The 72,089-nt window shown below is 40.6% G+C and overlaps 2 protein-coding genes and 1 pseudogene across 2 annotated transcripts; all 3 read right to left on the bottom strand.

Moving 5' to 3' along the window:
* Positions 1-723: 723 nt before the first annotated feature.
* On the bottom strand, positions 724-2,329 carry LOC129677387 (putative vomeronasal receptor-like protein 4). Its single transcript, XM_055608040.1, has 2 exons — positions 2,312-2,329; positions 724-1,782 (listed from the first exon to the last, which is right to left on the bottom strand). The coding sequence occupies exons 1-2, from the start codon at positions 2,327-2,329 to the stop codon at positions 724-726; spliced, it is 1,077 nt and encodes a 358-aa protein (XP_055464015.1).
* A 26,216-nt stretch (positions 2,330-28,545) lies between these two features.
* On the bottom strand, positions 28,546-39,161 carry LOC129677395 (putative vomeronasal receptor-like protein 4; annotated as a pseudogene).
* Positions 39,162-45,977: 6,816 nt separating this feature from the next.
* Positions 45,978-46,976, bottom strand: LOC129677384 (vomeronasal type-1 receptor 4-like). The gene has a single exon (XM_055608037.1). The coding sequence runs from the start codon at positions 46,974-46,976 to the stop codon at positions 45,978-45,980; it is 999 nt and encodes a 332-aa protein (XP_055464012.1).
* Positions 46,977-72,089: the final 25,113 nt, after the last annotated feature.

Raw genomic sequence — 72,089 nt, 5'->3', positions numbered from 1 at the left:
GCCACCATGCATGGGCTTCAGCAAGCAGCTCCTTTCCGTACCCTCAGCATTGCAGTCCTTATATCAGTAGCTGAATCTCATGTGCCTTAGTAGCAATTGGGAAGATGGAGTGATTAAAATCTAGATTCATGGCTTATCCAGGGGTCCAGACCACCTCGCAAATGCTGCATGTTCTGTGTGAGGCCTAGTGAGCAAATGGAAGTGGGAGCCAGCTCCTGTGCTACAATATTCCTGAGCTGTTTACACAACATTGTGCTGAGGAGTGAGGCTCTCACTTAGAGGTTGTTTTCCCAGCTGCAATGTCAGTCTGAAAGACGACATTTCCCCTGCACGCTCCTGCATATTTTGTGTCCACACATCAATGTCTTCAATGTGTTTGGAACTGCCTTACAGTGTTTATTCTGACCCATTCTTTAGTGCTTGATACATGGCAATGCCAAACATTTACTAGTTGTAGTGAATTAGCTTCTTTCCCTGGTCACCTCGACTTTGCAAGACACCTTCAGATAAAGGGTGCTTTCCCACAACCTTATGCAGTTAATTTCCTGCTCACTGGGTCAGAATAGTGTCTTGGACACAGACAGTGTTTTGTAAATAAGTAGAGGGAGTGATCATGGAAGTATGTTAGCACGAAAAAGAAGGCAGGAAAATTTGTGGGTCCTCATAAGAGCTGCATAGCATTAGATCATAAAGAACTGGATGTGAAAAGGAATTTCTTATTTCTCATGGGACACAGCAGGGCTTAGCAACATGCATATTCCTAATGATCAGGACAAAGGGGCTGAGAGCTGCATAACTAAGTACTAAACATGCTTTAGTATTTGCTATTATGGAATCATGTGTCACTGTGGAACCTGTGTAGAAGGAGAAAATAAAATCTGCCCAATAAAAGAAAAGGAAACAGGTCATGAGAGTGAGAACACTTTTGGTAGCTCTGATTTCTGGCCTGGAATTATGTGCAGACCTGGAGCTGTGAAGGTAGAGCACGCGTGTGTAATGTTTATACAGACGGAGAGCCATAGACCCACTGCTCCAGCCCATGAGACCCTGAAAAATGACATCACGAAGAGCCATGAGAGAGAGGAAAAGCCACTTAACTGTGTGCCTGGATGGCAGCATATAACAATAATCATTATACATCCCAACTTCAGACCTGTTCATTCTACTGCTTGCTGTGATGTAGTGGAGCAAGTTGGAGCTTATCAGGGAATTAAAGATCCAAAAGAGCAGAAGAAATGCAAGAACATGCCATGCAGTCTGTGGTTTGAGCTTTCTCCAAAGGCTGGTCCTGGGACTGATGGTGACAGCCTGGACCACACTGAGCAGACAGGTGGTGCAGATGGAGAGGCCACGAGCAACCCTTTCTAGATAAATTACAGTTTTGCAACCAACATCATTTAGGAAGTTTCTGATATAGAAAACTGTGGCTATTTTTCTGACCCCTATGCAATAAATAATGATTGTGTTTACAAAAGCCAAGTGGATGAGAATAATATCTATATTCCTGTGTTCAGGATCCATGGTGAAAGTATATACATGTCTCTCAAATAAGATGGTATTCCCTAAAACTCCAAGTCCTGTGAGTGAAATGAAAATCATCCTCTGGATGAGGTCTCTCCAAATCATCTTCATGCCCAGAACTAAGAAAATCCTTTTGAGAAACACAAGGACATCAGCATGATATGGTTCATGCCTATGAGTTTTCTGTTTTCTATAGTGAAAAGAACAGTACATTATGTAAATATGCTTGTAAATACCTGATTTTATTCTTGTGCCTTTTTTCTTGCTTCCACTGACACGGAGAAGATGATGACAACTGGACATGAGCATCATGCTGGTGCATCCACTGTTTTTACAGAAGATAGTTCGTTACATTCTTTATCTCTAAACCTTTTCTCCATGGGAACTTCCAAATAAAGGATAGCATCACTTAATTTCCAGGCCACGATATCCAACATCAACTTAGCAGCCTTCCATCCCAGATCTGATTTGCCATCCTGTGCACATTCATCTCTCAAGCATTCATTGCGCTAACAAAAAGTAGGAGTTTCTCCAAAGAACTGCGATACTTGGCTAAATGGTGTTGCTTTGCAGGTAAGTACATGTGGCTTTTCTCTTTGTGCAATTCTGAATTGACCTTGGTGATAAATAACACATAGATTGAGTGAGATGGTGCAATTAATTTTTTGTAGTATCTTATTTGTGTGATCATATTAAAAGTACCCTCCCCCCCCATTTATGTACTTTTCCTGACAATCTCTGCTCTCAGCTTAGGCATTGTTCCTCTGGACTTCAAAGGCACTCCTACAACTTTGATTTCCAAAGTCATCAAATCATTGATTTTGTCAGTAAGTAATGCTGTATCCTTTAAATGACACATAACCTAATAGGTTATACTGATTTGAGCAATTTTACACATGACATTTGTTTTCTGTATTATCATTGTTTAAAATTAAAATGAGGATTAAAACATAAATGTATTCATTTTGATTCCATGTTCACAAATTATAAATTGTTTCATGTGGAAACTTTAATTGTATTTGTCTTCCACGGTTTTGTTTTCTCTACTGTTCAGCAAATTTATCTGTGGATTACTTTCAGCTTCTCTTCAGCTATCATAACACTGATACTCAATCCTTTGGCAAGGCTGTGTGCGATGTTCTCTTCCTGATTTGATTCCAGCCATGACCTTTCATAGTTAAGTTCCCACAGGTCACAAATGTGTCTCTTACAACTTCCCTGAACACTCAGGACTGTGCTGTTTATTCATCCCCTCATACCAGCCCCTCTGTGCTGAGAAGACCTGAAAGATGCTCTTATGGAATGCTCTAAAAAATGGCTTATGCATAAACCGCTAACTGGGTTGCACTATCGGAAATAACCCACAGAGATGAACTGAAAGGCTATCTAGAAAAGATGTCCTGGTGGTTCTCTTTCCTTAAAGTTCTGCAGGATCAGTCCAATTTGTATTTCTCATTCAGTAATGTTTTCTGTGTTTCCTTGCATGCACAGGGAAGGGAAATGTCCAAGTTCCCACAGATCCACCGACTATCATGGACTATCTTTAAAGGCATGTGTCAATGTGGCTAGTTTTTAGTAGCATTATCTCTGTAATGATCTTTTCAGGACTGTATATTTTTACAAATGTACCTCGTTGGTTCTTGGAGATACCAATTATATTTATTGAAATAAAGAAGTTTTCTTTGTTTTCTGAGTAGTGTCACACCTGTACTGAAAAATTACCTATTTACACCTACTCACAGAACCGTCAGAGAGACATTTATATTTTATTTCCTTTTATTTCTTTTTAATTATAGTTATATTTTTGTGTGTGCATATATGCCTGGGCATGACTATGTGCCTGCTGCCTTCAGACATAAGGCATTAGATTCCCTGGAGCTGGAATTGTAGCTGATGGTTTGTTGTCATGTGGTGCTGAAAGCTGAATAGGGAGCTCCGCATTAGAAGTAAGAGTCTTCAACCACCAAGCCAGCTCTTCAGTCCACATATGTACATTTTAACTAGCTTCCACAAGCCTCTTACATCCACCATACTAGAATGAAACAGTTCAGTCCATGTTCATCCAATTGAAGGAAGAATTTTTGCCACAAATGATGTGGTGGAGGGCTATAAATATTCCAGAAGCTCGGGTGTTGCCAAAACGTTAGAAAGTTCAGGATACAGAAGATGCTCTGTGATCATCTACTGTGGATGTAAATTCTGATTCCCTTATTCATCTATTTATCACTTTGTGTTTATTATTTGTTTTTTATAGAAACAATTTTTTTATATGTAAGTGATGTATTATCCAATAGGTGTATTTTAGGGAGTCAGTGAGCTGACATACATAATACTTTTGAAAGTGCCCAGCATGTTCTAAAGATCAATTCTCTAAAATCCATTGTTAGTGTTAGTATGTAACCTCATGTCCACTTTATACACAATTCTCATATTTCATGGTTTGCACTGGGTCTAGGAAAGGAGAAATTTACAACAAATGGAATTGTAATAAAGCTAGATTTAGCTCTTCATCCACATAGACTGAAGTCACTAGAAGTCATACAGCTCAGATCAAAGTTCTCAGTCTTTGGAGGGAGAAATCACACAAAGATTGTGCAGAAGCTGAGTGAGCAAGAGCTTCCTACTCCAGCTGGACTGTAGCTGCCTCTGTCTCCTATCCCTGCCTGCCCTGGGGAAGGAGCATCTCTGGCCTTGTGACCACACACACTCTCCTTGTGGACACCCCAACAATTCAGGAATGCATTTTGGAAATGATAGATGACCTCCTCCCTGAATCCTGCCACTTTCCTCTTCCAGAGTGACAGGGAGCCCACATCCTTCTCACCCACACTTCAGCCCTCCACAGACTTTCTGACATCAAATGCAGCCTCATCCGCCATGACATGCAGCACTCACCTGTGCAGTCTGTGCAGGACTCAGGGTCGCTGTCCTACAGCACCAGCCAGGCCCTTTTATCAGCCCCAAGTCCCTGTGCTCAAGGAAAGTGTCAGGACGTCATACCCAGGAGTTTGGCCTATCAGGGGAAAAGTTCCTTCTGTCTCCATCTCTGAGGCCAGCCCTGCCTTCTCCCTGATGTCTGTCATTTGCAGAACGCGAAACTTTCTGATCGTGATTATAGTCTCTGTGAGTAAGGAGAAGGAAGATGAGCGGTGTGCAAGGGGTTCTGGCTTTTTGGACTTAACTCCAGTCTTGCCTTTTTCCCTCCAGCTACTCCCTAAACCAAGAATGGCCTTGGAAGATACTTTTGATAATCCAAAGTGATCACTTTTAAAATACTTTTCAAGGATGTTATTTAGTAATAATAAAAAAATGAGTACCACAGCTGAGGGCTATTTAGGACACAGCAAGACACTATGGACCTGCTCTATTTCAGTACTGCTTTCAATGCCTGCTGCATGCTTTACAGTCGGTCCTGTGTATTTATTTTTTTCTGTTGTGTTTCATTTTTCTTATTTATTTTGTCACTTTTTCATTAAGTTGTTTATGTACTTTACAACCTGATTGAAGCTTTCCCTGTCTCCTCTTCTTGTCTGTCCTTCCCTCCCTTCTCTATCAAAATATCCAAACTTTGGGCAGAGTGCAGGGAATCTTATGAAAGAAGGGGAAGATAGTAAGACCTGGAGAGGACAGAAGTTCCACAAGGAGAGCAACAGAACCAAAATATCTGAGCACAGGGGTCTTTTCTGAGACTGATTCTCCAAACAAGGACCATTCATGGATACCTAAAACCCCTGCTCAGATGTAGTCCATGGCAGCTCAGTATCCAAGTGGTAAGGGGAACAGGGACTGTCTCTGACATGAACTCAGTGGCTGGCTCTTTGATGACCCCAGCTCACTGCTGGGGGAGCATCCTTGCTAGGCCACAGAGGAGGACACTGCAGCCAGTCCTGATGAGACCTGATAAGCTAGGGTCAGATGGAAGGGGAGGAGGACCTCCCTTATCAGTGGACTTGGAGAGGGGCATGGGAGGAGAAGAGGGAGGGAGGGTGGGATTGAGAGGGAATGAGGAAGAGGGCTACAGCTGGGATACAAAGCGAATAAACTGTAATTAATATAAAAATAAAAATTTAATTAAAAAACAAAAAACTCAAACAAACAGAAAAAACCCAAACAAACAAAAAACAAAATCCTTCCTTCCTCTTCTTTTCCTTAGAAAATAGGAAGCCTCCCATAGATACCAACCAGCTTTGGTATATCATGTTGTAGTAAGACTAGGTATATCTACTTTCCCCACTTAAGGAAAGGGGTCTAAAGACAAGCAATGTTGCCAGAGACAGCCTCTTCTCCTTAAAAGGCTACTGATTTCTGTGTTAGGGTGTTTTGTTTGTTTGTTTTTGTTAGTTTTATACTACTACTTTGCTAAAAGTGTTTATCATTTGTAGATGTTTCCTGGTGGAGACATATGGTCTTTTTTGTATAAAATCATATCATCTGCAGATAAATATACTTTGACTTCTTTTCCTTTTTGAATCCCCTTTATCTTCCACAGTTGTCTTAATATTCTACATAGAACTTCAAGTACTTTATTGAGTTGTTATAGAGAGTGGACATCCTTGTCTTCTTCCTGATTTTAGTGAAATTGCTTTGAGTTTCTCTCCATTTGATGTTGGCTGTGTGTTGGCTCTAAATTGCTTTTATCGTGTTTGAGGTATGTCCCTTGTCGTCCTACTCTCTCCAAGCCTTGTCATGAAAGGAAGGCTAGATTTTGTCAAAGGCCTTTTCTGCATCTAATCAGATGATCATGTTGTCTTGCAATTTCTTTATGTAGTAGATTGCATTTAATGTTTACATGAGTTAAAATGTCTGTACATCCCTTGAATGAAGGCAACATGATCATGGTGTATATTATTTTGAACGGTTCTTAAATTAAATTTGCAATTTTTTATTAAGAATGTTTGTATCCATGTTCATAAGAGATATTGATCTAAATTTTTTTTTGGGGGGGAGGGGTTGGGTCTGTAACTGCCCCAGACCTTAACAAAACTGAGTCCATGATGGAAGTGTCATTCAGGTTGTAAAATTCAGCAAGTAGACAGCACCACCTGCCAAAACTTAAACAAAGGTCTACTCCAACAAACTCCATATAGTTCTGGGAAGGAATCAAAATGTACCAACCATGCTTTTTAGCATTGTAGTTCAGCTTCTGGATAACTGTTCTTGTTGATTGAAGTATGTCAACCCAACATTTTGTGTGTGTGTGTGTGTGTTTGTGTGTGTGTGTGTGTGTGTGTGTGTGTGTGTGTATGCTTAAAAGCTCACTCTGAAGGCCTGGTGATACACTGGAATCCCAAACACCCAGTGTAGTCACTGGCCAACTATTGGCCATGTGTGAGAAGTATTCTCTGGTGAACAGCCCACAACAAGTCTTCATATAGATTTGACATCAAAATAATAGAGGCTTCATCAAAAGAATTAGGAAATGTTACTTTCAGTTTCTATTTTGTAGAATACTTTGAGGTACATGGGTTTTAATACTTTTTTGATAATGAGGAGAAATTCTGCGTTCAATTCATATGACCCTGGGCTCCTTTCTGGTTAGAAATATTTTAGTGACTATTTCTATTTGACATTATAGGCCTGTTTAAATTGTTTATTTGATGTTTAATTTAATGTAGTTAAGTTGTAAATATCAAGAAATTCATACACTTCTTTAATGTTTTCACGTTTGGTGAAGTGCAGTCTTTTATAGTCTATCCTTACGATTGTCTGGATTTTGATGTTGTCTATTGTAATGTTGCTGTTTTTACCTCTAATTTTATTAGTTTTCTTTTTATCTTTTGGTTAAACTAGCTGAGTGTGTCAATCTTGTTGATGTTTTGAAAAATCAACTCCTTGTTTAATTGATTCTTTGTATTTTTTGTTGTTGTTCCTGTTTTGTTTTGTTGTTTATTTCATTGGTTTCAGCCTTGAATTTGATTATTTCTTGCTCTCTGCTCCTTTGGGCTGTTGTTTCTTGTTGCTCTAGAGCTTTCAGTTATGTTCATTAGTAACTAATATGAGGTCTCTCTACTTTTTTTGTTTATACGACTATAGTTCTGAGAGAGGAGTATTGAAGTCATCAACTATCATTGTGTGAAGAACAATGTATGATTTTAAGTGTATAAGTGTTTTTCTCATAAACATAGATGCCCTTTGTTTAGTTTATAAATGTTTAGAATTATAACAGCAAATGGCCAATTATTCTTTAATAAGAATGTGGTGTCCTTCCCTACCTTTTCTGATTAGTTTTGGTTCTGTTTTTGTTGTTGTTGTTGTTGTTTTTGTTTTTATTTTTTTTATTTTTTTTGAATTTTATTTTTTTTCTTATCAGTTACATTTTATTAACTCTGTATTCCAGCCGTGTCCCGATCCCTCATTCCCTCCAAGTCCCTCCCTCCCTCATCTCCACCATGCCCCTTGCCAAGTCCACTGATAGGGGGGACCTCCTCCCCATTCATCTGATGCTGTTTTATCAGGTATCTTCAGGACCGACTGCAAAGCTCTCCTCTGAGGCCTAATAGGACTGCTACTCCCTTGGGGGGTGGGGAGGCCAAAGAGCCAGTCATTGAGTTCCTGTTAGAAATAGTCCTTGTTCCCCTCACTATGGGAAACCAATTGGTTACTGAGCTACCACAGGCTACATCTGAGTAGAGGTTCTAGGTTACATTCATACATGGTCCTTGGTTGCATGTCAGTCTCAGAAAAGACCCTGTGCCCAAATATATTTGGTCCTTGTGGAGCTCCTATCCTTTCCTCATCAGACTAACTCCCCTTCTTTCTTATGATTCCCTGTACTCTGCCAAAGGTTTGGTCATGAGTCTTTGCTTTGAAAACACTGCTAGTTAGAGTCTTACAAATGTGCTCAGTAGACTCCTGTCATATGTTCAATGCGCATCCCATCTGTCTTTCTAAACAAAGATTGATAATCTTACCCCATGTCTGCTCTCTTGATTATCTTTTTTAGGTGTGTAGATTTCATTATGTTTATCATATCTTATAGGTCTATATAAGTGAGTATATACCGTGTTTGTCTTTCTCCTTCTGGGATATTTCACTCAGGATGATCTTTTCTAAATCCCACCATTTGCCTGCAAATTTCATGATTTCCTCTCTTTTGATTGCTGAGTAGTATTCCATTGTGTAAAAATACCACAATTTCTGTACCCATTCCTCCGTTGATGGACATCTGGGTTGTTTCCAGGTTCTGGCTATTACAAATAAAGCTGCTATAAACATGGTTGAGCAAATATCCCTTTTGTGTACTTGAGCAAACTTTGGGTATATACCTAGCAGTGGTATAGCTGGGTCTTGAGGAAGCACTATTCCTAATTGTCTTAGAAAGCGCCAGATAGATTTCCAGAGTGGTTGTACCAGTTTACATTCCCACCAGCAGTGGAGGAGGGTTCCCCTTTCTCCACAACCTCTCCAGCATGTGTTGTCCCTTGAGATTTTCATCTTGGCCATTCTGATGGGTGTAAGGTGATATCTCAGGGTCGTTTTCATTTGCATTTCCCTGATGGCTAATGAGGATGAGCATTTCTTTAAGTGTTTCTCTGCCATTCAATATTCTTCTGTCGAGAATTCTCTGTTTAGCTCTGTTCCGCATTTTTTAATTGGATTACTTTGTTTGTTGCTTTTCAGCTTCTTTAGTTCTTTGTATATACTCGATATTAGTCCTCTGTCTGATAAAGGGTTAGTGAACATTCTTTCCCAATCTGTAGGCAGGCGTTTTGTTTTGATGACAGTGTCCTTTGCTTTACAGAAGCTGTTCAGTTTCATGAGGTCCCATTTATTGATTGTTGCTCTTAGAGCCTGTGCTGTTGGTGTTCTGTTCAGGAAGTTGTCTCCTGTGCCAATGAGTTCTAGGCTGTTCCCCACTTTTTCTTCTAACAGATTTAGAGTATCTGGTTTTATGTTGAGGTCTTTGATCCACTTGGACTTCAGTTTTGTGCAGGGTGATAAATATAGATCTATTTTCATTTTTCTGCATGTGGACATCCAGTTGGACCAGCACCATTTGTTGAAGATGCTGTCTTTTTTCCATTGAATGGTTTTGGCTTCTTTGTCAAAAATCGAGTATTCATAGGTGTGTGGGTTTATTTCTGGGTCTTCTGTGCGGTTCCATTGATCCTCCTTTCTGTTTTTATGCCAATACCATGCAGTTTTTATTACTATTGCTCTGTAGTACAACTTGAGATCGGGGATAGAGATACCTCCAGATGATCTGTTGTTGTACAGGATTGTTTTGGAGATTCTGGATTTTTTGTTTCTCCGTATGAAGCTGAGAATCTTTTTTTCAAGGTCTGTAAAGAATTGAGTTGGTATTTTCATGGGAATTACATTGAATCTGTAGATTGCTTTTGGCAGGATGGCCATTTTCACAATGTTAATCCTACCAATCCATGAGCACGGGAGATCTTTCCATCTTCTGAGATCTTCTTCAATTTCTTTCTTCAGAGGCTTGAAGTTTTTCTCAAACAGGTCTTTCACTTGCTTGGTTAGTGTCACCCCAAGATACTTTATGTTATTAGTGGCTATTGTGAAGGGTGTTGTTTCCCTAATTTCTTTCTCGGCCCTTTTGTCTTTGGTATACAGGAGGGCTTCTGATTTTTTTGAGTTGATTTTGTGTCCTGCCACTTTGCTGAAGGTGTTTATCAGCTGGAGGAGTTCTCTGATTGAATTCTTGGGGTCGCTCATATATACTATCATATCATCTGCGAATAGTGACACTTTGACCTCTTCCTTTCTGATTTGTATCCCCTTGATCTCCTTTAGTTGTCTTATTGCTCTGGCTAGGACTTCAAGTACTATGTTGAAGAGGTATGGAGAGAGTGGGCAGCCTTGTCTTGTCCCTGATTTCAGTGGGATTGATTTAAGTTTCTCTCCATTGAGTTTGATGTTGGCTATAGGCTTGCTGTATATTGCCTTTACTATGTTTAGATATGTGCCTTGTATTCCTGATCTCTCCAAGACTTTAAACATGAATGGGTGTTGGACTTTGTTAAATGCTTTTTCAGCATCTAAGGAGATGATCATGTGGTTTTTCTCCTTCAGTTTGTTTATGTGGTGGATTACATTGATGGATTTCCGTATGTTGAACCACCCTTGCATGCCTAGGATGAAGCCTACTTGGTCGTGGTGGATGATATCTTTGATGTGTTCTTGTATTTGGTTTGCAAGTATTTTATTAAGTATTTTTGCGTCAATGTTCGTAAGAGAGATAAGTCTGAAGTTCTCTTTTTTTTTTTTGTTGGGTCTTTGTGTGGTTTAGGTATCAGGGTGACTGTTGCTTCATAGAATGAGTTTGGTAATGTACCTTCTGTTTCTATTTTGTGGAATAGTTTGAGGAGAATTGGTGTGAGCACTTCTTTGAAGGTCTGGTAGAATTCCACGCTGAAACCATCTTGCCCAGGGCTTTTTTGGGAGGGGAGACTGTGAATGACTGCTTCAATTTCGTTGGGGGATATAGGGCTGTTCAGTCTTTCTACCTGATCTTGACTTAAAGTTGGAAGATGGAATCTATCAAGAAAATTGTCCGTTTCATTTAAGTTTTCAAATTTTGTGGCATATAGGCTTTTGTAGTATGACCTAATGATTGTTTGAATTTCCTCTGTGTCTGTAGTTATGTCACCCTTTTCATCTCTGATTTTGTTGATTTGGATAGATTCTCTCTGCTTTTTAGTTAGTTTGGCTAAGGGTTTGTCTATCTTGTTGATTTTCTCAAAGAACCAGCTTTTTGTTTCATTGATTCTTTGAATAGTTTTATTTGTTTCTAATTGATTGATTTCAGCCCTGAGTTTGATTATTTCCAGCCTTCTGCTCCTCTTGGGTGTATCTACTTCTTTTTTTTTCCTAGTGTTTTCAGTTGGGCCGTTAAGTTGTTTGTATGTGATGTTACGAATTTCTTCTTGCAGGCACTTAGTGCTATAAATTTTCCCTGAGCACTGCTTTCAATGTGTCCCATAAATTTGGGTATGTTGTGCCTTCATTTTCATTGAATTCTAGGAAGTCTTTAATTTCTTTCTTTATTTCTTCCTTAACCCAGCTGTCGTTGAGTAACAAGTTGTTCAGTTTCCATGTGCGTATAGGCTGTTTGTTATTTCTGTTGTTGTTGAGGTCCAGCTTAAGTCCATGGTGGTCAGATAGAATACAAGGGATTATTTCAATCTTTTTGTACCTATTGAGGCTTGCTTTATGACCAACTATATGGTCTATTTTGGAGAAGGTTCCATGCGGTGCTGAAAAGAAGGTATACTCTTTTGAGTTTGGATGAAAAGATCTGTAGATGTCTATTAGGTCCATTTGATTTAGGGTCTCTGTAAGTGTTTTTATTTCCCTATTTGTTTTCTGTCTAGTTGATCTGTCCCTTGGTGAGAGTGGAGTGTTGAAGTCTCCCACTATTAGGGTTTTAGGATCAATGTGTGATTTAAGCTTTAATATTGTTTCATTTACGAATGTAGGTGCTCTTGTATTTGGGGCATAGATATTCAAAATTGTGATGTCCTCTTGGTGGATTTTTCCTTTGATGAGAATATAGTGGCCATCCTTATCTTTTTTGATTAACTTGGGTTGAAAGTCTATTTTATTAGATATTAGGATGGCTACTTGACTATGATGCTTGTTTTCTGGAACCATTTGCTTGAAAGACATTTTTCCAGCCCTTTTACTCTGAGGTAGTGTTTATTTTTGTTGCATAGGTGTGTTTCTTGGATGCAACAGAATGATGGATCCTGTTTCCGCAACCATTCTGTTAGTCTGTGTCTTTTAATTGGGGAGTTGAGTCCGTTGATGTTGGTAGAAACTAGTGACCAACAATTGTTACTTACTTTAGATGTGGGGTTGGTGGTGTCACTGAGTTTCATTGCTTGTCTTCTTTTGGTTTTTTTGTTTTGTAGTTATCTATTTCCTCTGTTTCCTTCAATGTAGTTGTTTTCTTTGGTTTGGAGTTTCCCTTCTAGTAACTTCTGTAGAGCTGGGTTACTATGTAGATATTGTTTAAATTTGGTTTTTGTCTTGGAATATCTTGAATTCTCCATCTATGTTGATTGAAAGTTTTGCTGGGTATAGTAGTCTGGGTTGGCATCTGTGGTCCCTTAAGGACTGTATGATTTCTGTCCAGGCCCTTCTGGCTTTCATAGTTTCTGTTGAGAAATCTGGTGTGATTCTGATAAGTCTACCTTCATATGTTACTTGGCCTTTTTCCCTTGCTGCTTTTAGAATTTTTTCTTTGTTTTGTAGGTTCAGTGTTTTGACTATGATGTGATGTGAAGAATTTCTTTTCTGGTCTAGTCTGCTTGGTGTTCTGTAGGCCTCTTGTATGTTTATGGCCATCTCCTTCTTTAAGTTGGGAAAGTTTTCTTCTATAATTTTCTTGAAAATATTTTCCGGACCTTTGAGCCTGATGTCTTCTTTTTCTTCTACTCCTATTATTCTTAGGTTTTGTCTTTTCATGGTGTCCTTGATTTCTTGGATGTTTTGTGTTTGGAACTTTTCTGATTTTATTTTTTCTTTGAGAGACGTGTCAATATCCGCAAGTGTATCTTCGGCTCCTGAGATTCTTTCTTCCATCTCTTGTATTCTGTTGGTGATGCTTACCTTTGTAGTTCCTGATCTTTTCTCTATGTTCTCCAGCTCCTGGTTTTTCTCTATTTGTGTTTTCTTTATTGATTCTAATTCTGTTTTCATGTCTTGCACCATTTCCTTCATCTGTTTGAATGTGGAGTCCTGCTTTTCAATGATAGCTTCTATATTTTTGTCCATTTCCTCTCTATGTATCACTAATTGTGCCTCTACTTCTTTGGGTATAATTGCCTGTATTTCTATGAGAGCTTTGTTTATTTCTTCTTTATTTGCCTTCATTTGTGTGGACATTTCTTTGAGAGATTTGTGCATTTCTTCTCTGTTTGCCTCAATTTTCGTGATCATTTCTCTGAGAGCACGATTTGTTTCCTCTTGGTTAGTCTGGATTTCTTTGGTTATTTCTCTGAGGGCTTTGTTCATTTCATCTTTATGGGCCTCTAATAGCTGGAGAAACATAGTTTTGAGGTCGTTTTCTTGTATATCTAGTGAATTGAAGTGTCCATTTTTTTTGTGGGGTTGCTGGTGAGGTCATTATGTCCTGATTTTTGTTGGGAGTGGTCTTACATAATCCTCTAGCAATCTGGTTATGTACAATCCTCACTGGTTGTTCCTCGAGATTGTAGTTTGGGCTATGATCCTCTCTTTCTGTTTTCTGGACTGTTTTTTCAGGATGATGAGAGAGGTTCACTGGTTTGGGAGTGTGCACTGTGTTTTCAGTTTTGCCTAAGTAAGGAATGTGACGCTGGCGCTATTCTCGTGCGCTTTTAGCGGGCGCAGTGTGCATGTGCGGATTCTCTGACTATTGCAGTTGCCTGCAAGCCACTATTACGTAGTTCTGACTGAGATCCAGGGATTGTTTTCCTGGATTACCCTGGTGGACCGGCAAGGCAGAGGCTTCAATGTTGGGGTCGCTATCCCAAGAATCCCTATGATGCCCACACTAGGGGTGTGGGTAGCAGGGATCTCGTCTGGTTCCTTCTGTGGAGAGGCCCTGGGTCTGGGGCAATCTCTCCCTAGAAGGCTCACTCACTCTCTTGCAGGACCAGTTGGAATGCACAGGGGTTCCCCTTGCTCACTACTCTCTGTTTTGGTCCTGCTTTGGAAGTGCACGAGTAGGCTAACAGTCAGCTCTGTGACACTGTGGCCGCAGGTCTCAGTGTCCACCTTTCCTGTGTGCTGCCTCTTTGTCCTTTCCCTCTGCCAGGAGGGGTTATGTTGACTGGTCCCTGGGTGGCTCAGGAAAGAGTTAGGATGAGTGTACTCAATCCCAAATCCTGGGCCCCGATCTCTCTGCCAGAAGCAGCCTAGCAGTAGAATCTATGTTTGCTGATCCCAAGAGAGGACCAGGTAGGGTTGAGTGTCCTCAGATCCAGAGCTTGGGTTTCTCTGCTAGGGGCCGCTGGGTGAGCTGGAGAGAGGGTGCTGTGTCCTTGGCAGGCTGCCTCTCTGTCCTTCCCCTCTGACCTTCCCCTCTGCTAGGGCAAGTTTATGGAGGTGCTCTCAGGGGAGTGCCAGCAAGGGTTGGGGTTTCTCAGTCGGATCCTGAGCCCTGAGCTGGCGTTTCTCTGCCAGGGGTCGGGGGGGGGGCACCGGTGATAGAACTTGCTGCTAGACCTTATTGTGCTGGACCCAAGATAATCTCAGGACATGTAGAATGACCACAGTCCCAGATCCCGAGCTGTAGTTTGTTTGCTAGGAGCGGCCGGCAGCACTGGAGTTCCGGCACTGTGAAGCCACTGTGAGCCTTTTTATTCTTCTGCTCAGCTGTGGCAGGGTGATGGCGGCGTTTGGGGGAGTGCCCGAAAGGATTGGGTTTTCTCAGCCCCGATCTTGGGTTGGGGTACAGACAGTGTGGTCTGTGGCAGATTCTGCTGGACGTCTCCAGCCTCCTCCTCCGAGGGAGTAGGGATTTTGAGCTGGGCGCGCAGCTGCGCAGCTGTAATCCGTGCATGGCGGGATCTCAATTGTGATGGCGGCGGGTACCTGTGGTCCGAGAGACCTTCCAGGGAAAGACTGGGTGACCCGTGACCAGTCTGGCAACTTTGCTTCCCCGTGGATTTTTTTTTTTTGCGACTGGGACTCTCAGCCTCAGGCCCCCTTGTGCCTACCAATCAGCCTGGGAAAGTGGTCGGGACAAGCAGGCTTGTTGCACCAGCCCGGAGACCCAAAGCCCGCGTTAGCCAGGTTCTCTTCCAGGTTCTGGCTGGGCAGTCGAGAGTGGACCGGACCAATTCCCACGCCGTGGGAGCCTCCCCTCACCTGGGAAACATGATCGATCGCTGTTGTTTTAGGGCCCAGAGTTCAGTCTCCTGGTCGCTGCACAGAGTGTGTTGTTCCGCTTCTCAGACACGGTGTTCTCCCGGTGCCGCCATCTTGGCCCCTTTTCGATTTCCTTGTTTTTAATTCGGTTCTGTTTTTTAAGATATTATAATATTTATGCTTGTTTTCTTTTTGGGTCAATACTGAAGAGTTTAGGTTAGCTTGGGTATAGTTAGCCTGAGTATAACTCCATTTTAAAATAAAGAGCCATCTTGACTGGGAGCTGAATTCAGGTACCAGGAAATATCACAGAATGTACACCTGACAGAGAACAAAGTTAACTCTCCTCGCAACAGCCTCCAGGAAATAATACAGAATAAATGAGTCATAGAAAATAGAGACAAACTCCCTGGCAATAATCAATGGGAATCGGTTGAGAATCGGGTGGGAGAATTCTCCCCAATGTTTCAGATATGGTTTAGAAAAATAGCCATTGTGATTATATGCCTTAGCCATTGTGATTGTGTGCCTCAGAAAAGGTCACCCCGCCCTGATAAACTTCACCCAATTCTGTAACGCCAAGGCTTGTGCCCCCCTGCTTGCTGCCATGGAAACCCCCTGATCACAGACTTTCCCTTAAAAATCCTGTTCACTCAGAGCTTGGGGTCCCACTTCTCTACTGCTGCGCCAGTGAGACTTGAGTACTGAGTTCGATCGCTCTTGTAATAAAGCTCTCTTGCTCTTGCATTGATTCGCCTCCTGGTGGTCTCTGAGGGACCTGGCATTACAATACCTTTTCTTCTATCATATTACCCTTAGTTGATGTCTAGCAGATAGAAAAGCATGGCTTTTGAGGCTATTAAAGAGATGGAGACTATCTTCTAATTGAATAGGACAAACCTGTGTCTCTTTATTAGTACTGTTAATATTGTTATTAGCGAGGAATGTGCATATGTTTTTGCCATTTATTGCTTTGTAGTGTTTTATTAAACTTCCTTTGATTAAATATTCTAGATCTCTTAGGTGTGCTTAACCATTTCTACAGACTTAAGCATTCCTTTCAGTATCCTCTGTAGGGCTGGCTTAGTGCTTATGAATTAATTGAATCTATTTTTGTTATGGAAAGTTTTCCTTTCTCCTTCAATTATGATTCATAGTTTTGTTGGGTATAGTTGTCTGGGATGGCATCTGTGTTTTTCAAAACTTGTGTAACATTTGTTCAAATCCTTCTGAGTTTCATAGCCTCCATTCATAAATCAGTTGCTGATTTGATGGGTCTGCCTTTATAAGTGACTTTATCTTTCTTTCTTGCGGCTTTCAATATTTTTCTATGTCCCAAACTTTTGGTGTTTTGACTATTATATAACAATCGTTATTTATTTTCTTGTGTAATTTGGTTAACTGTATGCTTACATCTTGGTAAGCATCTCTTTACTTAAACTATAGAAGTTTTCTTCTTCTATGTTTTTTTTTTTTAAATATTTTCTATGCCTTTTGACTTAGGTCTTTTTTTCTTCCTCTATAACTATGAACTCTATAGTGGTCTTTTTCTAGTGTCCCAGAATAGTGCTTTTTAATTTTTCTGATTTAACGTTTGGCTGAATTAATGCTACAATTTCTCTACCTTGTATTTGACACCTGACATATACTTTTTGACATCTGATGTTCTATATTTCACAAATAATGCCAGCAAAAAGAGCACAGGATACCTCAGACATAGCTGCCATAGTACTGAAAACCATAGACCCGAGGGCTGAATCAGGTTCCTAGAAGCCTGAACCGTGACTCCCATGAGGAACTGTCTCTAGCAGCATGCAGGTCCTGCAGGTATGTTCCTTGACAAGGATATAGAATTAGAGTTCCCTTCATCCTTTCATCAGGACCCATGAGAAAGACATGAGTAGGTCTGTATCCCCATAGAGAAACTCAGAGGACTGGCCAGCCTGCCTTGGCGCCCTCAGCTTACTTCTTTACATAATGCAGGACTACACACCCAGGTTGGGCATCACCCAGTATGGGCTTCACCCAGTATGGGCTTCACCCTCCCACATCAGTCATGACTCAAGAAAATGCCTCACCAACTTGCGTATAGGCCCATCTGATAGGGACATTTTCTCACCTGAGGTTCCTCTTCCCAGATGATCCTAACGTGTGTCAGCTTGACCTGAAATGAAATAACACACTGACTTGGCCTGCCTAATTTGCAGACAGCTGTTCCATGAAAGGGGAAGAGTGTCTTCTCACCCCAGCAAATGTTTACTAATTATATGTCCCTGGGAAGAGGATCTTGTGAGTGCTTCAAGTTTGGTGAGCTTTCCAGGCTCTGAGTCTCTTTGCCCTGTCCAGTGGGGAATGAGTCAGTCTGAAGAAAACAACTGTGCAGCAATGCCCCATGGTGCAATCTGTTGCTCTAGGGTACTTACAGCAGTATGTGCAAGGGTGATGGCTAGATTGTGAGTTTGAGCCTCATCTGGAGTATCTAACTCACGCAGTACCCTTTGAAGGAAAATATTATTCCTTGTACTTTCTTGTGTATTTTGTGACCATCATTCATGGTCTTTAAGGTGCTAGAAATTGTATTATTATTTATAAATTGTATATTATAGTTGTACATTTATATTATATTATAAATTGTATAACTTATTTATCCTTACAAGCTTCCTTTGTGCTTTTGGAAATAACACCATGTAATGACCAGAGCTGACCACTGTGCTGCTGGGAGTTAGCAACTCTCACTGGTCACCTCCACTCTGCTCTGTAAGTTAAACCCACGTGACATCCTCCTTCCTCATTTTTCTCTTATGCGTGTTGTTTCTGGGGGAGGCTAGGACACATAGTATACAACCATTTTTTTTTTGAAGATTCAATGATATACATACTCTTTATGTAAACCAGAAGCAGGTATTTGAGAATCATCGTCTAAAGGTAACAGTATTACTGTATGCCCTTAGGTCTGTTTTTTACTTAATTCTTTGTGATAATGCACTTTGTTACATTTTGGATGTAGGATAAGAAATAGAAGAAAAGAAGGAAGGAAAGAAAGGAAGAAAGGAAGGAAGGAAGGAAGGAAGAAAATAACAAAGAATCCAAGAGAACTTTTCTTCATAAGGCTGAGAATACCAGAAATAGTTTCGTAATTCATAATTTCATAGATAATTGAATAATACATTCAAGATCCCCACTGCGAAAGGGAAATGCTCAGATACACTGGGGATTGCAGAGAGTAAGAGCACCCAAACACCCTGGTCTGGAGGTCATTTAGGGTCACGTGTCCTCTCCTCCCTGGCCTGGGTAAAAAGAGCAGAGCTCAGGATGGTAGACCCAGTGCACTGCTGCACAGGACTCTCCACTGATTGAGGAGCAGAGGTCTGGGCGGGGCTGTTAACATTACATCAGAAATGCTTCTCTGAACTTTGAACCCATCACTCTGGCATGTTCTCCTCTTCATTAGAATTACACTTTATGGCCTTGCGCCATTGTTTACCTCTGTGTTTCACCACTTGGGTTTCAGAGGCAAGCGGACTGCCACTCTGCAGCTAGTCAGTTCCTACCTGTGAGATTTGTGGCTTTATTTTTGTTTTTTTAAAGAAAAAAATAGCAATGTTTCCTTACACATGTATAAAATTTAAGCTCAGCACCATACTGTAGATCAAATATAATCCGTTTTGTGGCTGGGTACACATGGATTTTCTTTTTAATTTTGTCCTCTCCTCCTGCTCCTCTTCTCTTTCTCTGTCCCACCAACATATATGTCCTTCACTTGTCCCCACCCTTTCGAGCAGGGTCTCACTCTGAAGCCCAGGCTGCCCCCAAACTCACTGTGTAAGCCAGGCTGGACTTAAATTCATGGCAACCCTCATGACTCAGTCTCCCAAGTGTTATGTGTCTAAACCACCCTGACCATCTAGACGTTTTTAATTGATTCTTTGTGAATTTCACATTACATACCCCAATTTCACTCATCTTCCCATCCCTGCATATCTGCCCTTTCTGCCCTCATACTTTCTCCCCCAAACAAACAAAACAAAACAAAACAAATACAGAAAAAAAGAAAAGAAAAGAAGAAGGGAAGAAAGGAAAAAAAGAAGGTAGAAAGAGAGAAAGAAAACATTTTGCTTTAAAGCTACAGCATGTCACTGTGTGTCACACACTACACCCTTTTGCCCAAACAGCTCTAGTTGCAAATGTTCATGCAATGAGTCATTGGTCTGGTTCAAGGGCTCCGGCTTCTGCTACATCATCAATCCTGGATCCTCACCAGAGCTTCTCTCAGATGGCTTGTTGTGGCCCTGTGTCATGGGGATCCTGCAGGTCTGGATCTGCTAAACTTGTCCCTTTATGAGCTTCACCAGTTCATTGATGGGGTGGATGTTGGGGTGGGTCAACACAGAGCCCTGGATCTGGGTCTGGGTGGAAGCCCAGTTGGTCAGCTGACCAGCTCTCCTGATCCTATGCTGCCAGGGTCAGCTGTCTCACACTGCTGAGAAGAGCCAGGATAGCTCTCTTGTGCTCATGCCCCCAGGCTGGCTCACTGCCTGCTGAAGGTTCTGTGTATTGGGAGAGGGAGGGTAAAGGGGGTATTTCTCTCACACCCATGCCACCACATGGCAGACAAGAGGTTGGGCCAGCTCACCTGTGGCATTGCCACTTGAGCCAGCTCTACTGTGCTGTCCATAGAGGGGTGGGGCCAGCTCTCCAACTGCATAAGAGGGACAGGGCCAGCTCAGCTCAGGACAGTGCTCTGACATCTACATGGCCTCAAGCAGCAGCCCAGACCAGGGACATCAGCATGACCTTTGGTGGTAACATAGACCTTGGCTGCTGTAGGATCACAAACACAGACATGGTCCTCGGAAGCAGCATAGGCTGGGAAGTTAGCATGGCAGCACAGTCCACTCAGATCAGTACGTCTCTCAGAGGTAACACGGCCCTCATACATCCACATGGTATCAGCTGGTAGCCCAGGCCGCGAACATCCACATGGCCTTCGGTGATCACCCGGGCCAAGAACCTCCACAGAGACTGCAGCTGCAGCAGGACCGTGGACCCAGACATGACCCTCAGCAGCAGCCTGGGCCATGACAGCCATCTCAGCACCATGACCCAGACATGAGCCTCAGCATCATCCTGGGTCACAATAGCCATCTCAGTACCATAGCCTGAGATGGCAGCACAGTCCACCCAGATCAGTTTAGCCCCCTGTGTCTGTATAGCCTCCAGCCATCAACATGGCCTCAGGCAGCAGCCAGACTGCTTACATCCAGATGGCTTTCAGTGGCTACATGGGCCAGAGACATCAGTAGAGCCATAGACCCCCGTGGCAGTCCAGGCCCACATATCACCCCAGGTGGTTGCACAGTTTCCTCATACATGACTGTTCTTCCCCATTGTCGGGTCTGCAGACCCACCTCTCTTCACAGTGCCTGAACCACTCGGCTTTGCTTTCTCTCTCATTTCTACAGTGTGTACTCCATCTTTCCCTTCTCTCCATCACACATTTGCTCATCACAGTGGCACCTGCTTAGAGGATGAGGCTGGCACTTCGGTGTCTTTCTTCCCACAACCCTGGAGCTTGGGTGTCTCTTCCAGCTACCCCGGAGCTGCCCCATCAAGTTTAAATTAACAATAACTCCCTGCCATTACAGTTTATCTCATCTTATTGAGATAAACCGTTAAAGTGAACAGTGATAAAAATGAACACTGCCATGTATAGCTGTAATTCTCAAAAAACAAATATGTCTGTAGGATCATGTTTTAGCAAAGGAAATCCAGGCAAAAAGACCAACAAATTCTTATCTTGATAAAATTTGCCAAGTGATTCCTGGTCCTTAATAAACACAGTCTCCGAGATTTATAATTATATCACTACATGAAAGCTTGAATGGAGAATTATTTGTCCATGTCCCTCTAGCTGAATGTGAACACTAGGTCTGCTCAGAGCTTCAGTTTACCGTGACTGTTGCCTGAAAAAAAATCTCACCTGCTTAAGCTACTGTGATGAGATTTTGTTTAGATCAGAACTCAGAGTTCTTTCAAACTGATTTGACGAAGAGACATTTTCTGTGTCTCCCAGTATGCATGATGAAATGAAAACTAGTACCCACCTCTGTGAAATCAGCACAAGACAGATGAGCATTGTATAATTAAGCCTCACAAACTCATGAATATATTATGAAGGAATTATTCTCTCACTAGAAATTTAAAAGGAAGCGAAAACCCAAATTCTGTTTAATAAAAGAAGAGAAAACACATTAGGAGGACACTTGGAGTATCTCTCAGCTCAAGGGGAGTTTTGTTGGGAGTTGTGGAGTAGAGGACATGCTGGTGGTGTTGGTGGAGACAAAATTCTATGTATACACTGACTCCAACCGTACCTCCCTGAAACAGTGTATTTGAGAGTGAGGAAAGTCCATTTCACTTTCTGACTTTCTTGAACAAAGGAGAGGTACAGGACACTCTTCCTTAGTTGTGAGGTGTTTGTGCTGATTTTTATCTGATGAAATGGAGGAGATTCATGCTGATCAAGGAACTGAGAATCCACAGCAAGGGAAGCACAGGCTGTGCAGACCTCAGTCCTAGCCTCCCCCACCTGGAGGCTCTGGAGCTTATGATCCTGTTCCTGTCCACAAGACCTTTACAGGATACATCATCAAAGAAGATTCTCAAACCAACAGGTACTTGTCTGGAGCAATGGTTTTGAAAGAAGCATTATAATGTTGGTAAAAATCCAAATGACTAAGAATAATAAGGAATCATTTCTTTTCAATACTTCCGGTCAAACATGTACATGTTATGAGAACAGACATGTCCCAAGTCCAGACAGAAAAATGTAAAGAACTTTCTTAGCAGGATTTAAATCCACTCCCTTTTTTTTTTTTAGTATGTTATTATTGTTTTGTGAAATGAAAATCATCTTTCCATTTTCTTCTTTTGTGATTGGTCATTTTTTAAATTAAAATTTTTATATTAATAACAGTTTATTCACTTTGTATCCCAGCTGTAGCTCCCTTCCTCATTCCCTTCCAATCCCACCTCCCCTCCTCATCTCCTCCTATGCTCCTCCCCAAGTCCAATGATAGGGGAGGTCCTCCTCCCCTTCCATCTGACTCTAGTCTATCAGGTCTCATCAGGACTGGTTGCATTGTCTTCCACTGTGGCCTGGCAAGGCTGCTCCCCCCTCAGGCGAAGGTGATCAAAGATCCAGCCACTGAGTTCATGGGCTATATCAGTGCAGGGATTCTAGGTTATCTCCATGCATGGTCCTTGGATGGAGTATCAGTCTCAGAAAAGACCTCTGTGCCAGATTTTTTGGTTCTGTTGCTCTCTTTGTGGAGTTCCTGTTTCCTCCAGGTCTTTCTATTTCCTCCTTCTTTCAGAAGCTTCTCTGCACTCTGCCCAAAGTTTGGCTATGAGCCTGAGCATCTGCTTTGATACCCTGCTGGGTAGAGTTTTTTAGAGGCCCTCTGTGATAGCCTCTTGACCTGTTTTCTGTTTTTTCCCTCTTCTGATGTCTGTCCAGTTTGCTTTTCTGAGTGAGGATTGATCATCTTACCCAGGGTCCTCCTTCTTGCTTAGCTTCTGTAGGTGAACAGATTTTAATATGTTTATGCTATATTATATGTCTAATATCCACTTATAAGTGAGTATATACCATATATATCTTTCTGCTTCTGGGATGTCTCACTCAGGGTGATCTTTTCTAGATCCCACCATTTGCCTGCAAATTTCATGTTTTCCTTGTTTTTAATTGCTGAATAGTATTCCATTGTATAAAGGTACCACAATTTCTGTATCCATTCCTCATTTGAGGGACTTCTAGGTTATTTCCAGCTTCTGGCTATGATGAATAAAGCTGCTAACAACTTGGCTGAGCAAATGTCCTTGTTGTTTATTTGAGCATATTTTGGATATATGCCTAGGAGTGGTATAGCTGGATCTTGAAGAAGCACTATTCCTAATTGTCTGAGAAAGCGCCAGATTGATTTCTGAAGTGGTTGTACAAGTTTACATTCCCCAGCAATGGAGGAGGGTTCCCCTTTCTCCAAGAACACATCTTCTTCAGAATGTGTTGTCACTTGAGTTTTTGATCTTAGCCATTCTGATGGGTGTAAGGTGAAATCTCAGGGTATTTTTGATTTGCGTTTCGAATCTACTTCTTAACCCACAAAGAAACTCAAATGCAGCTAACAACCCTTTTAAGAAAACATCAGTAACACTAATGCATATCTGCAAAAATACAACCAACCAAAACAAAACCAACCACTACCAATATTACCACCACCACCACCAACAAAACAAAAATGTTTCCTTTCTTTTGTTTAAAGGACAGTTGTACTTTTGAGGTTTCAGTTCACCCATCCCTCCAAGAACTGTGGACCTTTAATTTTTATGTTTACTTTATATATTTACCTTGCTTCCCAATCATAGCCCCTTCCTCCTCTCCTCTTGATTCCTCCTCCCACCCTCTTCCTTCTATCTCTTCCGCCCTTTACCTTAGAAAATGTGAGTCACCCCACCAATGCACCCCAGCACATCAAGTTGCATCAGGACTGAGCTCATCCTTCCACTGAGGCCAGGCAAGGCAGCCTTAAGAGGAGGAAGTGATCAAAAGCAGGCAAGAGAGACCATGACATTTTCATCAAAACCATAGAAGAAAATTTCCCCAGCCTAAAGAAAGAGATGTCTGTAAACAAAGAAAAAGCTTACAGAACAACAAATAGATTAGACCAAAAAAGAAAATCTTCCTGAGACATAATAATCAAAACGCTAAATGTACAAAGCAAAGAAAAATATATTAAAAGCTGCAAGGGAAAAAGGCCAAGTAACATATAAAGCCAAACCTATCAGAATCACACCTGACTTCTCATCAGACTCTAAAGGCCAGAAGGGCCTGAGCAGAAGTCTTGTAGACCCTAAGAACCCATAGATGTCAGTCCAGACTACTATACCCACCAAAACTTTCAATCACCATAGATGAAGGAAACAAGATTTTCCATGACAAATCCAAATGGTCTCTATGTATCTGTGGACTCAGAAGCGGAGGCAGGTAGCATTACTGCTGTGTTAACACTCTTTGCTTAAACCCAATGTGCAGTCAAATGCCAGTGTCTAATTGGTTTGCAGCTGGAATGCAGGTTCTGGGGCTGATTCCAGCTTAGGGAGCTTGGGCTTCTGAGAGGTCCAGCTGACTTAGACAAATAGAGCAGCTGTGGAGCTCCAGGGTTGGCCACAGCAGTTCTGCAGCAGCTGCATGGCCAGAAGTCAAATCCAGCGATCCAGTAATTAATTCTTCGAGGAGAAGGAGAGCCCTTCTTTCCCCCAGAATAAACAGTGAGTCTCAGATGATGTTTGATGAAATTGATAGTGTGATTTATTTTATGAACAGGGACATTATGAACCTTGGGCAGTGGGGGGGGGGTGAGGATGAATGCATTCGATTGCCTGGGGCTAGAATGCCAGTGATGCTCAATTTGCATGGGGACAGCTTGCATGACTGACCACCTGCAGCCATGGGGAGTGGGGGTGGGGATGCTGTGTCACATGCTACTGAGACAGGCACAGAAACAAGGAAAGAGCTTTGTCCCACAACTTCCTTTCTCAGGATGAGACTTTAAATCTCAAGTTTAAGATTTCCAGGGTTTGAACATGTTCCAACTCCATCACATGCTAATTCTCCTGGAGGCACAGTCCTCAAGAGATAGTCCTACAGAGACAGAGAGACACACACTGAGAGGCTTGCCAGGTGTGGGCTTTTGAAACACCCAGTCTCACCCTCAGTGACACACATCCTCTAAAAAGGCCACAGCTTCTAACCCTCACTGTGCCACTCCCTCATAACTAAGCATTCAGATACATGAGCCTATAGAAGCTCTTTTTTATCCAAACCACCACATTACCACACAACAAATATCTCAGGTTTTTAACCACATTTATTGAGCCTCATGTTTTGAAAAACAAAGTTTTTGAATCCTTGTTTATCCTGCTCATGGTCAATCTGAATTAAAACTATTTTTTTTCTAATTTGTTCCTTTCTTATTTCATTTCATCATATTCCCATCATGCAATTCCAAACACCACAGCCTAAACTGATGGAACTTACCTATGCCCATGAATAGGCATTTGCAACCACATGAATCTCTTCTATTCCCTGTGTGCACACACTTGGGAAATCCTTTGCTTCATAGTCCTTAATATCTAATTTTAAAGGTGTCTCAACTTCTACTGTGTCTCCACGTTTATATCTTTAAAACATGTATGGTCATGTATGTGTGTATGTCTGGGCATACGCATATACCATGGTGTGTGCATGGAAGTTAGAGGACAGTTCCTGGAATTGGTTCTGTATTTGAAATTTGTGGTTCCAGGGATGGAACTCAAGTTGTGAGGTAGAAAGCAAGCACTTTTCCTTGAGGCGACCTCTCACTGGCCCATTATTTTGATTCAGTTTCTTTTCTGTCTTCCCCTTTGAAAACAAGATGACTTCTAGGGTGGCCTTTTTACTTCCAAATTGTGTGTCTTTGTTCTACAGGCTTAAAACTTACTGGGGCTTAGTTGAGTCCCAAACTATTCTAATCCAGCTGCACAGTTTTTCCATTTACAATCTAATAATTAATGATGGTCCACCCAAAATGTTCAAAAGAATCTCCTGTTGACACATAATCGGATACTCTACGGGGAGTAGGCAGTAGAGTGCTCTTGAGGAGCTGTGGGGTGGCACTTGACCTTGAGGTCTGAGTTTCTGTTTCTGGCCTCTGAGGGAAGCCTGGATTTGTTTTATATGTGTAGATGGTAAAGCACCTTTTATTCACCTGTTTCAAGTGTTGCCTTGGAGGCCTACTGTTTTCTTCTGCTAACCTAGGCCTAGCCCTGGAAGCTTCTAGCCTTCATATAATCTAACCTAGGCCTAGGATGTTTTCAGCCTCTGAGACTTACTGCTGAATAAGCTCACCCTTTCCTGTTCTTACTGAGCTCTGGGTTGGCTGGTTGAATTCAGCTGTTCTGGCTCAAACTCCTCTCCTAGCTGATTTATTCAACCTGACTTCTTTCTTGGCCTCGGAATTGTTCTGCTTGTCCTCAAACTAACTCCAGCAATCTTTTGTAATCTCCTGGCTCCTTCTCATTTTCTAATTTGTTCTGGCTTCACCTGTGTCTATCTTGTTCTCTCATTCAACCTCTCTCTGTAAAACTCTCCCAGTAAAACTTCCTCTATCTCTCTTTCTGCATTGCTTCTTAAATAGCTTCCCTTTTCACTTTGGGTATATCCTATTCTATCAAGTCTTTCTCTGATTTGTCATTGTTTCAATGCTCAATTAACCATCACTTTCAAAAATGAGGGCTTCCTTCTACAAACTAACTTTACCTTCATTGTTTGAGATTAAAGGCATATACCAATATGCCTGGACCTAAACTTTTCTTTACCTGATAAGGCTGGCCTTGAACTCAGATCTGCTTGCCTCTGTCTCCTGGATTAAAGGCAGCTGGATCACACATCTCTTCAAAATATTTGGATGTGATCTCTTGCTAGTTGGGTCATACAGACCTTGATGGTCTCTTGGACATGATCTCTTGCCAGAACAGCCATGTTCTGAATTAAAATTCCCTTTACACCTGGATGCTTTCTAAGGTGCATTGCAGAAAAAAGAATAACTTGCTGCTGTGGATTGTCATGAGATCTGGGAAATCCGTGAACACAGAATGTGTTGTAACAGCTTCCTTCAGCCAAGCAAATCAGTTATGGAATGAAATAAAATCACTCACATCCTTGGTGTCATGGATACTGCTTCATTTCAGGAGTTCTGCAGTCAATTTTTAAGTTTCCTCTGGTTTTCCCATTTCTTTTTCCTCAGTCTGGTTAATAACTGTGTCACTGTGATCAAGTTGATTTTCTTATTTCTAGAGTGTACATGGGTTTGTTGTTTCTTATCCAAGAACTGTAACAACACATCTCCCATATAGCCATATTCATATATAACATGATGTTAGGGTAAGGAAAACTGTGATGTTTGATCCCTGAGATTTGCATATATTCTAAAGAGTTGGAAAGCCAACTTTAGCACCTTCTCTTCTACTTCCTAGTTATTAACATATAGTTGCTTTAGAGTTTCCTTCTCTGCAGGTTTCTGGAAGCCTAAACTATGAGAACACTGGCTTGCACCTGTAGTTGGTAGCAGGTAGCATCTGACTTTAGTTATGGCCTTTAAACTTCTGTTTCATTTCATTTTATATGGGGGAGGAACTAGATTCCATCCTTGCACTGAAGGAAGAAGTATGAAGTCCTAGGTGTCTAATGTTTAATGAATTATGCTGTAAACTTCCATCACAAGCACGATAGTCTTCATTAATAAAGCAAGACTACTGAGTGCTTAATTATTGTCTCAGAGATCAGAAGCTTTTAAAAATAATTACTGTTAAACCAGGCATGGTGGTGAACAACTTTATTCCCAGTATTTGGGAAACAGAGGCTGGCAACTACATGACATTGAATTTTGGGGTTAACATGATGAAATCTCTATGAATTTTGGTAAGATTTACAAATTTCATTTTCATGCTTACAGTCACAGTAATGGGACTGTTTTACAAATCCTAATTAGAGCCATTTTTTCAGTGCTGGAGAGATGGCTCAACACTTAAGAGCATTGTCTGGTCTTCCAGAGAAGGCAGGTTAAATTTCTCCTGTACACTGTTTCAGAACAATAAAACTCTAGTCAGTTACTCGATGTTTGATGATCTCTTCCAACCTCTACAGGTACCAGGGATGGACAAGCTATACAGTCATAAATGCAGGACAACACTTCATACATAGTAAATTAGAAAAGTTTTTAAAAATCTATTTAAAAGAATGACAAGTTCAAAATGAGGTTTCTATGTCACTGTAATTTGGTAGGGTTTTTCTCTCTCAGCTCAAGGTTTTGAGTCGCTAGGAAATGTGTGAGAATAAACACATGCTTAAATTGCTTTGTGAGATTGTTATTTTATCCACAATATTGCAGAATTATGAGCGCATTCACACTTATTTAAACAGATAAATGAGAGAGACATTTTCTTAGTTTCTCCCGGTGAGTATGCCAACATCCAACTAGAAGTCCATCCCTGTGAATTAGCACAAATGGGCTAAAAGTTGCATAACCAAGTGTCAGAAATTCTCGAGTATTTACCATCAAAGAATTGTCCCTTGAAGAGATACTTACAAATAGAGAAAAGGTACAATCAGTCCAATAGAAGAAAACAAAACAGAGCATCAGAAGGAGGACACTTTGAGCAGCTCTCATCTCAGGGGGAGTTCTGTAGAGAAGCTTGGAGTTGTGAAGGTAGAGGACATGCTGGTGGTGCTTGTGGAGAAGAAATACCATGTAGCCACTGGCCCCTCCCATGGCACCCTGGAACACTGCATCTCTCAGGACCATGAGGGTGAGAAAAATCCATCTTGTGATCAAGCTTTCAGGCAGAAAATAGCAATAGTTGCCACTTTTTTTAACCTGTGTTAAGTTCACACTATTGGTATTTTTAATGTAATGTGGTAAATTCATACTGATCAAAGCATTGAGTATCCAAAAGAATGAGAGGAATGGAAGGATGTGCCATGAAGACTTTGGTCTGAGCCTCCTCCATAGAGATGCCCTGGGACTGATGATGATGGCCTGGACCACAGTGAGGAGACTGCTGGTGCAGATGGAGAGGCCACGAGCCATTCTCTCCAGGTAAACAATGATCTTACAACCTATGTCATCTAGGAAGTTTCTCAACCCAAAAGCTACAATTATCTTTAGGAATCCTTTTGCAAGAAGGAGTATGATGTTTGTAAAACCCAAGTGGATGAGAATGAGGTGTATGGGTTTCTTCTCAGGGCCTCCCAATGAACTGAACAAATAATTAACAGAAACAAAAATATTCCCCAGAGTACCAACCACAGTGAGAAAGAGGAAAATTATTCCCTTAATATACTTCAAAACCATTTCTTCCTTCCTAGATAAAAAAACTTGTATCTAGGATAAAAATGTGTTTTGAAGAAAGAATCAGAAATTCTAGACATGAATATTAAGAACATATTTTGCATAATAGCATTTCTGTGATGTTGCAGATTAGGTTCCTGAGTTTCCCTCCTATTATTGATTGATTGATTGATTCCTGTGGATTCTGGGATGCTGTGTGTGCTCTGATGGATGAGCTTGGTAACTTGTATTCAAATCTAAAATTTTAAAGGAGACTTTATTGAGCTTTACACTAGCAAAATAACTTGTTAAAGTGTGTGTGTGTGTGTGTGTGTGTGTGTGTGCCTTTCTGTCAGTCTGTCTGCATGCACTGTCCTTGTTACATCTCAGTATAGTCAAATTGAACTGTAAGGTCCCCAACCAAAATTTCTTCCTCTGATTCTCATTCCATTTCCTCATATTTTCCTACCCAATTCCCCAATTCCCAAAACTTGAGGCTCATTCTTAACCTGTCTGCCTTCCTTACGTCACACACAGACAGTAGGAAACCTTGCAGGTCAACACCTGTGACATCTCTCATTTAGCAACTTTACAGTCCACATTGTCCCCTCTTTGGCTCAATAATTCTTTTGTATCTGCATCTTTAGTAGTACAATTTCTAGAATTGCATTTTGCTTTAAAGCTTTATAAGTTCAATTTTTATATCCTTTAATATTTTTTCTATTAATTAGTTCAATTTACATCCCCATTGTAGCCCCCTTCCTCATCTCCTCCTCGTCCTACCCCTGCTCCCTCCCTCTTTCCCTATATTCCAATCCCATAGTCCTCAGAAATGGGAGCCTTCCTCCCTTACCAACTGACCCAGACTATCAAGTCTCTTCAGTACTGCCTGCATCCTCTTCCTCTGTGGCCTGGAAAGACCACATTGCCAGGTGGAAGTGATCAAAGAGCAGGCAACAGAGTTCATGTCAGAGAGAGCCCCTACTTCCCTTCCTAGGAATCCAGATGAAGACTGAACTGCCGATCTGCTACATCTGAGCAGGGGCCCTAAGTCTTCCCCATGCATGGTTCTAGGTTGGTATATCAGTTTCCACAGGCCTATCTGGGCTCAGATTTTTTGGCTTGTTGGTCTTCTTGTGGAGCTTCTGTCCATTCCATGTTTTTATATCCTCCCAGTGTTCCACAAGACAAGCTGTGTTCTCCCCAAAGTTTGGCTGTGAGTCTCAAGACCCAGCTATTTCTCTTCTGGGCATATATAAAAAAGATGTTCCAACAAGGACATTTGCTCAAATATGTTCATAGTTGCTCTATTTGTAATAGCCAGAAACTAGAAACAACCCAGATGTCCCTCAACTAAAAAATGGATAAAAAAAAAAAACCCACAACTGTGGTACATCTAACATATTGGAATACTACTCAGTTCTTAAAAACAAGGACATCAAATGTCCTTATTGTGTACTTGAACATATTTTGGATATCTGTCTAGGAGTGGTATAGCTGGATCTGGAGGAAGCAGTATTCCTAATTGAGAAAGTGCCAGACTGATTTCCAAAGTGGTTGTAGAAGTTTACATTCTCACCAGCAATTTGGAGTGGATTCTGCTTTCTCCACATCCTCTCCAGCATGTGTTGTCACTTGAGTTTTTTATTTTAGCCATTCTGATGGGTGTAAGGCAAAATTTCAGGGTCATTTTGATTTGCATCTTCCTGATGACTAAGGACACTGAGCATTTCTTTAAGTGTTTCTCTGCCATTCTATATTCCTCTATGAGAATTCTGTAGCTCTGCACCCCATTTTTAATTGGATTACTTGGTTTGTTGCTTTGTAACTTTTTTAGTTCTTTATATATTCTAGATATTAGCCCTCCATCAGGTATAGGGTTGGTGAAGATCCTTTCCCAGTCTGTAGGCTGTCGTTTTGTTAAAAGCAGATGCTGGGACTCATAACCAAACTTTGGGCAGAGTGCAGGGAATCTTATGAAATAAGGGGAAGATAGTATGACCTGGAGGACAGGAGCTCCACAAGGAGAGCAACAGAACCAAAATATCTGGGCACAGGGGTCTTTTCTGAGGCTGATACTCCAACCAAGGACCATTCATGGCTATAATCTAGAACCCGTGCTTAGATGTAGCCCATAGCAACTCAGTCTCAAAGTGGATTGCCTAGTAAGAGGAACAGGGACTGTCTCTGACATGAACTCAGTGGCTGGCTCTTTGATGACCCCAGCCCACTGCTGGGGGAGCATCCTTGCCAGGCTACAGAGGAGAACATTGCAGCCAGTCTTGAAGAGACCTGATAATCTAGGGTCAGATGGAAGGGGACGAGGACCTCTCCTATCAGTGGACTTGGAGAGGGGTATGGGAGGAGATGAGACAGGGAGGGTGGTAATGGGAGGGAATGAGGAAGGGGGCTACAGCTGGGATACAAAGTGAATAAACTCTAATTAATATAAGAATAAAAATTTAATTAAAAAAAACAAGGACATCATGAAATTTTCAGGCAAATGAATGGGTTTGGAAAAGACCATCCTGCATATGGTAGACCAGTCCCAAAAAACTACACATGGTATATACTCACTTACATAGGCAGATATTAGCAATACAATACAGTCTAATACACAGACCTTAAGAAGCTAAATAACAAGGAGGACCTAGGGAGGATGCTTAATTTTCATTCAGAAGGTCAAGTAGAATAGACCCAAGAAGCTGTTGAAGAGAGGGAACAGGACAGGAACAGGACATCTTCCATAGATGTCCTCTGAAACACTCCTGCCAGCAGGGGATCAAAGCAGATGCTGAGACTCACAGCCAATTTCTACATCTTAATATGTTAAGTTTTTTTTATATGTTTATATCTTAATACAATAACTTAATGTATTAAGTTTCTACAATTTCATATGTTAAGTGACCATTATGAAAATTCACTCTGTATGATTGTTTACTTTAAAGATATCTTTAAAAGGTAGTCCTCAGTGTCAAGTCAAACTATATAACCTGTTTTAGATAAAGTCACATAACTAAAGTAGAATCAGCAAAACAGATCTTATAAAAGACTCTTGTGTGAAAAGTTCATGTAACTTCCAGGTTGCAGGCAGGGATTGAGTCTAGCAGAAGCCTTAGAATGAGAAAGAAAGGGAAGGCCAAGGCTTGTGCTCTCAGTAGATGATTCAGGGCACCTGTGACCCCAAATAGGACCTCAGGGCTTCTAAGGGTGCAAGGAACAGCCAGGGACCATCTTTTGGTGATGAAGGGGATGGAAGAAGAGGATTAAAGAGGAGTTAGGTGCTGGGAAGAGATGAGGGAAGGTTTTGAATCATGGTTCCTCAATATATAATTAAAAGACTCTAAAGACAGATATAAAAGAAAATTCTTCAAGTTAGGAGGTATAACACTTATTGTAAAAGAAAACATGTGCCAATATTTGAAAAGTGAAAATGAATCAAAAGTGAAAAGTACAAATTTCACAAACACTAGTGACACCGTTGAAGTCACAGTGCTGGCAAACATGAAGCCTCAAAATTTATCTTTGTTTTTGTTTTGTCTTGTTATTTTGAGGTAGGGTCTCCCTGTGTTCAGGCTAGCCCTGAACAATTACCTTGCCTCAGTCTCTTTGGAGATAATATTATGGAAGTGTTTCATTATCGTCTCAAATTTTTATAGACATCTGAAAATCTTCTATATCTTATTGATTCAATTACAGAAACAAGAAGGTAACCTCAGGCAAAGATTACCCAGAGCTCTGCCTCAGTGCTCCGGCCTGAGGAATGATAGCGATGCCTCAGCATTTAGTTCCATTTCCATATCTCCAGGAACTCTTTCTTTTTGAACATTCTGGAGCCAGGGACCAGCCTTGTCAGAGTCAGAAGGAAAGTGGAGGACCCAAAGCTCCCAGAGCCTCTCAACTACTCCCTGTCTTAGTCAGAGAGAGACTTCAGCTTTAGTGAAACTCTCCATGGCACAGCTGAGAATGATCTTACCTCCATGGACTTACCTGGACCTCTGTGGTGCAGACAGGCTCTGGAGCAGCTCTGGGAAAATGATGCTTGCCAGGTCATATTTGTACTTGTGGATCTGTGGGGCTCTTGGTTGCCATCAAGTGTTGTGGACTTCAAGTTTCTTGTCACAGTGTCAGGGGAAGGAAGGCCTCTGCTGGGCCTCAGTCCCTGAAGAACAGATTTCCCTCTGTCCCCACAGTTACTACATCTGTTTTGCTCAGAAGTTATTTCATAATTGGGGTTTATTATTTTGAGAGGAAGAATGTGAGGTGAGTACATGAACAACTAACCAACTTTCTGTCCACTGAGGTTCCCACATCTCCAGAGGACCTCCTATATACTCATTTAGGCCCTGTACTCACTGCTTCAGTCTCTGAGGGCTCATATGCACCTTGCTTAGTTGATTCTGAGGGACCTTTCCTCCTGGTGTCCTTCAGCCCCTCTGGTTCTTATAGTCTTTCTACCTCCTCTTTCAATAGATCCACTGTGCTTTTCAGGGAGGGATTTGATTGAACCTCCCAGATAGACTCCTTTTCTGCTTAATGTCTGGCTGTGGGTCTCTGTCACTGGTCAGCAGTGACACCTGAATGACACATGAGAGAGGGCTGAGAGAAAGAGAGAGAGAGAGAGAGAGAGAGAGAGAGAGAGAGCGCAAGGCGACACAAAGGACACCAAGTCTACATTTTGATTTAGGTGCCAGATTAATGGATATCAGGTTAACACTTAGATGGGCAGAAAAGTGCAAGCAGTTTCTCACATAGGAGCTTTACTTGGCCAAAACACAGGAGAGCTCACTCAAGGTTACACACAGTTGGCTGTCTGGTTACCATGGTAGCAAGGAATTTACTATCTAGTTCTCAGGGTCAGAACCCTCTGTTGTAGAATTGCCAGGGTCAGTCTCTTAGCCTCCAAGCTTTAGATAGTAACCAGGGCCAAGAGACTGAGTTACACTGCTCAGATACACTCTCCAATTTGCCATTAACTCCAAATAGGCTTGTACAGGTCTCTGTATCAGTTTCTATGTGGTAAGAGGAATCCTGTCCGATGATGACTGGATAATACACTGATCTATGAGTACAGAAGAATATCATTAGGGGTCATTTTACTGATTTTTTTAAAGCAGTAGTGTTGGGTTTTACCCTAGCTCTGTGGACTCTCCAGTCTCTGGTTCTTGATCACATAAGCAGTGTTGGGTATGAGTTCCTTCTCATGGAGTAGGCCTTAAATATAAGGAGACATTGGTTGTCTAGTCCCATAACTTCTCTGCCACTATTTCCCTGGCATATTTTTCATGCATGACAGATTGTAGGTCAAAGGTTTATGGCTGGGTTGGTGACCATGATTCTCTTTCTGAAGCCTGCAAGAGTAACTTCTCATACCAAAGAGTTTAGAATTTATGGGTGAAGGCTCTATGTAGGCATGAACTCGACTTCTTTATGTACAAGTTGTTGTGTGGATGTTGTCCTCAGCAATGGGGCTCAGATGTCAGTTGTCAGAGAACAACCCTTTATCTGAAGCAACAACCTCGGGTATTTGGGGAATTTTGTGGAACACTCTTGGCAAACAACTCAACTGAATGCAGCTTAGTCCAACCACTGGAAGCTTCACCTGGCCCCAAGATATGGCCAGTTTAGACTCCATAATCCTCACTACTGGGAGTCCTTGTTAGGGTCACCTTCATAGACTCATTCCAGGAAGTTACCTCTGCACTGGATTTCCACATCACCATCCAAATACTCCCTAATTCCAGACATCTGTCCCTCCAGCCTATCTTCCCTTCAAACTTATCCTCCTGTTCCTGTCCTCTCATCCGTAAACTCTATTCATTTAAAGGATTTATTTATTTATTTATTTACTTACTTACTTACTTATTTATTTATTTATTTATTATGTATACAGTGTTCTACCTGTATGTAGATATTACTTTATGTGGTTATGAGCCACCATGTGGTTTCTGGGATTTGAACTCTGGACCTCTGAAAGAGCAGCCAGTGGTTTTAATCTCTGAGCCCTCTCTCCAGCTTCTCAAAGAATTTATTTTATTTGCCCCACCCAGGGATATCCATTTGTCCTTCCCAGACCCCTCCTATTTTTCTAGCTTCTCTGGGTCTACAGGTTGTAGCTTTGTTATCATTTACTTAAAGGTTAATGTCTACTTATAAGTGAATACATACCATACTTATCTTCCTGGGTCTCTGTTACCTCACTCAGGATGATTTTGCTTTTACTTCTACCCATTTGCCTGCAAATTTCATGATGGCATTTTTATTAACAGCTGAGTAATATTCCACTGTATAAATGTACCACATTTTCTTTATCCATTCTTCTGTGGAAGGACATCTGGGCTGTTTCCATCTTCTGGATATTATTAATAAAACCACAATGAACATGGTTGAGCAAGTAGCTCTGTGGTGTAGTGGAAAATACTTTGCATATATGCCCTAAAGTGGTATAGCTAGGGGTTGAGGTAGATCAATTCTCAAATGTCTGAGGAACTGCAATGTTAATTTCCATAGCGGCTCTACAAATTTGCACTTCTGCCAGCAATGGAAGAGAGTCCCCTTTGCTCCACTTTCTTGCCAACATGAGATGTCACTTGTTTTATTGATCTTAGCTATTCTGAGAGGAGTAAGATGGAATCTCTTAGCAGTAGTTTTGATTTGCATTTCCCTGATGGTTAAGGATGTTGAATGTTTCTTTAAGTGTTTCTCAGTCATTTGATATTTCTGCATTGAGAATTCTATGTTTGGATCTATACCCCATTTTAAAATTGGACTAATTTTTTTGTGACATCAAGTTTATTGAGTTCTTTATATATTTTGTATATTAGTCCTCTATTGCACGTGGAATTGGCAAGGGTCATTTTTCTGTTCTGGAAGATGCTTCCTTGTTTTATTGATTGTGTCCTCTGCATTACAGAAGCTTTTCAGTTTCCTGAGATCCCGTTTATTAATCTTTGTGCCTGTACTATCAGTGTTCTGTTCAGGAAGTTGTCTCCTTTGCCAGTGAATTCAAGGCTATTGCCCACTTTTTCTTCTCTCCTGTTCAGTATATCTGGTCTAATGTTGTCAAAGGTCCTGTGCCTGCACCACCAGAGCCAGCTCTCCTGCTTTGCCCAGGTGAGGGTAGGGACAGCTCTCCAGCACCCATGTCACCAGAGCCAGGTCTCCCACCCTTCCCAGGCAGGGGACAGGGCTCCTGAGTACTGCAACTGGCAAGAGGCAGGGCCAGATCACCTGTTCTCATACTTTTGGGGACAGCTCTCCCAAACTGCTCAGGCAAGAGGCAGGGCCAGCTGTCCCTTGATCACCCTCTAGGGCTGACCTACTGGTGCCCATACTACCAGGACCAGCTCTGCTGTTATACCCAGCTGAGGTGCAGGGACACTCTCCCAGGTGATGCAGCCAGTGAGGAGCAAGGCCAGCTTTGCTCAGCCCTCAGACATCAAGCTGACCCCAGGTGACAGCCCAGAGTAGGGCTGTCTGCAGTCTTTGGTAACGTGGGCTACAGACACTGACACAGACTACTGCCGGGCTGTAGACCCAGACATAACCTCTGGCAGCAGCAGGAACCAAGACAGCACCATGGCCTCAGGTGGCAGCACAAGCTGGTCATATCGGGTTGTTCCTCACCATTCTCGTGTTTCCAGTTTCTCCTCTCCTCGTAGTGCATGAACTGGTCCACTTTCTTTCCCATCTCTTCACCACTTGCTCATTGTACTGTTGTCTCCTGCATTCTGACACATGACAGCAGGCATGCCTCTGTGTGTGGCGATTAATTTTGCAATTAGGTTCATAACAGAAATTGGTCTGTACTCCTCTTTCTTTGTTGATTCTTTATGTGGTTCAGGTATCAGGCTAACTGTGGCTTTATGATATGAGCCAATATTCCTTCTCTTTCTAATTTGCAGAACAATGTGAGGAGTCAATACTAACTAACTCCTCTGTAAAAGCCTGGTAAAATTATGTGCTAAAGCCATCTAGCTTTGGGCTTTTTTTTTTTTTTTCCAAGTAGGAGACCTTTTTATTTTCCATTTTTTATTAATTTTTATTATTAGTTACATTTTTTAATTTTTATATTAATCACAGGTTATTTACTTTGTATCCCAGCTGTAGCCCTCTCACTCATTCCCTCCCAATCCCACCCTCCTTCCCTCGTCTTCTCCCTGCCTCTTTCCAAGTCCACTAACAGAGGAGGACCTCCTCCCCTTCCATCTGACCCTAGCTTATCAAGTCTCCTCAGGACTGGCTACAATGTCCTCTTCTGTGGTCAAGGACAATGTATGGATATAACCTAGAACCCCTGCTCGGATATAGCCTAAGATAGCTCAGTGTCCAAATGGGTTCTCTAATAAGGGGAACAGGGACTATTTGTGACATGAACTCAACAGCGAGCTCTTCCACTCCCCTCCCATGAGGGAAGAGCAGCTTGGCTAGGCCACAGAAGAGTAGGAGACCTTTAATGGTAGCTTATTTAAATTAATCTGTCTATTTAAATTGTTTACTCAATCTTGATTTAACTTTGGTAAGTGGTATCTATTAAGAAAAATATCCATTTCTTTTAGATTTTTTTTTTTAAATTTGGTGGAGTACAGGTTTTAAAAGTATGTCCTTATGATTCTCTGATTTCCTCAGTGTCTGTTATGCCCTCTTTCAATTTTTAATTTGGATAATCTCTCTCTACCCTTTCATTAGTTTGAATAAGGGTTTGTCTGTTTTGTTGATTTTCTCAAACCTAACTTTTTAGTTCATGGATTTTTTTTTTTGTATTGTCTTTGTTTCTCTTTTGTTGATTTCAGCCTTCACTTTGATTATTTCTTACCATTTAGGTTTGACCCCATCTTTCTCTTTTTTTTCTCTCTCTCTATTTCAGTTATACTCTTAAGTTACTAGCATGAAATCTCTCAATTTCTCATTATGTAGGCACTTAATACTATGAAGTCTCCCATTAACACCATTTTTATTGGTTTAAATATGCTGTGTATTCATTTCATTAAATCCTAGAAAGTCATTAATGTTTTTACTTTTGTCTTGACCTACTTTTTTTATTCAGTAGAGAGTTTAGTTTCCATTAAATAAATAAATAAATAAATATTTTGTAAGCTTTCTCTTCTTTTTATTGTTTTTAATTAATTTTTTATTTTTTATATTAGTTGACTTTTCATAGAAATGAAAAAATTAGATAACTTTTCATAGAAATGCCCTGTGAGGTACTAACCTCTCATTCTCGCCCACACTGCCCAATCCATAAGAAAGTCAGTAAACACACCCTATAAATACTCACAAGATTTATATAAAAACATCCCTCTTCCCCAGCCATGCCTCCGTGCCAGAACACTCTGAAAATGGTAGCTGTTTTAGTTAGGGTTTTCTAGAGGAACAGTAACAAGGGGTAGAAAAGTATTAAATTTAATACAAAGTACTTGATCTGATCTGATATGATATAATATACATGTACATATGATGACAATTTGTTAAATCAGCCTTAACAAACAGCTAAATCACACTGGAGAAGCTGAGAACCCAGTATTTCACTTGGTCCTTGAACCTGTGAGCCTCACCAGTTGGAGTAGTCTCACCACAGTTGTCTTTAACGGGGGCCATGACTGGTACTTAGTCCACAGGGCAGGCACCTCAGCAGCCTCAATCTGGCTCCAGAGGCCTGGAAGTTTCTGAGAGCCTCTGGTTCTGTTAAGCAAAGGAATCAGCCCTAGCAGCAGCAGCAGAGCAAATCAACTAGAAGGCAAAGAGGGAAGGCCAAGCAAGCACAAAGCAGGATGATCTTCCCTCTGACACACCCTTTTAAGCTGGGCACTTACCATTAGGGCCACCCACAACTGGGGTGGGTCTTCCCACATCAATCACGACACAAGAACTTGTAGAGTAAATGTAATCCAGCATTGTGGTTACCCCTTAGTACACACCTATAATTCTCTGGCTGAATAAAGTCAGTTTGTAGAAGTAAGTGTCCATGTTTGCCAAAGTGACCTCTAATTGAGGGGCATACAAAGTGACAAATCAGAGGAAGATTTGACAGAATGAGTCAGAGATAGGATACACTGAACTCTCAAGAGAACAGACAGGAAAGAGAGGCCACTAAAGAGAAGCCCAGAGAGTGCAATGGAGATCAGTTCAGTTCCTGGTAGTTTGTGCAGTTTCTTCAGTTCCTGTAGTCATTGCATTTCAGTTCATGGAGTTCAGAAGCTGTTCTTCCAAGCAGAGAAAATCACTCAGAAGCCAAAAGAAGCCAATTATAATCAGTCAGTTTGGAAAGGCACTTGAGCCAGAACAGTTGAGATGAAACAGGCATCCAGAGTTCAGAAAGAACTAAAAGGGGTGAGTTCATTCAGCAGTAATTCTTAGAAGCTGAAACATTCTAGGTTAGCAGTGGAGGATAGAAGCTGAATACTTCACGCTCTGTGCTTGCAGAAGATCAGATTGTAGGGAGGCTACAAGCTTCCAGGCCTAGGCCTAGGAATACTTAGAACAGAGATAGAAATACTCTGGGCCCAGACCAAGCCATGAGTTCCTAAAGTGTGGGTAAGACTCTTATCTCATTGCTTCCTCTGAGGCAATAAAAGCAACAATTCAAAAACCCTTCAGGTTGAGCCTCCCTACTCAGGAGATTGATATAGACTCCAACCATAATAGTGGTATTTCATCCATCTTATCACAACATTAAGAACCTAGTATATCTTAGCAGAAAAGCAATATTTCTAGAGACCCACAGCCTGGCCTAGCTCTTTATTCTAGACAGTCTCAGCTCTTGGACCAGAGAAAGAGTACAGGCAGCCTCGGCTCTCCTCCAGCCACAGTACTCAACTGCAGAGAAAGAATTCAGCCCCACTCCCTGCAAGAACTGTTGGGTTATTTCTGCTTATCTTGGAAAGGAACCGCAGTGAGCTGATGGACAGGTTTGGTCCTGCATTTATCAGGAGTGACGTTCACACAGCTCAGAGCAGACAGGAGCCTCCCTGGGATGACTGCAGTACAATATCTTGCTGACCTACACTTGGGATAATTCTTGACTCTTGAGGTCTTCCTGGGCCAGAGACTGTGGATGTCAAAAGGCTCCCTTTGCCCTGCCACTTGGCATGGCCATGCGACCCTGCTTCCACCAAATAGATCCCTTATTGTGCCCCCAGAACCTTGATTTTCTTTTCTTCAGCTCAGCGGCATGAACTAAACAGCATCATGGAAGATAGAGTGAGCTGTTCAGGGGGTAAGGAGGCCTAGCAAACATTGCAATGTTCAGTGTTAGTCATAGTGAGTGACCCAGAGTGAGCAGTTAAAGCTCCAGTGTTAAGATACTGTCATCATAGTTTAATACATCAGTGTGCCCTTGAGGTCCTGGCTAAGAGCATGGTCTCTTGACTCATGATGACACTATTTGAGAAAACCTGGTTCCCAGTGTCCTATTGTGTTACTTTAAGGTCTAACCTCATTATAATTGTCACAGTCCTATTGCATCGAACCTAGTTTTCTTAGCAGTTTCTGAACCTAGCAATGTCAAACAATTATCGACCCAATGTCCCTTGCTGTGATGACTTCACTTGTCTCTCTGTCATCTTCACTCTGCTCTGCAAGCAAAGCTCAAATATGGGTCACGTCCTCACCTTCACCTCCCCTATCTTGTTTTCCTATTCTGTCTTTAGGAGAAAATGAAATACTGACTTCTGACAAAAGTTAATTCCAGTATTTTCCCGGGGATAATGAGAAGCTTAAAGCCGCATGATAGAGACGGTAGCATGAGAAAATGCTTAGAATCCACTCTGTTCCTGCCCAGAAACCCTGAACCAGTCTTTAGAAAAGTGAGGAGTGCTAGACTTCTTTAAAAAGGGACCTGTAACCCTGTCAGATATAGGGTTGGTGAAGATACTTTCCCAATCTGTAGGCAGTCATTTTGTTCTGAAGACGGTGTCCTTTGCTTTACAGAAGCTTTTCAGTTTCATGAGGTCCCATTTATTGATTGTTGCTCTTAGAGCCTGTGCTGTTGGTGTTCTGTTCAGGAAGTTGTCTTCTGTGTCAATGAGTTCAAGGCTCTTCCCCACTTTTTCTTCTAAGAGGTTTAGTGTATCTGGTTTCATGTTGCGGTCTTTGATCCGCTTGGACCTCTGTTTTTGCATTTTCTATATGTATATATGCAGTTAGACCAGAACCATTTGTTGAAGATGCTATCTCTTTTCCATTGTATGGTTTTGGCATCTTTGTCAAAAATCAGGTGTTCATAAATGCGTGGGTTTATTTCTCCGTCTTCTATTTGATTTCATTGATCCACCAGCCTGTGTCTATTGCCAGTACCATGCAGTTTTTATTACTGTTGCTATATAATAGAGCTTGAGATCAGGGATGGAGATACCTCCAGAAGATCTTTCATTGTAGAGGATTGTTTTAGCAATTCTGGGTTTCTTGTTATTCCATATGAAACTGAGAATTTTTCTTTCAAGGTCTGTAAAAAATTGTGCTGGTAATTTGATGGGAATTGCATTGAATCTGTAGATTGCTTTTGGTAAGACAGCCATTTTTACTATGGTAATCCTGCCAAACCATGAGCCTGGGAGATCTTTCCATAATATCCAGAATATTTAAAGAGCTCAAGAAGTTAAAAAGCAACAAATCATGTAATCCAATTTAAAAATGGGGTACAGAGGTAAACAGAATTCTCAATAGAGGAATATTGAGTCACTTAGAAACACTTAAAAAATGTTCAATATCCTTAGAAATCAGGGAAATGCAAGTCAGAATGACCCTGAGATTTCACCTTTCACCCATCAGAATGGCTAAGATCAAAAACTCATGTGACAACACATGTTGGAGATGATGTGAAGAAAGGGGAACCCACTCCACATTGATGGTGGGAATGTAAACTTGTACAACCACTTTGGAAATCAATCTCGTGCTTTCTCAGAAAATTAGAAATAGTGCTGTCTCATCATCCAGCTGAACCACTCCTAGGCATATATCCAAAATATGCTCAAGTATACAAAAAAGACATTTGCTCAACAATGTTCATAGCAGCTTTATTTGTAGTAGCCAGAATCTGGAAACAACCCAAATGTCCCTCAGTTGAGGAATAGATAAAATTTGTGGTACATCTTCACAATGGAATACTACTCAGCAATTAAAACAAGGAAATTATGAAATTTGCAGGCCAATGGTAGGAACTAGAAAAGATCATCCTGAGTGAGGTATCCCAGAAGCAAAAGACATACATGGTATATACTCACTTATGAGTGGGTATTAGATATATAATATACGATAATCATACTAAAATGTGTGTACCTAAAGAAGCTACTCAAGGAGGAGGACCCTGGGTAAAATGCTCAATCCTCATTCAGAAAGGCAAATGGGACGGACATTGGAAGAGGGTGAAAACAAAGAACAAGACAGGAGCCTATTAAAAGACTCTACCCAGCAGGGTATTAAAGCAGATGCTGAGACTCCTAGCCAAACTTTGGACAGAGTGCAGGGAATCTTATGAAAGAAGGGGGAAAGAGAAAGACCTGGAGGGAACTGAAGCTCCACAAGGAGAGCAACAGAACCAAAATATGCAGGCAAAGGGATCTTTTCTGAGACTGATACTCTAAACACAGAGTATGCATGGTGATAACCTAGAACCCTTGTACAAATGTGGCCCATGGCAGCTCAGTCTCCAAGGGTGTTACCTAGTAATGGGAACAGGGGCTGTCTGTGACATGAACTCAGTGACTGGGCTCTTTGTTCTCCTCTCCCTGAGGTTGGGGGCAGCTTTACCAGGCCGAGGAGGAAGACAATGCAGCCAGTCCTGATGAGACCTGAAAGACTAGGGTCAGATGGAAGGGGGAGGAAGACCTCCCCTATCAGTGGACTGGGAAGGGGCATGAGAGGAGAAGAGGGAGGGAGGTTGGGAGGAGATGTATGTGTGGGGGGTTACGGCTGGGATACAAAGTGAATAAATTGTAATAAAGAAAAACAATTAAAAAAGGAGATCTATTATTTTTTGGTGTTATTTTTATACTCTATTTGGTGCTCCTATCCTCTACCTCCTCTATTTTGTGTGTTCATATGTATGTCTCAGCATGTGTGTGAGGTCAGAGGACAATGTGTGAGAGTCAGCTTTCTTCCTCTGAGTGTTGGTATAATATTCTTGTGGAATGTATTCAATTTACCCTTGTTTATTCAAATGCTGGTTTCTCTACCCCATTATCTGGTTTCAATTCAGACTTTGCATTGTGATGCTTATTCCAAGCATCACCTGTCTCAAGTTTGTGTAAACATGCCACCATTTGTTTCTGTAATTGCAATGGAGAGAATAGGGTGGAACATCCTGGTCCGCAGGGGAGGGGAAGGAAGTGAGTGGGAGGAGGAGGAACAGAGATCAGCAGGGCAGGACTTGGAACCAGGAGGAAAGAGGAACCGGACCTAAGATATGATTAAAAGCAAGTACATTGTGTAATATCTGAGTGGTTGGAAGCTATGTGAGCTTGGAGATTCAGCATGGAGTAAATTTTGCCCAGCATTGTGCTCTTGGTTAATTAAATAATTCCTAGTCTCTGTGTGGTGATTTGGGTATACAGCTAGTTTAGGAATAACTGCTGATTAAGTAAAAGATAAATCAATAATAAGTATTAATAACCCACAACATCAGAGACAGAGCAGGTTGTCTGGGTGTCAGCAGATGCTTTTACTCTGAGTCATTTCTCCAGGCCCCGCCTATTCTTAATGTTGAACAACCTCTTCATCATTCAGATGAGACACATCTTTCTTCACTCCTTCTCCATGTTCTTACATCACTTCTTTTTAGGTCAAATGACACAGACTGATTCAGAAGGTGCTTGATTTTTCTGCTTCTTTATGTTAGATACTAGAAAAAGGCTTTAGCAACTGAGCTGTAAGACTATCATGAGCAATGCTGTTACCTACAAACAAGCCAGACTTACATGAGAAAGACATGGAGCTGAAGGATTGGTGAAGAGACCTGTTCCTCTTAGAGAAGTTCCTGGTTCCTTACCCAACACCCACATCATAGGACTCATGACAGGCTGTAGCTCTAGTTCCCTGTGACCCAGTGCACATTTCTGGCCTCTGTGGGCACCTGCACAAATGTGGCATACACTAACACAGACATATGCACATAAATAAAACAAATCTTTGTATTATAAAAACAGACTATTTAATAAGCTATAACATAATACAATACACATCACTTACCTAAAAGCTTTGTATATGTTGTCCTGGCTTGCAAAAAATAAATATTCATATTGTAAAGTAGATCCATGATGCACCCAAAATGTTTACAAGGGGTCTAGTCAGATATAAATCAAGTACTTTTTTTTTTTTAAGTAAGACATAAACTTACCTCTAACCATACTAAAATTTGATGTATATTGATTGTATCGATGTATTTTTTAGAATGTGTCCATTGAAATCTTAGAACCATGTCAATATCTTATTATATAGATCCAATTTAAGAAATTAAGTGGCGAATCCTGTATTTAAATGAATGTAGAATCAGATTCTTTTGCAGTTCTCTGGTGAGAAAAAGCTGGATGGGGCTGTGGAGAGCACCTGGACATTAGCAAAGCTGCACAGAAGCCTTGGGCTGCTCCAGTCACACTCAGTGATTCATCTTGAAAGAGACAAATACACATTTTTTTTCTTTTGGTTTCTTGAGACAGGGTTTCTCTGTGTAGCCTTGGCTCTCTTGGACCCACTTTGTAGACCAGGCTGTCCTTGAACTCATAGAGATCAGCCTGCCTCTGCCTACCTGAGTGCTGGGATCACAGTACCACTGCACCTGGCTACAAATGCAGAGTTTTAAACCAACCTAAAACTAGAGCTAGATAAAAAGTGAAACTTTATGGTGCATTTGTTATCTGATTTATCTCATATCTACTGTCTTTATTCCTGCACAGAACTATAATGAATATAATAGCAATGAAATGTTTCAATGCATTTAAGTTCTCTGCCTGGTGCATTGGGCTCCTATTTCTTTCATAATCCTGTAAAATCTTTTCCATGGATGGATACTTACAGACACTTTGAAATAGTTTAAAATAGCCCCATTTAGCACCATTTAAGTAACACTAAAATAGTTTCATTTAGCACTAACATTTAGCAAGTGTCAAATGTCAGGTCAAAGATAAGGACATTTTTTGACTACTCTGATTACAGCAGTATGAGTTTTGGTAAGATTTATGAACTTTATCTGTGTGCTTCCAGTCATGGTAACAACAAATCCAGTTTTATATGTCCTAGTTAAAATTATTTTGTCAGTACTGGAGAAATGGCTCAGCTATAAGAACACTGGCTAAACTTCCAGTTTAAACTCAGGTTCAAATCACAGCAACTGCCTATTGGCTGAGAACCATCTGTCAAATCTAGTTAGTGACAAGGCATTTGAGGATCTCTTTCAGCCTCTTCAGGCCTCATGTTTGCATGTGATACACAGTCATAAATGCAGGCAAACTATTCATACACAGCAAATTAATGCAAAAATTAAAAAGTTAAGCGAATAAAGTCCTGCAAAAAAAAAAAAAGAATGGACAATGAAGAATGAGGTTTCTATATCATTGTAATTTGCTAAGATTACTTTCAGTGCAAGATTGAGTCACCAAAATTATTCCTTGAGAATAAACACATTCTTGAACTCCTGTGTAGCATTTTATCTTACTGATAATGTTGCAGAATTGGGAATTTTTCTCACTCGTTGAACATATAAATGAGAGAGACAGTTTCTCAATTTCTCCCATGCCAACACTCAGCCAGAAGCCCATCCCTGTGAATCAGCACAAGCGGACTAAAAGTTGCATAACCAAGGATCAGAAGTTCTCGAATATTTATCATCAAGGTATTGTTCCCTGAAGAGAGAATTAAAAATAAAGAAAAGGCACAATCTGCCCAATAGAAGAAAAGAAAACAGAGCATGAGAAGGAGGACACTTTGAGCAGCTCTCAGCTCAGGGGGAGTTGTGTAGAGTAGCTTGGAGTTGTGAAGGTAGAGGACATGCTGGTGGTGCTTGTGGAGAAGAAATACCATGTAGCCACTGGCCCCTCCCATGACACCCTGGAACACTACATCTATCAGGACCATGACAGGGAGAAAAATCCATTTTATTTCCTGACTTTCTGGCATAAAATAACAATAGTTGCCATCAGTCATAATCTGTGAAACATTCAGGTTTTTATTTGTGATGGAATGGATTAAGTTCAAACACATTAAACAATTCAGTATCCAAAAGACTGAGAGGAACGGAAGGATGTGCCATGCAGATTTTGGCCTGAGCCTCCTCCACCATGATGCTCTGGGACTGATGATGATGGCCTGGACCACAGTGAGGAGACTGCTGGTGCAGATGGAGAGACCACGGGCCACCCTCTCCAGGTAAACGAGGATCTTACAGCCTGTATCATCTAGGAAGTTTCTCAACCCAAAAGCAGTTATTGTCTTTGGCAATCCCTTTGCAAGAAGGATTATGATGTTTGTAAAAGCCAAGTGCATGAGAACAAGTTGTATGGGTTTCTTCTCAGAGCCTCCCCACCAACTGAACATGTAATTCATGGAAACAGACATGTTCCCCAGAATGCCAAGTACAGTCATGAGGAGAAAAATTAATGTCTTGATAAACTTCAAAGCCATTTCTTCCTTGCTTCTATACAGGTTGCAAATACATTTTAAAGAAAGCATCATCAATAATGCTAGACATGGATCTGAACAGCACATTTTGCCTAATAGCATTTTCTGGTGTTAAAGAGGCAGTGGTGGACACATGCTATGTTGCAGACTAGATTCCCGAAACTCGCTCTCTTTCCTGTGGACTCTGGGTTACTGTGTGTGCTCTCACAGGTGTTTGGTAACTGGTATGCAAATGTAAAGTTTTAAAGAAGATTTGATTTTTACTCTACACTAGCAAAACTGACTTGTTCAAGTTTGTGTGTGTGTGTGTATGTCTGCATTTATCCATTATCCTTGTTATCTCTCAGCATAATTAAATTCTACTCCAGCTTTTCCCAACCCAAATTTCTCCATCTAATTCACATTCTATTTTATCACATTTCTCCATGCATTTCTAAAGCCTGAGGCTCATGCTGAACCTGTCTGCCGTCTCCACATCACACACAGACAATGGGAAACCCTGTTGTTCAACACCCGTGACATCTCTAGAACTAGAAACTTTACCTTCCACGTCTCTCCTCCTCTGTTCAATATTCTTTTCTAACTTGCATCTTGAATAAAAATTTCTAGATTTGCATTTGGCTTCAAAGTTTTCTATCTTCAATTTCTACTTCTTAATATTTCAAGAGCAAATGTTCAGTAGATTTTTTTAAATGTAGTTTTCAATGTCAAGTCAAACTGTGTAACCTTTCCAGACAGGGCCCAGGAATTAAAGGAGAATCATCAAAAGATATACTAAAAAAATTCATATAATCATCAGATTGCCACCAGCAAGGATATCCAAAGGAGCCCGGGGGTACTTCCTAGGAGTAGGGATATCAGAGAGCTGTGGTACCCAGGGAGTGACTTTAAGGCATCTGTGGCCCCAGTTAGTGACCTCAAAGCATCTCAGGGAAGATGGAGCAGCTCTGGACCAGGGAGTGATAATATGTGCGCAAGGAGACTGAAGAGGTGTCAGCTGCTGCCTTGAGATAAGAGCAGTTTCTGAGTTATGACCTCAGAATCAGCTGGATGCAGCACAGTAGTTTGGGGCACACTGCTGTGAGCACGGATTTTCTCATCTTAAAGGTCCTGGTGGCCTTTGCCTGTGTTTGACCTTGTGAACAGCAGTTATGGCAGTTTGGTTTGCAGCCTGCTTCTCCTCCTGTTTCTTTTCCAACCTGTCTGTCAGGAAGGCTGCTCTGTTCTGCCTCATTCCAAGCTGATTCTAAAACCTAGACCTCAGCAGGATGTTGTTATTCATGTTCGGGAGCTCCATTCTCATTTTTCAGGGATTTAGGGTAAGCTGTGGGCACCTTTTCTTGAAGGAAGGGAATCTGGATGCTTCTGTGGCTGCACGGGTTTGTGTGTGCTCTGAGTACTTGAAATGCCTCTGTTCACTGCTGTCCTTCTGCTAAACTCACAGGACTATGTAAATGTCTATGTCTTGCTGACCTAACATGTGACATTCCTGAACCTGAAATTTTTTCTCAGGCTTGTGTCCAGGTGGCTTTATGACTCCAAAAGTCAATTATTCACTTCTATCTGTTCTCTACAGCATCCTAGAAGTCTTAATACAATCGTAAATATCTGAACACAATGAATAATGCTCCAGACATTAATAGCAAGCACATCAGCATTCATTAACATATTTACAATAAAACTTTATTGCTTTCTCAATTACTGGGATCTTTAAAAGCCACTGCTATGAATTAATCCAAATCATGATGGAAAATATTAATTTTTTTGTTTGTCTAATGCTTGCTTTCTTGAGTAGCACATCTTTTGTAGTCATCTCTTCCCTTTTCCAAACTCTAAATCCTATTTGTGATCAGCTTCTAATTTTTAATAATAGAATACTTCTACTGAAGTAGACTATCAGCGGAGGAAGAGGTGATTCATCTTCCACATTGTCTTCAGAGATGCTAGCAAATTAATTTAAAAGGTGAGATGGTCTTGTGTTTAAATACGTGGATAATAGTATATTTGGGTCTAAGTATAGTATATTGTATATTAGTATATTGGGGTCCTAAGACCCCAAGTCTTAGGAAGGTTACATCCATCCATTCTGGTTTTCTAAAAGAATCAATCAACACCAAAAATAGTTTATTGCTTTTTGCTGCTTAGTGATGGGAGAAAGTTAAGATGAGCTGTTTCAGGATGTGCTATTTCAGAGCATGAATCTTTTATAGCTGGATTTGTGAGGACTGTAATGGTACTTGTCACAGTTACAGTTAGTGGTTTATACCTTTCTCCACATGCACCAGGCATGTAATGACTGAAGATGAGTATGTGCAATACTATTTGATAGAATCAAGACACGGTAAGGATGGATACAAAAGAAAAATCTTTCAGTTAGGCTTTTGTTAAAGAAAACATACGCCAACATTTGAAATGGGGAAATGCATTAAAACAAAGAATACAAATTTTAAAAACATTAGTGACACTGTTGGAGTCAGAATGATGGCAAGCGTGGAGGCTAAAAAATAAGAGGTTTGTGTGTGTGTGTGTGTGTGTGTGTGTTGTTATTTTTGAGACAGAGTCTCTAGTATAAACCAGGCTAGCCTTAAACAATTATCTTGCCTCAGTCTCTAATTTTGAGAGGTATCTAAAAATCTTCTATATGTTACTGATTCCTTAAGAATAATAATTAAAAAATAATTATGCCTAGGACATAACCTTTGGCAAAACCCACCCAGAGCTCTGTCCTGATACTGTAGCCTGAGGATGGATAGCAGTGACTCAACATTTCTGTTCCATTTCTGCATCTCCAAGAACTTGTCTCTGATCTCTCAGGAGGAGACAGGTACAAGCCTTGTCAGGGCCAACAGGAACCTAGAAGACCCAAGTCTCATAAAGCCTCTCAACTACTCCCTGGCTCAGTCAGAGAAAGACATCAGCTTTAATGAAACTCTCCATGGCACAGCTGAGGGTATCAAGGATCTTACCTCATGTAATCTGCTGGACCTCTGTGGTGCAGACAGGCTCTGGGGCAGCTCTGGGAACATTACACTTGCCAGCTCATATTTGTACTGTCTAAATTTGTGGGGCTCTTGGCTGCCATCAGGTATTGTAGACAAAAAGTTTCTTGTTGTCACAGTGTCAGGGAGAAGAAAGGCCTCTGCAGGGCCTCAGTCCCTGAAGAAAGCTTCCTTCTTTTCCCACAGTTACTACATCTGTTTTGCTCAGAAGTTATTTCAAGCTTAATTAGGGTTTAATTATTTTGAGAGGAAGGATGTGAGGAGAGAAAATGAGTACTAACCAAGTTTCTGTCTACTGGGCTTCCCCCACCTCCTGCCTTATTTTTACCTTCTCTAAGTGCCAAGCTGTAAGCTGGATAGAAAGGAAGTCTCTTCCTTCTCTTTCTTAAACTCCTTGTTAGACAGAAGTAGAATAAATAATTTTCAGCACTCTGGGATTCTGCTTTCTGAGCAAGTCCCATCAGTAGTGAAAGTCTTTGCCATAACTGGAATTGTTTCATTCCTACACATTAAATATCATATGGGAATTGAACTATAAATGCCTTGTTGACCTTATTCCAAAAATCAATCCTTACATGTTTTAAAACTTCCAGAATATTTCTCAATCTTACTGTGCCCGAGTGGTCTTTTCACATACTTTTTAACTGTAGTTTCTAGGAGGTCTTTCCTATCTTGTCACAATATGATACAAATGAATGTATGTATAGGCTGAAATTAGGAGTGACAATATCATGTTGTTTTTGTATGTGACAGCACCATCGGGCTGCCATAGGAGATGTGTTTGAGGTCACTTATCTTTCTCTGTGCTCTGCATGATGGTGTCACCATACACGAAGGTGCAGCAGACACATAATAGAAGAAAAAAAATATTCTTCTGTACATGAAGAGACAGCTTTTGAGGAACCTAGAATTTCCATAACACCATCTAGTCAATGGGGAAACCCAGGTACAAAGGAACTAAGTTGTACATTAAGCATGTCATGGTAGATAGAAATTTAAAAATAAGAGTTGTTGGCCAAAGGAGCACCATGGGAATTTCTGAACAACCCAGGCAGCTGCAATACTCTACTCACCACAAAGGGAAAAATCTCCATTGATGAAACAATTGATTAAACATGAAGAAGTTTAGTTGTTCTTAAATAGAGTCCACACCCCTACATTCCAGACTCTTTGGTACAGAAATAAAAGAGAAGCATGAACATCAAGCCAGAAACAAACCTTTTATCTACAATGGTGCCCTGCCTACAAAAGATGCTAAGGCAATGGTGGCACAAAGCTTGTGGGAACAGCCAACCAATAGCTTTTTTGATGTAAGGGCTACTCCACAAGACTGACCCCACACCCAACACTGCAAAATATTTTAAGCACTACAAAAAAATCACAACGTGATTACACCCTATTTTTCTTTAAGTGAATGATTACAATGAGTAGAAATGAACATGTTCCCCAATACCTTTACATGATCAAATGCCTTAAATAATATGGGCGAACAAAATTGTTCCCATGAACCCACATATGTTTTATTTTATTAAATAAAATTTATTTTATATTTTATATAATGGTTAACAATGATCTGAATATAACCCTACATAACCTCGGGATAGCATGGAACTGTAGTCATTTTTCTCCTGTAAAAGAGCATAAGCAAACATTTTGCATTGAAGAATCTCCAGCCTTTTTAAATGAAGAAAAACATATTGTATAGGTTTTTTTGACATGATATATTGTAATAACTGCAGTGTTTGTTTAATTGGCTTAAATAGCATGGCTTGGTTTTACTTTGTAAATTTAATAAAATAAATACCAAGGTCTTTTGACCTCCCCCAAAGGGTTAAGAAACTGTTTTAAGTTTTTTGTTAGACTGTCCAAGGGTTATTATTTTAAAATACCATCAGTCAGATTTTAAAATATCGTCAGTCCAAGTCTAGAGATAAACACACACAAACACACACACTGACATACATAAGGAACATAGAACTCCAACATTGTCTCCTTGGAGTAACGAGAATACCCAATACCAGAATTTGACCAGCTCCTACCAGACACAAGTCCCACAGATTCCAGAAGGAGTGGACCCCCTCATGGGCCCATACACACACATAGATTCCAGAAGGAGCAGAACCCCCATGACCCTCTCCATAGCTTCTAGATGGAGAGTGGGCTCCAGCAGCCCTCTTTTCACACAGAATAGGGTCCCAGCCCCAGCGACTCTCTCTCATAGTCCCAAAAGGAGTAGAGCCATTACAGGCCTCTTCCCCAGGAATTGGAGCATCCTCCAGATTCCCTCGACCAGATTGGAAACTCTCCAAATTTTTCCCAGACCTCAAGAGCAAACTGAAACCAGAAACCAAAACAGACAGCTGGCAGACAAAAACAAAAAACAGAGACAAAGACAAAAAACAACCACGGTACCTGCTTTTTAAACATTTAAATATTTTTTTAAGACATGTTTTTGTAATATTAAAAGAAAGAATCCTCTTTAGGAGTGAAATCATAAAGCACATTTATAATTTTAAAAGTCAAAACCAGACTTTAAAATTTACCAGTGCAAACAATCCAATTTTATATTATTATTACTATTATTTTATAATTTTAATTTCTCTAGTTCCCTTAATAACTGCACTTGTTCTCTTTCTAATTGGACTTTCTGTCAGAGAACAGTAATATCTTCCTGCAGTGATCCTGTGCCACCCACACATGTAGCAGGGAAAGCCACAGGGGCAGAGGGCACTGAATTATGAGGCCAGTCTGAATTATGAAACTTGGCAGTTTCTTCCTCTGACTCCATTTCATCCTCATTATTTAGCTCCTAAATTATTTTCTGTTCTCAAAAATTATTGCACAAATCTGATTGAGTTCCTTTTTGAACATTTGAAATAACCTTAGAAGTACTCTTTTTCTGCCTGTTTGGCTGCTCTAATTTCCCCAAGTAACTCTTTAGCTTGTGAGATTCCTTTTCCCAAGTTTCCAGATTGACAGTACCTTCAACTGGGAACCAGGGACAAACTTCATTTACAAACTAAAGGGGATAAGGGCGTTTCTCCCAATTCCTCATGTTTATTAGCATCGACTTTAAAGTCCTCATTAATGTCTCCCTGCTACTGCTCTGCCCCATGAATGCGCTGCCTGCCTACCTTGTCTTCCTCCATGCCATGGGTGGTCATCAGGAAGCACTTTTTTTCTTAGGCACCCGGAGCCCCCAAAACCAGCTTTTCTCACATTGCCCCTCGTTTTCAAGGTCCCTGTTTGGGCACCAACTGACCCCTCCCGTGGGCTAGTCGAACAGGGTCTACCTGAAAGAGAGAATGGAAATGGGGGAGACAGAGACACAAAGAATGGAGACCAAGACAGGCTTTCTGATGAAGGTCTCAATTTACTGAATGTGCAAACAACACCTATAAAGCAAACGGTACAAGCAAATTTTTTTTCAAGGTAGCAACACATTTGTGCCACCTGGCAAGGCATGCAGGAATTCACTCAAGGTTACACAAAGTTTGCTGTCTGGTTCCCAGGGTTGTAGGGAGCTTGCTGTCTACTTCTCAGGCTCAGAACACCCAGCTTGCAGAGACCGCCAAGAACAGTCTCTGAGAAATGGAACTTAGATAAGACCCGCATCTGCCAAGGCCATGAGACAGAATTCCAATTACCAGACTCCATCAGTGAGTGAAGAGCAGTATCCTTAAGATCTACTTTTAATGCTAATTCTGCCTCCTCCTTCTGGCAGGCTTGGGTTGGTAAGAATTCACTTATGCATTGAAAAAAAAAATTGTTGTCAGGTGTGTTGGCCAGCATGGACTAAACTAGCTAAAAGATGGCAATGGGAGATTCACCGAGTTCTAGTATCCCCCTCAGTGTTATATCAGGAGAAAGAATTCTGTTTTAGAACTTACATCTGCCAGGGCTGCAGAGGAGATAAGGAATAGAAAGGGGAGGGAAGAGAGAGTCAGGCAATGGTGTTCAAGGGAATCTCACAGCTCTGACTAACTATTAATCAGGTGCTTCTTTACTTATACAGGTTTCATAAAACAAAGACAGACTAATGATTATTCAAGAAGTACAAATTATGTGTTTGATTTAGAATTTCAGCCTGTTAGGTGGGATTTTGGGCCAAGGGTCTTGTCTTCTGAAACTGCTGAAAAAAGGACTATTGGCATCAGAGGCTGGGCAATGGGGCAGTCCTCAGAAGCATCTGGTTAGTTGATAAAACTGAAGAGATAGGGAGCAGTCATGTCAGGTTGCAGCAAGTCCAGATTTCAGCTTGCAGTCCATAGCTGATACCAGAATAGTGTCAACCAGATAAAAATCTGATGAGACAAATTCATACTAGAGACAGAAGTTAAATTTTGTCTACTAAATGGGAAAAGTGAATAATCCCAAGACCAGGGGAAAAACTCATCTGGGATCCGTTTGAGCTATGCCATATCCAGGTCTCATGACTTTTTGATTTCCTGAAACTCATATGAATTTTTAGTTTACAAAAGGAAATATATTTTAAAAAACTCAGAAATGTAACATATCAGCAAATCTAATAAAAACAACGTTCTGAGAGTAACAGGTAAAACTGCATCAAATGGAATGAGCATCAGTTCTTCTTAGCTGTTTGTTTTTTATCCTTTATCCATGGTCTGAAACTCTAATGCCTTAACTGTGGGCACAGATGTTGGTAATCAGCCACCAATGGAGCTTGGCCACTTTTCATACACTCAGCATCTACTTTTAGCCCCCATCTCCATGTGGCACTGGAAAGTTAGGCAGAAATACATCAATGGCTTTACTGCTAAACCCTGGATGCTTAGGCTTTCCTTAACAAAACAACTAGAAGGGATAGGTTTAAAATATTCCTAAATTCTGTGTCAAAGTCTACCTCAGAAATGGCAGATACTAAGAATACCATAGTAAAAGCTATGGCTTTTAGGTCAGATATACACATTAGACAGATGTTTTTAGCATAATGGGAAGCACCTTTGAGTCTGTTTCCAGAGAGAACCAAAAGGTAAATAAAATCTCAAGCGTGTAAATAGGCAGTCAGTGCTGCATTAACTTATCAGAACTCTATTGATCAATGCCAAAACTCTGAACTTCTAAAATCTTTATTACAACTCACATTTACATACCTTAAAACACCTACTTAGACCCTCCAATCTGTCTTGCATTTATAACCCTGAAACATTTTCCCAGACACTCAAACAATACTCCCTAGGTTCTCATAACCTAAACTCCATCTTTCTATTCAGCTGTTTACCATAAGACACAGGCAATTAACATGAAGCCTGTGAGCAAGGCAAACCTGTTTGCCTTTCTAAATAGAAGATCTAATACCTAGTAGTTCTAACTAATAAACTGACTGATGAGCTAACAGCTGCAAAGTTACTATAAGCTTAGCCTAACTGTCAATGTGACGGCTGAGAAGGATAAATTATAAGCAAAATAAATGCACCAATACATGTACCAATCAAAATAACAGAGATGACTAGTTACTCCATAACCTAGGCAGTGTCCCTGGCTCCTGTGGTTTCATGGCATCCTGAGCAGAGGCAGTCCAGGCATCACGCACAAAAGATGAGAAACTTCTTCTGTGGAAAAAGGAACATGAAAGATTGACCTCACCTTGTCTCCTGCAATGTGAAACAACGACTCTCCAGGTGTCCACAGCTTTGTCCACAGTTTAGGCTGAGCCCTAGCAGTGGGCCAGTTGGGGCAGTCTTGCCCAGTGGTTAACATACCACAATCCAGAGTTGCAGTCATCTGTCATTGTGCGCAAATCTTCTTAGAGACCTTGGGGGAGCTACTGCCAGGATTTTGGGACTCTCTGTCACAATAAGCTTACACATGTTAAATTGCCATATTCATCAGATCTCTGACAAGCTTGGGGGCCAGCATATCTAAGTTTCTCTTTGTCTATCTTTATCATCTGCTCTACACTGCATCCTATAAAATAGAATGCTATATTCTCTAATTATGTCATGTTCCTTAGATGTGTAATTTAGGACTCTATTTCAAGTAGATCTACACAGGCAAACTTCGTAGTTACCCATCCTAGGTTTAACCTTAAAAACAAACAAAAGACTAGGTAAAGCTCAACATTGTAACCAACTGCAGTCTGTAGCATAACTTTAAATATCTTTCCGAACTAAAATGAAAGCAGAACTTTCAATTGGATACAGTTCGTAGAGGGGCTAGCTAATCTTGTTGATCCTACCACTTTGCATTAAAACTAAAAAGCTTAAAGGACAAAAGTTGCACTTAGCGCTAAACAGGGAACTGAACACAGCTGGTAGCCCTAAACAAAGATGGCGGCAAAACCATGGCTCTACCCTCTTTATCTCTGAACCAACATGGCAACTAGCCATGTTTTGCCACAGGCTGTGGCTGACAATATAAAACATAGCCATTAGGTGTCGCTGATGGCATTGCTACCTCCCATGGTATAGCAATCTCTGTGGAACAGTCACAATTTCCCATTACCAAAAATTCTAACATTGTAATCAAATAAGTTTTATAACCAACTATATTACAGAACAGTACAGAACAATTTTAAACTGTATGAACTATTCTGGCCACACCAAACCTATTGGCCAGAATTCTTCCCCCCTTAAAGAGCATAAGAAAATATTTTGCATTGAAGAATCACCAGCCTTTTAAATGAAGAACAACATATTTCACAGTTCTTTCTCAAATCATGTTTTCAGGCATGAAGAAACAATACAGTTCATATGCCCTCCGGCTTTCTGTAACATTCTATATACCTTCAGGTTAGCTTTTCCTAGCTCTGTTCTTCTGGTTTAACCAGACATTCTTACTTAAGAGAAGCTATTTTTTTCTTTACTATCCTAGTCTCTTGCTTTTCAGACAACAGAAAAACTCCCATCAAAATCCTTTCCATCCTGACATGATACTGCCAGAGCCCAGCATGGGCTTATTTCACGGTTTGTTTTTTATAGGCAAAGCAAAAACAAGTTACATCAATACAAAAAGAAGTTCTGGAATTGCCAAGCTTCTTTTCTAAAATTACTTCCCTATAGCAGATATGGTTCAAGGTCACACAAAAAGCTTTAAGGAACTTGGAATAAGTTTTAATGAACTTGGGGAAACTTCCTCTTTTCTCTGTCTCAAGGTGAAAACATGTTTTTTGATTAAAAAAAGCAGCTTAACAAACAAGAAGCTCTCCACATGATACAGTGTAAAATCTACAGTTTTCTCAATTGACTCAAACAGTATGGCTTGGTTTTTATTTGATAAACTCTTTAAAATACCCAAGTCTTTTGTCCTCCACTAAAGGGTTGAAAAACTATTTCAAGGTCATCATTTAAGTTGCCTGATAAATGTTAAAATGTTTTATAGCCTTAAACATTTAAACGTTCTCCAAAACCTGTTTTTGCAATATTAAAATAAAGTACCCTTTTTAGGAGTGAAATCACAAAGCATTACCATAATTTTAAAAGTCAACATCAAATAATTTTAAAAGTGCAAACAATCCAATCTCTAAAACCAATATCAATTTAAAATGAGACTTGCTTCTTAGTCTAAAAGGAAATAAAATGATAAACAAAATTCATTTCAACTAAGAGGTTCTGTAATCTTTTTTTTTCCCTGACCCACACCACATGGCAATCTCAAGATGGCAGAGTCACATTACATGGCATGGAAAGCTACATGGTTGCTTTTTAAACACATGCATTTATAGGTCTTATAAACACATAGGCACACATATATGATCTAAACAAGAATTTGAATTTAAACTTTAAACATATCCAATAACTCTTAATCTTTAACCAAGACATACAGAACGTATTAACTAGTTAAGTTCAGTCAAAGACAAACATATAATGGCCATACATACATTTATACAGACAAAACTGTGCTTACCCAATCAAAACTGATTCCTCTGAGGCAGGCATGACATCCACCCTGAAGAGGCTAAAACTGATTTCTCTGAGTTCAGACCAACGCAGAAGCTTTCCTCGGCCACAGCTGAATTTACTGGATTCCAGCAGTGTCAGGTTTTACAAATCACAGAAGTGAAGACTCAAGAATACTTCACAAACATCCTTCCAGTCGCAGTCCCAACTTTTTCATTCCTGCATGCCAGGCAGGCCTGACTGCTCCCAGGAGTGTGCCATGGTGTTCAGCGCCACTACTTCCTGGCCCTGGACGTGCGGATCTGTGTAGTGAGCAGGCCCGGGGCTGGCGCAGCCCTACCTTGGGCAGCCCACCACACCCCGGGGGCTGCGGGCCGAGTTCCCATTCACTTAGCCCTCGATGGGCAGCAAGGGGCGTAGGATGGGAGTCCTCTCCCGCAGCTGCTGCCTCTCTGGGGCTCCAGCTCCAGCACCACTTGCTGGGACCAGGCAGCCTGGGCCCGTGAGTGCTGGCAACCTGGAGCCGAGTGGGAGCGCGGTTTGCACGGCCAGTGCTTGGTGGACCCAGCAGCTGCTCTGGTCTCACAGTGCAGCTGACTGGACCAAGCCCTGCTCCAGCCTCTCTGGAGCCCGGTGCACGAGGTTTGCTGCATGCTGCCATGGTGAAACCGTGGAAGTGTGTCTGGCAAAGGTCTAACAATTTCACTCTAACAGACAGACACACAAAAAAAACCCAAGACAGACTACACAAATTACCCACCAAAATACTGATTAAGCCACAGGCATTCCCCTGAGCTTCGGCAGCTGTGATCGCCAGCACACCTTCTTTGATCACATCATGCTGTCCAGATATGGACACTCTGAGCCCCGAGGAATTTTCAGAATAGAGGACAGAAAGTACATGCACACAGACATTGCACAGAGACATTTAGACACTTATTGCCAGCATAAAAACCTCCAGGTCAGGCTCCTGGAGTCTTGGGGTCCTGGGGACGAGCCCTCAAAATGTTATGCCCAGTTCATGAACCCCAAAAGACCAGGAATATATACTCCACTGTAAATACATGAGGTTTTTAACAATTGTATATGCGTTCGAACACGGGATGCAAACTTTCTGTGGAAACAGGAGAGGAATGCAGCCCCGAGATCTAGGGGAACAGGGTTTTTAAAGAGAAAAAAAAAAATGCAAGCAGGGACTTACATGCTTTGTTATTACATGATCGGGTAAGGGAAAGTGACTTTTGAAATGATTGGTCCGTTTTAGGTGCCGACTACAAACAGTTCTGGCTTGACTATCTGGGCCTTTTCCCTAGCAACCGTATGATTAGTGGGCAGGAAAGAGTGCAGCAAGGCTAGTTCTTCCCCGAAGATGGCTGAACCTGTCCCCATCTAGCTAGCCTTCATTCAGGCTTGTGCTTTTAAACTTTAAAATAATAGACATTGATTTTTAAATCTTTGGTCTCTCAACCACCAGCAGTGTCCACATCGATAGCAACGTTCAATGTGCTAAAAACCATATTAACTAAGAAAAACTTGGGATCCTGGCTTCTGTAAAATTTGCTTAGTTCCAGAAAAAAAAAAAAAAAAGAAAGAAAGAAAGAAAGAAAGAAAGAAAAGGGATGCAAATAGCACCCTACGCTGGTCCAGCAGACAAGATTATAACAATGCCTGCCTAACTCTTTATAAGCTGTGGGATATTGCTGGTCATGGCCAGACCTACCTGAGCAGTAGTTAAGAATACGGCTGTGTTTGTGTTAGTTATGGTTTTATTGATCTGAACAGATCATGGCAACTCTTATAAAAGAAAATATTTAATTGGAGCTGGCTTACTGTCCAGAGGTTTAGTCCATTATCGTTATTGTGGAAAGAACGGTGGCATGCAGGCAGACATGGTGCTGGAGAGGTAACTGAGAGTTCTACATCCTGGGGGGGGGGCAGGCTAGAGAGATGGCTCAGTGGTTAAGAGCACTGGCTGCTCTTCCGGAGGACCAGGGTTCAATTCACAGCACCCACATGGCATCTCACAATTGTTTATAATCCAGCTCCGAGTGATTTGACACCCTCATACAATCATACATGCAGGCAAAATACAAATACACATAAAATATAAACAAACAAACAAATGAATAAATAAAAAAATAAATAGATAGATAAAAAAATAAATAAATAAATAAATAAATAAAAGAGTTCTACATCTGGACACACAGGCAGCAGAAGGAAACAGTCAACCACTAGTTGACTGACTAGTTGACTGACAAGTCAGTCAACCACTGACTTGAGCTACTGAAACCTCAAAGTGCTCCATATCCAGGCCAGGGACACACTTTCCCCAATAAAGCCACACTTACTGCAACAAGGCCACACCCCCTAATAGCCCCACTCCCTATGGACTTTGGGGACCATTTTCATTCAAACTACCACAACTTACTAAATTAATTTTTTTTCCAATTCCTCTAAGTGTAGGTAAAATTTCTTGTGGGCTACATGACATCATATGACATTAGCAATCTTCGTAGGAGGAAATACAGAATTTCTATAGAAATGTGCCATGGAGTGTAGACACCAGAGAGTACTGCTGGCTAAGTTTCATCCGCCCAGAGAAAGTCTCAGTTAACACTGGCGGCTCAAGGTCTTTCCTCTTCCCAGCCTGAGAAATTTGAAGGCACCATGTGGCCTGCCCCAGGAAATGCTGTTACTTTACAGTGGTTTGATCACTCTGATAAGCTATTAACACTGGAATGAGCATTGAGAACAGGCAGTTAGGTCCCTGATAGGCAGACAGAGAAAGGGGCCACAAACAGAAGCAAACATCTAGGTCCATAGACAAAGGCCTAAAGGCCTAGCAGGCTTTTTCTCCTGCCAAGAGGGCTCCTGCCTGTGTCCTGGTCCCACAAGTTCAAGGCTGGATCAGGACATATTTAGACCACAGTGATGGGCTTATCAGCCTCCTTTTCTTTGTTCAAACTAACCACTCTTAAATTAGTGGAGGAAAACCCCTCAAAAAAGCTTAGAATATCTTGCTCTTAAGCAGACACTGAGCTTCAGCTTGTAAAGTTCCCCCATTTGCTTTGTGGAGGGTCTTTCTCTGTGTGCGCCTCACTGTGTGTGTGTCCTCAGTCTTAATAAAAGGCTGGTTTCCTTTGCTGTGACTGAGATTTTTTTTTCCCTATGACTCGATTATTTTTTAACTGGAAGAGAAACTGAATGCAATCAAGGTCCATAGACATTAACTGCATGACATAGCAACATCCACTCCAACTCCAGATACGATTGTGCTGCTGACTGCTGTGATATCTTGGAGAAATTTGGAGAACATCATAAAGTTAAGGATCAAAAAGAAGAGTAAACAGGCAAGAACTTGACATGTAGTCTATAGATTAAGCAAGCTTTCTTCAAGAGAAGGTCCTGGGACTTACGGTGACAGCTCCACCCACAGTGAGGACACAGGCAGAACAAATGCAAAGGTTCAGAGACACACTTTCTGGGTAAACCACACTTTTAAAAACATTGCCTAAAATTTTCTGAGGGAAAAAAAAACAGCTGTACTCACAACTCCGAGTATCTGAAAGCACACAGAGGGAGCACAATTGTGCTCACAGAACAACAAATAGAGTAGACCAAAAAAGAAACACCTCTGGCCACATAATAACCAAAACAGCAAATGTACAGAGCAAAGAAAAATTATTTAAAGCTGCAAGGGAAAAAAAAGTCAAGTAACATATAAAGACAGACAGGTCAGAATTATATCTGCTTCTCAACAGAGGCTATGAAAGTCAGAAAGGCCCAGACAGATATCATGTATACTCTACAAGAACACAGATGTCAGCTCAGACTACCAGATCCAGCAAAACTTTCAATCACTATAGATAGAGAAAATAAGAAATTTCACGACAAAACCAAATTTAAACAATATCTAGGCACAAAACTAGAGTGCCAGAAGATATTAGAAAGAAACCTCCAACCCAAGGAAGCTAACTACATCCAAGAAAACACAGGGTATAAATAACCTCACTACAACAAAACCAAAAGACAAACACATACACACTACCACCAACAAGATTAAAATGAAAGTGAAAGGGTTAGACTAACTTTGTAACCTGTATGTCTTCTAAAGCCTATAGTTTTGAGTTTTAGGTCCAGGTTAAGCTAAAGCCTCTTAGTACCTGTACAGAGAATGGAGAAATGTGACCCTATCTATGAGGACAGAGAGAAAAAAGCGAGCAAGCATTGCCTTCACTCAGCAAAAAGAAGGACCAGACCCTTGTCTTTGAGACTGTGTTTCTTAGCAACCAACCCAGATGGCCTCAATCCCTCTTCTGAGTAGCTCCTGTCCTCCAGCCAAAAATCCAAAGCCCCAGTCTTCAAGGATGAGCTAACCATCCCCACCTTCAATTGCAGCTGCATTCACACTTGGCAGGACTGGCCAAGCCTGAGCACCTAAGACTAACCAATTATCTTACTTTATAGCTTCCTCATCCAATCCTAAATTGCCAAAACAGCAACTTCAAATTTCCCCGCACTTTTTCTTTCAAAAACGTAATACCTTTGCCTCCCGGTGTCACTCTTTCTGACCGGCAGGGGTGACCTCATTGTGCAATGGTTAATAAACTTCTTGCTTTTGCAACGAGTCGTGGTCTGTGGGAGTTTCTGGGAAGGGCGCGATCTTGAACTCCTGAGCTGTGAGACTCCAGGTCTTACAAAAGGAACTAGCAAGCGTTGGCCATTAATATCTCTCAACAGCAATAGACTTGATTCTCCAGTAAAAAGACACAGAATAACAGAATGGATACATAAACAGCACCCAACATTTTACTGCATACAAGGAATACACCTCAGCAACAAGGATAGACTTTACCTCAGAGTAAAGTGTTGGAAAAAGGTTTTCCAAGCAATCAGATCAAAGAAACAAGCTGGATTATACACCCTACTGTGTAATAAAATAGACTTTCAACCGAATTAATCAAAAGAGATGGGGAAGGACACTTCATTGTCATCAAAGAAAAACTCCGCCAAGAGGATATTTCAATTCTGAACATCTATGCTTTAAATACAAGGGTACCAACATTTGTAAAGTAAACACTTTTAAAACTTAAAAACACACTCCTCAAACTATTCCACAAAATAGAAACAGATCATTGATCATTGATGCAAAAATTCTCAACAAAATACTCCCAAATTGAATCAAAAAATGCATCAAAAATATTATCCACCATCATCTAGGATTCATCCCAAGAATGAAAAGGTGTTTCAATATATGAAAATCCATCCCCATAAGCCACAATATGAACAAACTGAAAAAAATAATTAAAAAAATTATCATTTCATTAGATCCTGAAAAAGCATTTGACAAAATCCACCACCCCTTCATGGTAAAAGTGTCAGAAAGATCAGAGATGTAAGGCACACAGCTAAACATAATAAAGGCAATATACTGCAAGCCTATTGCCAACATCAACTTAAATGGAGAGACTTCAAGCAATTCCACTGAAGTTAAGGACAAAACAAGGCTGCCCACCTTCTCCATGTCTCTTCAATGTAATACTTGGAATCCTCGCCAGAGCAATAAGACAACCAAAGGCAATCAAGGGGATACAAATTGGAAAGGAAGAAGTCAAAGTATTGATATTCACAGATAGTTTACCTAAGAGACCCCCAAAATTCTACCAGTGAACTCCATTTAAGTTGATGTGCTCAGACATATTTGGTCCTTGTGGAGCTCCTGTCCTTTCCACCTCATACTAACTCTCCTTCTTTCATATGATTCCCTGCACTCTGCTGAAGGTTTGGTTATGAGTCTTAGTATCTGCTTTGATACACTGCTAGGTAGAGTCTTTCAGATGCCTTCTGTGGTAGACTCTTGTCATATGTTCAATGCACATCCCATTTGTCTTTCTAAGTAAGGATTGATCATCTTACCCCATGCCCACTTTCTTGATTATTTTTTTAGGTGTATAGATTTAATTATGTTTATCATATCTTATAGGTCTATATAAGTGAGTATATACCAAGTTTGTCCTTCTCCTTCTGGGATACTTTGCTCAGAATGATCTTTTCTAGATCCCACCATTTGCCTGCAAATTTCATGATTTTCTCTTTTTTGATTGCTGAGTAGTATTACATTGTGTAAAAATACCACAATTTCTGTATCCATTCCTCCGTTGATGGACATCTGGGTTGTTTCAAGGTTCTGGCTATTACAAATAAAGCTGCTATAAACATGGTTGAGCAAAGTCCTTGTTGTGTACTTGAACAAATTTTGGGTATATACCTAGCAGTGGTGTGGCTGGGTCTTGAGGAAGCACTATTCCTAATTGTCTGAGAAAGCGCCAGATACACTTCCAAAGTAGTTGTACCAGTTTACATTCCCACCAGCAGTGGAGGAGGGTTCCCCTTTCTCCACAACCTCTCCAGCATGTGTTGTCACTTGAGTTTTTCATCTTGGCCATTCTGATGGGTATAAGGTAAAATCTCAGGGTCATTTTGATTTGCATTTCCCTAATGGCTAATGGGGTTGAGCATTTCTTTAAGTGTTTCTCTGCCATTCGATATTCCTCTGCAGAGAATTCTCTGTTTAGCTCTCATTTTTTTAATTGGATTACTTGGTTTGTTGCTTTTCAGCTTCTTTAGTTTTTTATATATACTGGATATTAGTGCTTTGTCAGATAAAGGGTTAGTGAAGATTCTTTCCCAATCTGTAGGCAGTCGTTTTGTTTTGATGACAGTGTCCTTTGCTTTCCAGAAGCTTTTTAGTTTCATGAGGTCCCATTTATTGATTGTTGCTCTTAGAGCCTGTGCTGTTGGTGTTCTGTTCAGGAAGTTGTCTCCTGTGCCAATGAGTTCTAGGCTCTTCCCTACTTTTTCTTCTAACAGATTTAGAGTATCTGGTTTTATGTTGAGGTCTTTGATCCACTTGGACTTCAGTTTTGTGCAGGATGACAAATATGGATCTATTTTCATTTTTCTGCATGTAGACATCCAGTTGGACCAGCACCATTTGTTGAAGATGCTGTCTTCTTTCCACTGAATGATTTTGGCTTCTTTGTCAAAAATTGAGTATTCATAGGTGTATGGGTTTATTTCTGGGTCTTCTATGTGGTTCCATTGATCGTCCTTTCTGTTTCTATGCCAATACCATGCAGTTTTTATTACTATTGCTCTGTAGTTCAGCTTGAGATCGGGGATGGAGATATCTCCAGATGGTCTGTTGTTGTACAGGATTGTTTTGGAGATTCTTGGTTTTTTGTTTCTCCATATGAAGCTGAGAATCTTTTTTTCAAGGTCTGTAAAGAATTAAGTTGGTATTTTGATGGGAATTGCATTGAATCTGTAGATTGCTTTTGGCAGGATGGCCATTTTCACAATGTTAATCCTACCAATCCATGAGCACGGGAGATCTTTCCATCTTCTGACATCTTCTTCAATTTCTTTCTTCAGAGACTTGAAGTTTTTCTCAAACAGGTCTTTCACTTGCTTGGTTAGTGTCACCCCAAGGTACTTTATGTTATTAGTGGCTATTGTGAAGGGTGTTGTTTCCCTAATTTCTTTCTCGGCCCTTTTGTCTTTGCTATACAGGAGGGCTTCTGATTTTTTTGAGTTGATTTTTTATGCTGCCACTTTGCTGAAGGTGTTTATCAGCTGGAGGAGTTCTCTGGTTGAACTTTTGGGGTCGCTCATGTATACTATCATATCATCTGCGAATAGTGACACTTTGACCTCTTCCTTTCTGATCTGTATCCCCTTGATCTCTTTTAGTTGTCTTATTTCTCTGGCTAGGACTTCAAGTACTATGTTGAAGAGGTATGGAGAGAGTGGACAGCCTTGTCCCTGATTTCAGTGGTATTGATTTAAGTTTCTCTCCATTGAGTTTGATGTTGGCTATAGGCTTGCTGTATATTGCCTTTACTATGTTTAGATATGTGCCTTGTATTCCTGATCTCTCCAAGACTTTAAACATGAATGGGTGTTGGACTTTGTCAAATGCTTTTTCGGCGTCTAAGGAGATGATCATGTGGTTTTTCTCCTTCAGTTTGTTTATGTGGTGGATTACATTGATGGATATCTGTATGTTGAACCACCCTTGCATGCCTGGAATGAAGCCTACTTGGTCATGGTGGATGATATCTTTGATGTGTTTCTTGGATTTGGTTTGTAAGTATTTTATTGAGTATTTTTGTGTCAAAGTTTATAAGAGAGATAGGTCTGAAGGTCTCTTTTTTTGTTGGGTCTTTGTGTTGTTTAGGTATCAAGGTGACTCTTGCTTCATAGAATGAGTTTGGTAACATTCCTTTTGTTTCTATTTTGTGGAATAGTTTGAGGAGAATTGGTGTTAGCACTTCTTTGAAGGTCCGGTAGAATTCTGTGCTGAAACCATCTTGCCCAGGGCTTTTTTTGTAGGGAAGACTGTTAATGATTGCTTCAATTTCCTTGGGGGACATAGGGCTATTCAGTCTTTCTACCTGATTTTGACTTAATGTTGGAAGATGGAATCTATCAAGAAAATTGTCCATTACATTTAGATTTTCAAATTTTGTGGCATATAGGCTTTTGTAGTATGACATAATGATTGTTTGGATTTCCTCAGTGTCTGTAGTTATGTCCCCCTTTTCATTTCTGATTTTGCTGATTTGGATAGATTCTCTCTGCTTTTTAGTTAGTTTGGCTAAGGGTTTGTCTATCTTGTTGATTTTCTCAAAGAACCAGTTTTTTGTTTCATTGATTCTTTGAATAGTTTTATTTGTTTCTAATTGATTGATTTCAGCCCTGAGTTTGATTATTTCCAGCCATCTGTTCCTCTTGGGTGTATCTGCGTCTTTTTTTCCCAGAGTTTTCAGTTGGGCCATTAAGTTGTTTGTATGTGATGTTACAAATTTCTTCTTCTAGGCATTTAGTGCTATAAATTTTCCTTTGTGCACTGCTTTCAATATGTCCCATAAATTTGGGTATGTTGTGCCTTCATTTTCATTGAATTCTAGAAGTCTTTAATTTCTTTATTTCTTACTTAACCCAGCTGTCATGAGTAGCAAGTTGTTCAGTTTCCATGTGCGTGTCGGCTTTTTGTTACTACAGTTGTTGTTGAGGTCCAGCTTTAGTCCATGATGGTCAGATAGAATACAAGGGATTATTTCAATCTTTTTGTATCTGTTGAGGCTTGCTTTGTGACCAACTATATGGCCTATTTTGGAGAAGGTTCCATGAGGTGCTGAAAAGAAGGTATACTCTTTTGAATTTGGGTGAAAAGATCTGTAGATGTCTATTAGGTCCATTTGATTTAGGGACTCTGTCTGTAAGTGTTTTTATTTCCCTATTTGTTTTCTGTCTAGTTGATCTGTCCCTTGGTGAGAGTGAGGTGTTGAAGTCTCCCACTATTAACGTATTAGGATCAATGTGTGATTTAAGCTTTAATAATTTTTTATTTATGAATGTAGGTACTCTTGTATTTGGGGCATAGATATTTAAAATTGTGATGTCCTCTTGGTGGATTTTCCCTTTGATGAGAATATAGTGGCCCTCCTTGTCTTTTTTGATTAACTTTGGTTGAAAATCTATTTTATTAGATATTAGGATGTCTCTAGCTCGTTTTCTGGAACCATTTGCTTGAAAAACATTTTTCCAGCCCTTTATTCTGAGGTAGTGTTTGTCTTTGTTGCATAGGTGTGTTTCTTGGATGCAACAGAATGTTGGATCCTGTTTCCACAGCCATTCTGTTAGTCTGTATCTTTTTACTGGGGAGTTGAGTCCATTGATGTTGATAAATACTAGTCACCAACAATTGTTACTTTTTTTAAAATGTGAGGTTGGTGGTGTTGCTGAGTTTCATTGCTTGTATTCTTTTGTGTTTTTTTGTTGTGTAGTTATTTATTTCCTCTGTTTCCTTAGATGTAGTTGTTTTCTTTGGTTTGGAGTTTCCCTTCTAGTAACTTCTGTAGAGCTGGGTTACTATGTAGATATTGTTTAAATTTGGTTTTGTCATGGAATATTTTGAATTCTCCGTCTATGTTGATTGAAAGTTTTGCTGGGTATAGTAGTCCCGGTTGGAATCTGGGTCCCTTAAGGACTGTATGATTTCTGTCCAGGCCCTTCTGGCTTTCATAGTTTCTGTTGAGAAATCTGTTGTGATTCTGATAGCTCTAACTTCATATGTTACTTGGCCTTTTTCCCTTGCTGCTTTTAAACTTTTTTCTTTGTTCTGCAGGTTCAGTGTTTTGACTATGATGTGACGTGAAGAATTTCTTTTCTGGTCTAGTCTATTTGGTGTTCTGTAGGTCTTTTGTATGTTTATGGACATCTCTTTCTTTAAGTTGGGAAAATTTTTTTCTATAATTTTCTTGAAAATATTTTCTGGACCTTTGAGCCTGATGTCTTCTTTTTCTTCTACTCCTATTATTCTTAGATTTTGTCTTTTCATGGTGTCCTTGATTTCTTGGATGTTTTGTGTTTGGAACTTTTCTGATTTTATTTTTTCTTTGAGAGATGTGTCAATTTCTGCAAGTGTATCTTGGGCTCCTGAGATTCTCTCTTCCATCTCTTGTATTCTGTTGGTGATGCTTACCTTTGTAGTTCCTGATCTTTTCTCTATGTTCTCCAGCTCCAGGTTTTTCTCTATTTGTGTTTTCTTTATTGATTCTAATTCTGTTTTCATGTCTTGCACCATTTCCTTCATCTGTGTGAATGTGGAGTCCTGCTTTTCAATGATGGCTTCTGTTTTTTTTTTTTTTTTTTTTTGTCTGTTTTCTCTTTATATATCACTAAGTGTGCCTCTACTTCTTTGGCTGTATTTGCCTGTATTTCTATGAGAGCTTTGTTTATTTCTTCTTTATTTGCCTTAATTTGTGTGGACATTTCTTTGAGAGACTTGTCCATTTCCTCTTTGTTTGCCTCAATTTGGCAAACAAAGTATTTGGCAAATACTACTTTGGTTGTATTTGCCTGTATTTCTATGAGAGCTTTGTTTATTTCTTCTTTATTTGCCTTTATTTGTGTGGACATTTCTTTGAGAGCTTTGTTCATTTCCTCTTTGTTTGCCTCAATTTTCGTGGTCATTTCTCTGAGTGCTTTATTTGTTTCCTCTTTGTTCGTCTCAATTTCTTTGGCTATTTCTCTGAGGGCTTTGTTCATTTCATCTTTATGGGCTTCTAATAGCTGGAGAAACATAATTTTGAAGTCGTTTTCTTGTGTATCTAGTGAATTGAAGTGTCCATTGGTTTGTGGCATTGCTGGTGAGGTCATTATGTCCTGATTTTTTTGGGTGTGTTTTCTCTCTCTCATGGTCCTTCAACATGACAGCATGTGATTCATTATTGATTCTGGGGAAGGATAGGCTCCCCTCTTTCCAGAAATCAAGGGGATACAAATTGGAAAGGAAGAAGTCAAAGCATTGCTATTCACAGATGATATGATTGTGTGTGTGTGTGACTCTAAAATTCAACTTGAGAACTACTACAGCTGATAAATACCTTCAGCAAAGTGGTTGCATATGAGATGAATTAAAACAAATCAGTATTCCTTCTGTATACAAATGATAAATCAGGTAAGAAAGAAATTAGGGAAACTACAGGCTTCAAAATACCCACAAATAATATAAAGTATCTTGGTGTAACTGTAACCAAGGCAAGTCAAAGACTTGTGTGACAAGTCTCTGAAAAAAGAACTTGAAGATAACAGAAAATAGAAAGATGTCCTATGCTCATGGACTGGTAGGATTATCATAGTGAAAACAGGCATCTTACCAAAAGTAATCAACAGATTCAATGCAATGCCTATCAAAATTCCAACACAATTCTTTACAGACCTTGAAAGAAAAATTCTAAACTTTATACAGAAAAGCAAAAAACCCAGAAGAGCAAAAACAATCCTATACAATAAAATATCTTGTGGAGAGATCTCCATCTCTAACTTCAAGCTATATTACAGAGCAATAGTAATAAAAACTGCATGGTATTGGTATAGAAACAGAATGTTGGATCAATGGAATTGAATCAAAGACCTAGAAATGAACCCACATACCTACAGAAACTTGATTTTTGACAAAGGAGCCAAAACCATGCAGTGGAAAAAAAGAAAACATCTTCAACAAATGGTTCTAGCCTGCCTGGATATCTATCTACATGCAGAAAAATGCAAATAGATCCATATTTATCACCCTGCACAAAATTCAAGACAAAGTAGATCAAAGACCTTGACATAAACCCAGATACACTAAATCTACTAGAAGAGAAAGTGGAGAAGAGCCTCGAAATCATTGGCATATGAGACAACTTCCTAATAGAACACCAAAAGCTCAGGCTCTAAAATCTACAATTAATAAACAGAACATGAACTGATTGGCCTGTTCTTTTTTAATTACCTCCCCCTAAGGGGGAAGCAACATTACCAAGCCACAGAAGAAGACAACGCAGCCACTCCTGATGAGACCTAACTGACTAGGGTCAGAAGGAAGGAAAAGAAGACCTCCCCTCTCAGTGGACTTGGGGAGGGGCATGCATGCAAAGTGTGGAGGAGGGGAGGGACTGGGTCGGGAGGAGGGAGGGAACTACAGGGGGGATACAAAGTGAATAAAGTGTAATTAATAAAGAATTAAAAAAATAAACAGAACCTCTTGAAATTGAAAAGTTTCTGTAAGGCAAAAGATACTGTCAATAAAACAGAACAGCAGTTTACAGATTGAGAATACATCTTCATAAATTAAACATCTGACAAAGGCAAATATCCAAAATATATAAACGACTCAATAAATTACACAAACAAAGCAAATAATTCAATTAAAAATGGGTGCAGAGGTAAAGAGAATTCTCAACAGAAGAATATTGTTATGGGACAAAACTATCAACCCAGGATTCAATTTCCCCTTCAAAATCAAGGATGAGCAAAATGACTACGTACAGATTGGGAAAGGATCTTCACCAACCCAATATCTGACAGAGGACTAATATCTAGAATACATAAAGAACTCAAGAAGTTAAAAAGCAACAAATCAAGTAATCCAATTAAAAAATGGGGAACAGAGGTAAACAGAGAATTCTCAATAGAGGAATATCCAATGGCAGAGAAACACTTAAAGAAATGCTCAGCCTCATTAGCCATCAGGGAAATGCAAATCAAAAGACCCTTAGATTTCACCTTACACCCATCAGAATGGCTAAGATAAAAAACTCAAGTGACAACACATGCTGGAGAGGTTGTGGAGAAAGGGGAAGCCTCCTCCACTGCTAGTGGGAATGTAAACTTGTACAATCATTCTGGAAAGTCATCTGGCACTTTCTCAGACAATTAGGAATAGTGCTTCCTCAAGACCCAGCTGTACCACTCCTAGGCATATATCCAAAAGAGACTTAAGTACACAATAAGGACATTTTCTCATTGATGTTTGTAGCAGCTTTATTTGTAATAGCCAGAAGCTGGAAACAGCCCAAATGCCCCTCAGCTGAAGAATGGATACAGAAATTGTGGTACATCTACACAATGGAATATTACTCAGCAATAAAAAACAAGGAAATCATGAAATTTGCAGGTAAATGGTGGGATCTGGAAAAGATCATCCTGAGTGAGCTATCCCAGAAGCAGAAAGATGCACACGGTATATACTCACTCATATAGACATATAATATAGGATAAACTTGCTAAAATCTGTACACCTAAAGAAACTAATCAAGAGGAAGGACTCTGGAAAAAATACTCAATTCCCATTCAGAAAGGCAAGGAGTATGGGCATCAGAAGAAGGAGAAAAGAGGGAACAAGTTAGGAGCCTGCCAGAGAGGGCCTCTGAAAGGCTCTGCTGTGCAGAATATCAAAGCAGATGCTGAGACTTATGGCCAACCTTTGGGCAGAATCCAGGGAATCTTATGAAAGAAATGGGAAACAGTAAGATCTGGAGAGGACAGGAGCTCCACAAGGAGAGCAACAGAACCAAAAAATCTGAGCACAGTGTTCTTCCCTGAGACTGATACTCCAACCAAGTACCATGCATGGAGATAAACTAGAACCCCTGCACAGATGGTAGCCCATGGCAGTTCAGTGTCCAAGTGGGTTCCATAGTAATGGGAGCAGGGACTGCCTCTGCCATGAACTGATTGGCCTACTCTTTGATCACCTCCCTCTGAGTGGGGAGCAGACTTACCAGGCCACAGAGGAAGACAATGCAGCCACTCCTGTTGAGACCTAATAGACTAGGATCAGAAGGAAGGAAACGAAGTCCTCCCTTATCAGTGGACTTGGTGAGGGGCATTTGTGGAGAAGGGAGAGGAAGGAAGGGATTGGGAAGGGAGGAGGGAGGGAGCGACAGGGGGGGATACAAAGTGAATAAAGTGTAATTAATAAAAAAAAGTAAAAAAAAATCAAGGTTGAAGGCAGTAAAGGGCTT

Source organism: Psammomys obesus, unplaced genomic scaffold (genome assembly GCF_907164565.1).
Source record: "Psammomys obesus unplaced genomic scaffold, mPsaObe1.curated_primary_1811, whole genome shotgun sequence".
Classification (NCBI taxonomy): Eukaryota; Metazoa; Chordata; class Mammalia; order Rodentia; family Muridae; genus Psammomys; species Psammomys obesus.
The sequence above is the reverse complement of the archived record's forward strand: the minus strand, read 5'-3'. Positions and strand labels throughout refer to the sequence as shown.

Excerpts from the sequence above, each read along its gene's own strand:
- LOC129677384 (XM_055608037.1), bottom strand. The coding sequence starts at position 46,976 with ATGCTATTAGGCAAAATGTGCTGTTCAGATCCATGTCTAGCATTATTG.